Source organism: Protopterus annectens, chromosome 14.part0, assembly GCF_019279795.1.
Source record: "Protopterus annectens isolate FY-2018-M chromosome 14.part0, PAN1.0, whole genome shotgun sequence".
NCBI classification, from domain to species: domain Eukaryota; kingdom Metazoa; phylum Chordata; order Ceratodontiformes; family Protopteridae; genus Protopterus; species Protopterus annectens.
In genome coordinates, this window is record NC_056748.1 from 808,106,951 (window position 1) to 808,179,039 (window position 72,089).

Genomic DNA, 72,089 nt, shown 5'->3' on the forward strand with positions numbered 1-72,089 from the left:
GCTCTAAGGACTGTAAGATAACAAGGGCAGCACTCTTGTATAACCAGGGGGTGGGCAAGAAAACTCCAGGAATTCTAAGCCTATCAGCCTGACAATAATGACAAGGAAAGCTATAAAGAGACTCCTGAGGAGAGGCTTGGATGCTTTCTTAAAAGCAGCAGTCCTCAAGATAGCAGCTATCATGAACGTCTATTCAATCCTATTCCACTTTTAGTGAGTAAGAGGAGAACTTGACAAGGGATGGTAAGAAGATATGGTTCATCTGGACTTCACTATCTTGTTCTACTTAGGAGACAGCTACTAGGAAAACTGCAAGGGCTGAGGACATGACTGAATCTGAGAAACTGGTTTGTGACATGACTGATAGGTAAGACACAGATGACCTTGCTTTGAAGAACAGCGTTACGAATGCGGATAGCAACTAGTGCAGCACAGGTCAGTTTGGGGTTCGATACTCTTATCTCTGTGTGTTTTGGTTATATATTTTTTCTACTCTTTGTCCCCATTGTCTGTCAGTCATCATCCCCTTCCATGGTCAATCAGTCTATTAATTCTCCAACAGGGGTGGTTTGAGGTTTTCACCATCCCTAATACATGTACCCATTGAAGTATTGGGGAGGGACATGCAAATGGATGACAGTGAAGGACATCTCACTTTCATAATGGGTGTTCCCTCTAGGCATCCCTCTCCCATCCCCCATGTATGAGTGGTTAGTTTTCTGGTTTCCACCAGGAAGTTGCCACTGCTCAATGTGCAAGCAACCCCTCCTTTCCTCCTGGGAAAGGTGGGTTTGACATGTCCCTTCACTGTTCCTCCTACAAGCCTGGATCCTCCTGTGTTGGGACCATAAGCTGAGCTCCAGTCACCTTGGATGTAGTTAGGAATTTGTCCCCTACACCAATGAGGCAGACTGTATGATTTGGCCATATCTACAGAAATATCTAGCAGAACTGATCTCTTCTGATGAGATAAAGACAGGCAGAGCAGTGGAGGATGGGAGAAAAATTTAAAGAAGGACTTGGAAAGACTTACCATGTAGACAGTATCATAATTAATTTGGTTTAACACTGGCTGAGTAACTAAAGCCCCCAAATAAGTTGTTTTTTAAAAACCAGTTTGTACAGTTTAACTGTGTTAATTAAACATAAATAACTACATTATATGGCTTAACCTTCAAGGGGATAATTGCACACAATTATATTACACTTAAATGAGACCAAATGTGAGTTTATTCCGAGATATCTTTAAAAATATAGTAGATAAAGTGTAAGCTCTAAATTGGTTATACAGCTTAAATTCTGAGCAAGATTCAATGAGACAGAACCATAAAGGCGTCCTTCACCTGAGGATCAACTCATATTCTAGAAGAACATTATATTAATTGCCAGAACAAAATCAGAACATGTAACTAACCTTATTATTTTAGGTGAGGCAGTGCAGTGTATTCCAGAATAGAAGTGACCACTACATGTTCTCTGATGCAGCAGTTGTTGCCCAGTGGTGCCTATTACATAAACATAACTGGGACTTCTGTATGCTGAAGATACATAGTGGAAGTGAAGTGTTAGTTTAAACTGCTTCTGGGACAGAAAAAGTTTGAACTGCAGTGCCCCACTATATTCCAAGTGGATATTACCCACTCTGTGTTCAAGACATCACTGAAAAGAATAGAGCTTTTGTTAAATATTTTATAAATAACTAATATGAGATTTAAAAAGTATTGTCTTAATAAATGTTGTTACATTTTATATTTAAAAAAATCAAAAGTTGTACATTTTTAACTTAATGTCATAAAGTCATACAACATTGTTAAGAAATGTGAGAAATACATCTAAAAAACATAACTCTGTCGGTAGCTAAACGTATGGCATAAGACAGGCTGCTCTAAATACCTGGATGAGTAGCATAATGCTAGTTTAAGAAAGGTTTAAAATTAGACTGAGTGTGCTTTCACTCTTATGTTACCCATTTTAGGAGCATTAGCTGAAATATATGTCAATTTCAAGTCCCTAGTTCAAACTCCAGTATGTTTAAATTTTAAATAAGCGTTATTTAAACAAATATGATTAAATGTTTTAAATCTGATGTGCATAGCATAATCTCTAATGTATAATAAAATTTGTTGCAGAGGTACTTTATTATGGTTAGTGTAACTGGACAGAAGACAAATGTTCCTCAGTCTAACTCATGCAGCCTTGTTATCTTCTGTGAAAATGACCACTGAGACATTAACGATGTAAGTGGTAATGGCTAAATGCATGGCATACAACAGAGGTAATAACATCTGATAATTAAGCTACTTTAAATGTTTGCCTTGAGTTATTTCCATCTGTCAAGCAAAAAAAAGAGAGAGAGAGAGAGAGAGAGAGATAGATAATGGGCAAAGTGTATGGTAAACATCTACTACCCAGTGGAGTATGATCTCATTAAAGAAATAGTTTTCTTAAAATGTGTTGAATTAATACAGGAAATACTGAAGAATTAGGCAAACTGTGAGAAAAAGGAAGAAAAAAGTTGGCCTGTGCCTAAGGCTCTCTATGGTCACTCAATGAGTGACTCACTGGACTGTTGCATGATGCAATGAGAAGCCCTTCTTATTAGCTCAGGCTGTCTCAGGTGACCGAGGCAAGTCTGAGCCAAGAAGAAGGCAGTCAATGTGGAAGAGGAAGCATTAGTATGGGAAAAGTTTTTTTTTTGTTTGTTTGATTTATTTTAAAGTTTTTTTTTCTTAATCTAGTATATATGCTACTGCCGGGATATGGGAAGAAGGTAAGTATTTAAAGTGTGCATGTGAATATGTATGTGAGTGTGCTACATGGGCAAACTATTGAAGGGGTCTTTGGGGGAAATGTTCCATTGTGATTTCAGTCAAGTGCTTGTGCATACATGGACAAATTACTGAAGGGGGTTGTTTGCGAAATGTTTCATTTTGATGTCAGTGAAGTGCATCTGCATACATGGTTAGGTTAAACTATTGAAGGGATGGATGGGAAAATGGTGTCATTTACTGCTTGTGTGTATATGGGTAAACTACAGAAGGGATCAGCGGGGAAATGGTGTCTCTTACTGCTTGTGTGTATATGGGTAAACTACAGAAGGGATCAGCGGGGAAATGGTGTCTCTTACTGCTTGTGTGAATATGGGTAAACTACAGAAGGGATCAGTGGGGAAATGGTGTCTCTTACTGCTTGTGTGAATATGGGTAAACTACAGAAGGGATCAGCGGGAAATGGTGTCTCTTACTGCTTGTGTGAATATGGGTAAACTACAGAAGGGATCAGCGGGAAATGGTGTCTCTTACTGCTTGTGTGAATATGGGTAAACTACAGAAGGGATCAGCGGAAATGGTGTCTCTTACTGCTTGTGTGAATATGGGTAAACTACAGAAGGGATCAGCGGGAAATGGTGTCTCTTACTGCTTGTGTGAATATGGGTAAACTACACAAGGGATCAGTGGGAAAATGGTGTCTCTTACTGCTTGTGTGAATATGGGTAAACTACAGAAGGGATCAGCGGGAAATGGTGTCTCTTACTGCTTGTGTGTATATGTTAAACTACTGAAGGGATCGATGTGGAAATAATTGATGGTTATATCTGTGTGTGTGGTGGTCAAAATATATTACTTTGTCCAATTGTTGCTATTTTTATTTTATTACATTCTGATATCTGAGGTCAATAAAGTTGACTTTAATTGGATGCAGGAGTTGCGTCTAGATAAAAGTGATTAAACTGTTGTCATTTGTTTAATATAAACATGTATTATTCAGCCTTTGCAGAAGAAGTGTGCATAATGTTTTTTTTCACTTTCTGTAACAGCCAAGCATCAGCATTGCACTCAGAGAGTACCTGTCTGTAGTGGTGTGGGCAAGATGTGAGTGATAGTAATTGATTATTAGCAGAGCGTTGCACTGAATAGTCTTGGCATATAACAGTGGTTCTCCTGCTGAGTATTTGGCCTTATGCTCTTTTTCTTTTTGTGGATTTTATCCAAGTGCTTTGGTTTCTTCACCCAGACACTCAGCAGTATAATATATGCCTGCAGATATTTGTTCTTTTACCTTTTATTCCAATCTAACACCAGAGTGGTACACAGAAGATAACTGTTTTTCGGAAGGGTAGGAAGGCAGGCACTACTCCCGGAAAGACTGAATGTATTTCCTTACTCGTGACTTTTTTGCTCAGGCCATCATTAAGTCAAAAGTTAGTTAAAATTTTAAGCTGTATCTCAGTGCATCTGCAGCTTTATGACTTCTGGAGACCTAGCAGACCCCCATCTTAATTCAGTTACTTCCTCCAGACTTAAATCACAGTGGAGTCTTGACCAGTTGCAGAGTGTTAAAAGCATTGGGGGGGGGGGGGGTAAAAAGTAAAATATGAAAAAGCAAGAAGGAAGTAATTTGTCTGGATTGTGTGTGACCAGGATGAGGGGAAAACAGAGGAGGGCACTGAGGTAGTGCAAGGGAGACTAGTGGGTAACTGGAGGACCCATGGAGTGTTGATTATGGCTAGACATCTAAGGGGTATATAGTCAGTAAAGTGGTTATAATGAGTGGGCTTATACTAAAGCAGTCTGTGGATGAAAGTGAATGACCACATCTTTTTGATCACAGGTAACGGTTATTCACCTGCAATGATACAGCCCTGCCCCCACTGTATTTGGCTCCACCCATTCAGTTGCTTCCTGCAGCTTCCCCTCCCCACTTTAAAGTCTTCAGCCACCACTGCTGTCTCTCCTTCCAGGGATTAATGTCAGAATATAGGAAAAGGGATAGAGGCGTGCTAAGTGAAAGACTTGCTCTGGTAGAATTTGTATTGAATCTATAATAGAAGCTGTTGGTAAAAAAGGGATAATTAAATTAGTAGGGCATATAAAATGCTGCATGATTTTATTTATTTATTATATTTTATTTTACATTTGTTGATTGGGAATGCCTGACTGAGCCAGAGCCCTTTTTCAGCAGAAGATGATAACCATAAGAATAATATCACAGGAGGTTAGAAAAGATTGTGAAGAGAGACTGGAAATGCAATATGCTAAGGAACAATGACAGGACATCTGTATGCCTCCCACGTATGCAAAAAAATCCAGAATGTTTAGGATTTTTTGCTTGGAAGTGTTTGCAGAGGTATTTTTATACCCCAAACACACTTCAGATAATTTTTCTCATGTAGATAACAAATGCCAGAGGTGTGATAGAAAAGAAAGAAATAAAATGGAATGTGCATTTTGTGAGTATAGTGAGTTGGCAGATTTAAAAAATTCCCCACAGAGTTCTCTGTTTTGTTTTTTTGTTTTTTTTTTTGTTTTCTTTTTTAAACAAAAATCATCTTTATTGAATTATCCCTTATAAAATAGGCAATGATACATTTATATAAAGGAAAACAAACCATACTGACATCCCGAAAGAGTACTCTGTCAGAAATATTAGGAATGGGAGAGCAGATAGTTTTAACTTAGGAAATTATTCTTTTGAGCTGGGATACAGGATCTGAATTGTCTAGACATAGTAAGACCTTACTAAGTTTAAATCTATTGGCTGCCAAAAAGCAGTTACCAAAAAAATGGAAATCAAAACCTAAACCAGCTGCAACTGAAGTACTGAATATTGTGAAGGGGATAAAAGAACCAGAGGTGTAATCTTCAGAAAATAGAAGGAGCAAATTACATAGAAATAAATGAAATTTGTGGGGACAATACGTGTAGAATAATGTTCAGGTGGAATTGTGAGGTTTAAGGGAAGGCAGAAATTAAGCAATTTATGTAATGTTGGAGTGAATAATTGCCGAAAAGAAGGAAAATGTGTGTAATGTATAATGCATAAGTATTTTTTATTGCTGTATGTTTGCTCATGTCTTAAAAGTGACAATTTAATTCAGGTGTTTTAAGTAAAAAGTAAAAAGCTAATTTCCTAGTTGACAATTATTACTCCACCCATAATTATAACTATTCCACAGACCAAACAGTCTCAGCATGCCTATAATTAATATAGTCCTCTTAGCAATCTCAAAAGCTAAAAACACCTTGTCCATGGGTCCTGATAACAATTTAGTTACCCGATCATCAGTACCAAATGTGACCTATCTGAACCCCTGCTTGAGTTGTTTATTATAAGCCTATGCACTGGTTACATTCCCAAGCCTGAAAAACAGGCATTGCAATGCCATTACACAAAGGTGGCCTGACCGATCATCTTAGTATCTATAGACCTACTAGTCTCACTAGCCTCATGTTTGAAGCTGTGGAATATCTAATATGTACATTGAAAATCTCTTAAACCTCAGCCCTCATCAACTTGGCTTTGTCAGAGAAAGGCTTTGGCTTCTTAACTTATTAATTACTTCAAAAAAGAAAAAAATCACCTCAGCATTGGATGACTGTTATACAGAGGTGTCAAAAACAAAAAAATAGATTCAGCTGATCAGCATCACCACTTTATTTGACCAGTCTGGTATTTCTGCCATTCACCGTCACAGGATTAAATTTAAAGTGGACCTACATTCCTTTTATACAGATACAAACTCAATGAATTAATTAAACACTTAATTATTTAATTAAATATAATTCTGTAGTGGTGCTGCGGTAGCATTGTCGCCTCACAGTAAGACGTTGTCCTGTTCGATTCTCAGCTAGAGCGTCTTCTGTGTGGAGACATGCGTGAATGGGCGTACCTTCATTGAAGGTTGTGCGTCAGGGCCAGCAGCTTGGCATGTAAAATTTTACTGCCAATCATTAGCGGACCGGAGTTCTGCTGTGGCGACCCCTAACCGGGAAAAGCCGAAAGACATGACAGCAACTATATTAAAAATATATACCTTAAAGAAATTAACTATAATGTTGTTGTGTCTTTCGGCTTTTCCCGGTTAGGGGTCGCCACAGCGGAACTCCGGTCCGCTAATGATTGGTAGTTGATTTTTACGTGTCGAGTTACCAGCCCTGACGCACAGCCTTCAATGAAGGTACGCCCATTCACGCATGTCTCCCTGCAGAAGACGCTCTAGCTGAGAATCAAACCGGACAGTGTCTTACTGTGAGGCAACAACGCTACCGCAGCACCACCACCGCACTATAATATCTAAAACATTCACTTCCTGATTAAGCCCTCCAGGGGGATGTCTTATAATTTAGTACAAACTTCATCTCCAGTTCAATTAGTTTACTGAGATAATCAGCTCCCCTAGCAAATAAGGTTGTGCTAACACACAGAAAAAGAAACCTGCAGTTGAGCCCCCATATTCTTTAATATAATGTTCTGCAGCCGGACTTTTTTAGATTTTTGATTCTTAATGTCACCTAGATGTTTCAATATTCAAACCTTAACCTTACATTTTCTCTGACCCACATACCAAGCAGTTATAGTTGATATTTTAATAGGTTATTATAATCAATTTCTTTAAAGTATGTATTTCAATATGGAATTATATTTAATCAAATAATTAAGTGTTTACTTGATTAATTGGGTTTGTACCTGTATAAAAGAAATATTTGTGCAAGGTGAATGGCAGAGCTACCTGATTGGAGAAATAAAGTGGTGATACTGAGCAGCTGAATCTATTTTTTTTCATTATACAGAGGATATCTATCCCTGGCATAAGCCTTTGACACTATTCTCCATATAAGTGGAATGTTTGGCTGTACAGACGTCTTAATGGTTATGGACACCAGCTGGGTTATAGATCCGGTGTTTCTAAAGTATAGCCAAACATTCCACTTATGCTCTGCTGATGAGGTCATATGAAGGCTGAAACATGTATGTCCAGAGCTAGAGGGGTTTGGCTTTATTGGCATGAATGTATCCACAAAGGCTTAAAAAGAAAAAGTAAAAAGTCATGGACATTCATAAGCCATATTGCTGAAACACTATATCCTTAAGTGGTCATTTGCATATATCCCATGGGCCTCTATTGCAGGAAGTTTAATGTATCACACAGTGAAAACTATAGCTTGGCTGGGTTTTTCTTGTAGCTTTTAATAATTGGTTTGTCTACGTGTCCTTTTTGGTTTGGATGTTAGGTAGAATATTTTGCAGACACCTTAATGGTTATGGATGTCAGCTGGGTTATAAACTCTGTGTTTCTAAAGTACAGCTAAACATTCCAATTATGCTGTGCTGATGAGATTATAAGAAGGCTGAAACATGCATGTCTAGATCTAGTGGAATTTGGCGTTAATGGCCTGAATGTATCCACAAAGTCTTAAAAATTAAAAGTAAAAAGTCATGGACATTAATAAGTCATATTGCTGAATCACTTGATGTTCTTAAGGGGTCATTTGCATGTACCCCATGGGCCTCTATTACAGGAGGTTTAAGGTATCACACAGTGAAAACTCTACCTTGTCTGGGTTTTTGATGTATTTAGATATTTATTTAACATTTGTTAACCAGGAAAGTCCGACTTGGAATGAAGACAATTTTCAGTGGAGGCCCGGGGAGAAATGCTCCAGATGCATGTCTTTGTAATGTGGGTGGAAACCAGAGCACCCAGAGGAAACCCACACAAATGCAAGGGTGGACATTCAGACTCTGCACAGAAGGCACCCCAGTCAAGAATTGAACTGGAGAACCTCTTGCTGTGAGGCGACAACGCTACCGCTGCACCACTGCGCCATCCTAGACACACACACACGCACACACACACACACACACACACACACACACACACACACACACACACACACACACACACACACACACACACACACACACACACACACACACACACACCTGCATACATGAATGCACATTTACATCCTCTGTTTATGCATGGCTGTCCTTCAGAGCATGAAGTAGTTATGGTGGTGTATGTAATTCACTTGAATATTTAAAACTATATGTTTGCCATATGCTTCAACAGCACAACTAAAATACAGTTTTAGCTACAAAGACAGTTTAATATGAAAAAGATAGCTAAATATAATATTTTTGATTTTAATGTTTAAGTTCTTTTAACACTGGAATTTAGGTTCATAGATAAATACTAGGCTCACTGCCTTGTGGGCCATTTTAAGCCTAGAGTATTAACATTCCAGGGGTGAGGTTTGAACCCTGTACCTTGTATCTATGAGGCAAACACTTTAACCATTATACTAACCCACAGCCTCTAGAGGTTTATTTTAGGCTAACTGCCCTAAAGGGCCATTTGAAGCTTATCTAGTAACCCAAGACGAGTATCAAACTTTGTACCTTGGGTCTATGAAAAAAAGACCTTAACCATTATGCCAGCCCCACAATCCTAGAAGAAGCTTGCTCCATATAAAATGATCACATGTACTGCAAGAAAAAATTTAATGCAACTAGAAATGCTAAAATTACATTGTTATCGCTTTCACTATAGGCTAGTTTCCAGCAAATATAGTTACAAAGTGGCATATTTGTCAGCTTGGAAGCCCTCTAGATTTTTACCATTCTGTATTTACCACATCATATTAGTAAACTAATTAATTTTTTACTCTAATTTCTTCCTGGAGGCTTGCATTTTCAAACAGGAACATAAATAACAAAACATCTACACTTTGCGATGTTTACAATAAAGATCCATTGATCTAGTAACTCTAAACATTTTACCAAATATATGGTGCCAAAAAGGAAGTCAAAGAGCAGTATGGATGCCACTGATTTTGTTTTATTAGATAAATTATATATATCTTTGACCATGTCCCAGAGTTGAAACTTTTCCATCTTAGGCAACTAGTAGAACTACTGCTGCAATTATTTGTTTCCTCTTTAAGGAGTGTTACTATCAGTGGCTCAACAGTTAGCATATTCACCTTTAGTGCTAGAAGATCAGAAGACTGTGGTTTTTATTCCCACTATAGGTGACTGGATTCATTTTCAAACTGCTGACACTGGAGTGCCACATTAGGGAGATGATGCACCCCTGAGTATGTTGTACTTTGAAAGAAAAATTAAACTGAGGCCCCATCTGCTGGAGTTACTGGTAGCTCATGTGGATGGAACAGATCCCACAGCTTCTACTGGAAAGATTTTGGAAGTTCCATAATGCCCTGGCCAAAGTTTCCCTAGCAGTATAGATACCACTTCAGGTGTCCACTGAAAAGAGGCTACAAGCCCAGTAGGAATAACCTACTGAATAAAAGATAAATACATTCAAATAAATAAGCTGTCAGTTACAAGTGCCAGGATACAATATGGCTGCTCACCTAATAATGATAATTGGGGTGGGAGATGACATGATGGCTAAAGTGTTTACCTCACAGACACAAGGTACATGGTTTAATTCTCACATTTGAATGGAAATTGGCTAGGCTTAAAATGGCCTGAAAGGGCCACTAGCCTAATATTTATCTAGCAACCTAAAACCTAGGAACCTAGAATTGCAAGTGGCTTTGCTCTTCATCCCTGTTATGTATTATTAATTACACAATGCAAGATAAGTGAAAGTCAATAAAATGTTTTTCTGACTTGAACTGCCAGTCATTAGCTTTTCAGAGATATGAGTTTGGCATCTTGTCACTCAAAACACATATGTACAAAAAAAATTGAAGTTTTCGAGTAGTTTAGTAACATCAGGAAACACTCTTAGTGATAAAGATAAAATAGGGTGCAGTGATCCATAGGGGTCCATTACTGATCCCTGACTATCTCAGTGTTGGAAATCTTATTTTTGGAATCTGCCATACATAGTAAACTTGCTAACAGCATTAAGCTGAGATCTCTTATCAACAGATGTTAACTAACCATGGACTCCATCCATAATCAGGAAATAGTTGACTACAGTTTGTGTTATTTTCTTATGTTATGAATTTTTAGGATGCTGTTAATGAATTTTGAAATTTGCTTAATAAGCTGACTTTCTGTTCAAATTTAGAGATTGTACAATTGGCCAACAAGTTAATAGGCAACATTTAGAGATCAATTTGGTTTAAAAATATAAACATTATGTTGCTAAGCATGCATCCCTCATGAGGGCCAAATCAGAATGTAAGACAAAAGTATGGTATTACTTTACGAAAATACCAGCTGATAATGATGAGAGTGTACACAGCAGATTTACTAAAGTGATCATGAGCTTAAGGCATATGATTTAAATGAACCACATTTGCTTCTTAGGGATGTATTCCTTCAGTTAAAGATGTTTGAAGAGAGTATGAGATGCATACAGAAGGTTTTTAACTGCAATATAAAACATAAAAAGGCTGCTCCCTCAGCAGAAGAATAAAACTTTAACATCTAAAATCACACAGAGAATAAGCAGTTTCGCGTATCAAATGCTTCATCAGATTCAATATTAAAATCACTATAACGTCCTTATATACAATATAAGCCAGGATGTTTGTCAGCCTGCAGTCGCAATATCCATTTTGTTTCAGCCATCTCAGTCACATTGGTTAAATCCCCACATCTCTTACTCAATTTTATTACTTGTAGTACTTTAAATGAAAATGCATGTCCCCTATTTTATTTTACATGTTTAGCTAAGGCATTGTTAAGATTCAATACTTTTATATCATATAAATGTCTCATGATTCTATCCTTTAGCATTTTATTTGTCTTTCCTTATGAATTATGACTTGAAACTTCAGCAGAAAAGTGTAAAAAGTTAGTGCGTAATTATCATGATTTTATTACCGGACACATCTTTACGTGGTGGAGAACTGATAGGAGAGTTTTTGGTTCTGCACCTAAAGATGGGTTGGCTGAGGCTTCTATTGGTGCTAAATCAAAAGTGGATAGTGCAGTAGTTGAGCACACTACTGCATTGCAGGTTGAGAAAGAGAGAACTGTTAACAATATCACTAATTTATTTGATTTGGAAAAACCAGGACCATCTAATAGCAATGCAGAGGCTGTGGTCTATGATTTTACGGGAGCAAAAACAAAGGATGGTTTGCAAACCTCCGCAGCTTTTTCTCAATTGCCATCACCCATTCAGGTGTGATCTCACAGATCGACCAAGAGAGGGAGGCTAAAGAGGAAATACTCTAGAAAGTGACAGCCTCCCAACACAAAGATACATTATTAAGGGGTCTAGCAGTAAACATCCCTGACTACCTGCTGTCTCCTGCTGAATATTCCATTTTAAATAAGGGTTTATCTTTTATCCCCTTGACCTCAGCTGAAGTGAAACCCTGCTGGATTTAAGACTGTTTGCTTGCAACATTTCTTTAAAATTGATTTTTGGCAATAATCAAGCTTCTACACATACTGAACATTATTTTAAATCACGGACTACTTTTATACATGCCTTCACGTCTAATATTGACTTATTTTTACAATTATGTGAGAAGGAGATATGTGAATATTTGAGTACTCCTCATCGTCAGCATTTTTTAAATTTGAACTATGATGAAAGACAAGCTCTAACAGCATTGAAATCTAATCCCACCATCTGTATTAGACCTGCTGATAAGGGCAGAGGGGTGGTGGTGATGAATATGTGTTATTATAATCAGTACATGATGGCCAAGTTGAGTAATGACTTAATATATCTTAAAATTGGCTGAGCACAGGTAGAAGGAACTGTTTCTAAAGTTCATGACATTTTATATGATCTGTTTGTGGTAGGCTTAATTGACAAGGGTCTTTATGAATTTTTTAGATGTCAAGTTTCCGGTCCTACCTGTGATTAAGGGTTTATTGAAGATCCATAAGGATCCCCTGAAGCCCCCTTTAAGGCCCATTGTTTTGGGGGTGGGATGGGTTACTGAAACCCTGACAGTCTATATTGAAAATCAATTAAGACCAGTTTTCAGTACTTTGAATACCGTTCTAAATGATACATCACAATTTTTACAAGAGTTACATGATCATGTTGATACTAATGAATATGTGAAATATTGTTTTATGGTAACAATGGACGTGAAGGATTTGTTTACATGCATTCCAAATTACTATGGTATAGAAATGGTAAGACGCAAGTTAACGGGTCATCCTGACTACACTAATAATAAATGTTAGTTCTATGCACTTGATTGGAGTTGATCCTGGAAAATAATAGATTTATTTTTGGAGATGATATTTATCTACAGTGCTGGGGGGTAGCCATGAGCACCCTCTGCACAAATACATATGTGAATTTAGTGATGCATGGTTGAGAAGAAGAATTTGTCCTGAGAGAAGGGATGTATAGGAATCGGATAAAGTTTAATCAACGTTTTTATTCTGTGGGCAGGCGATGAAGAAGAATTTAGAGCATTTGTTTCCTTTTTAGAAACTATCACTACTTTTTTTAAAGTTCATAGCACAGATATCTGATAGAAAGATAGATTTTTCTGGATGTGTGCCTTACCAAGGATATGAGTGGAAATATTAATACTTCTATGTTTTGTAAGGACTATTGGAGAAACAGTTTGTTAGTTAATGGGAGTATGCACCCCAGATATACATACCCAAATATAGTTAGAAGCCAGTTTATATGAGATTCCAGGCTCTGTACTGATAATGGTGATTTTCATATAACCTTAAACAAGTTATATAGACAATTTAGGGAAACGTGGCTATGACCACATGATACTGGAAAAAGAAAAGACAGATGTGCTGAACAAGAGAGACAATTTAGCAAAACCTTTTGTTCTCCCATGGGATACAAGGGAGGAAACCTAGGAATGTTAAAGGTAGAGGTAAACATACTTCTGGTGCTAGGTTGAGAGTTCCACTGAAATATACGAATGATTTGGGTCCCATATGTGATATTATACAAAAAAGTTGTAATGTCTTAGTAGTTGACAACAAAATAGCTGATATTGTGGGACCCACACCTTGATTTCTTTTTAAAAATTGTCAGAATCTGAAAAGAAAACTATGTGATAAGACATCTAAGCCTACAGATATTAGGAGTAATTTGAAAGTGGGAACGTATGCTTATTTTGGTTGCAGGACTTGCCATGTTATTTCTAAAGAGCAAGATTTTATACATTCCAGGTATGACTTTAAATTCATACCTAAATGTTATGCAGATTGTAGATCTGAAAACGTTTATTTAGCTACTCTTGATCCATGTCCATGTTTCTATATAGGAAAGACAAATAAAATGCAAAAGGATAGAATCATGAGACATTTATATGATATAAAAGTATTGAATCTTAACAATGCCTTAGCTAAACATGTAAAAAAAATAGGGGACATAAATTTTCATTTAAAGTACTACAAGTAATAAAACTGAGTAAGAGAAGTGGGGATTTAACCAATGTGAATCAGATGGCTGAAACAAAATGGATATTGCGACTGCAGGCTGACAAACATCCTGCTTAAATGGGTGTTTGCCTTTAAAGCCTATATTGAAGGGTAGAAAATTGAGGTCTTAATTGTCATTGCTATTTGGATGGTCATTGTATATAAGGATGTCATAGTGATTTTAATATTGAATCTGATGAAGCGTTTGATACATGAAAGCGCTTATTCTCTGTGTGATTTTAGATATTAAAGTTTTATTCTTCTACCGTGGTAGCTGCCTTTTTAAGTTTTATATTGCTTTTAGCAGTGTCTATACAACTTTCATTTGTCCCTTATTCGTTTCATGCATTGTAAGGTTTTTAACAGCAACATTCTTTAAGACTGTATAGAGCTCACCGTGAGATTCAGAAGCATGCCTAATGTGACCTTGGATTGCCAACCACAGGAACAGCTCATAGTACAATGTGGCCCAAAGCTCATAACTGATGAAGAAGGTGATAAAGACTCACAGCTTTTGTCACAGCTAATTAGTAAACCCACTTGCACTAGGAACAGGATCTGTGGTGAAAGAGGAGAACATGCCCTTGTGACTAGGATTTAGATGAGAAAAACTGATGAGCACAGAGGAAGTGTGTGTCTCAGTGTCAGCACATATGCTTAAACACAAGAAGATGAGAAAAGAAGCATGCTACTTTAAAGGAGCCACTGCAATGACCACATCTGTTTTAGTTATTTATTTATTTTTTATTAAAGAAATGGGTTTAAATGACGTATAAGAAAGTAAGAAAAAGGGGCAACAAGAAGAGAATAATACACAAGGGAAACGGGGAAGGGAAGCATGGGTATGGAGGGAGAAAGGGGGAGGGAAGGTACAGAATTTTTGGAACAGATTCCCATTCTTTCTATCTTATTTTAAGAAGGGAAGGAGGTGAGGGATGTAAAGGAAGCTGACGGCAGGAGCAAACACAAGCATATGACAAAGACAAAGACTGACAGGGAAGATGATGACACACTGAGGGTGAAGGAAGACAGTGGATTCAGAAACATAGAAACAAAGGGAGGACAGTGGTGATGAAGAGGATTGTGCAATAAACAATGGTGAACATTGATACACAAGTGAGGGGAACACCAAGATGGAGTAGGATGACTATATTATTCCATATTACACTGCCTGTGCAACAGTCAGGCAGAGGTCAGAGAGCAGCCTGATCACCCTTCCCCCTGGGCACTGCCAGAGGTGGTGATGGCAGAAGCAGGCAGTGATATGACTCTAACAGCTGCAGGAGGAGCCTTTACAAGCAGCCAATGTGGGCTTCTAGCCACTGGTCTAACATCTCCCCCACCACATTCGCCATCTCCCTGCTTCTGATAAAATCACTACCCCTGGCACTGCCATTGGAAGGAACAATTGTGGTTCATAGGTTCATACTAGGCTATCTGCCCTAGGGCATTTATAAGCCTAGCCAGAGTGTGTTTGGCTTTCGCCACCCATTTTAAATTAATTTTGCTATGCCCTTTTTCGAGGTTAGTATACTGTGCCTCTGTCTAACAGTGACACAGAAGTGATACCCGGGGTAAACCTACGATCTCCCATCCACTCATCAAGATTCCTCTTGAAGAGAGCCAATGAGGGACTTTGCCTAACCTGGACTGGGATTTTATTCCAGAGTGAAGGGAGCTTCTGGGTTATGAATCTGTCCCTCCAGCATGTCCTATTTATTTCAGTGCTGAGGTTCAAGTCTCTCGAGCGCGTAGCTCGATGGGATTTGGATTTTCTGAGGTGCAGCATGTCCATTAATTCCAGGTTGGACATGGCTTTATATGTCAGGCACAGATCACCTCTGAGCAGGTGGTATACCACTGAGTAGAGCTGGAGTTTCTTTAACCAGGCAGCATATGGCATCTGTTTGAGCCCTTTGATCCTCTTGGTGAGGTACTTTTGGGGTCTTTCCATTTGCTGCAGGTGTCTGGTAAGGTACATCCCAAAAGGGGCATTGTACTCAATCATGGGCCTGATGAGGGATGAGTAAAGAGGCACGATGACCTCCCCTGATCTAGATGTGAATCCCTTCATGATTAGGTGGGCTATATAAAATGTTTTTCTAACCACTTTGGCCACGTGGTTGTCAAATGAGAGATTGCTATCAACTTGGGTCCCCAGGTCCCTAATTACTTTTTCTGTACTTAATGGATTACCACCTATGTGGTAATTTGTGGGCACTTTGTTTTTGCCAAAGGGGATGACTATACACTTTTTGGCATTTAGCTTGAGGCCATGGCTCTGGCACCAGTTGTCTGTTTCTATGAGGCCCTTTTGGTGGATGCTTGTGTCGGCTGGAGAGTCGATTATGGTGCCCAGTTTGCAGTTATCTGCGAACTTGGTCAGCCACAGTCCTTCCGTGTTGGCCTGTACCTCAGAGAAATATATACCAAACAAGAGAGGTCCCAGGATTGAGCCTTGTGGGATGCCACTTGCAACTGGTTTGGAGTCTGACATGGCTCCAGCAATTCTAACCATGTGGGTTCTGTCCTTGAGCCAGTTTGCAACCCATCTAGTGACATAGGGGTTTATATTTAAGCTGGTGAGCTTATCTATAATGCCTGAGTGGGGTATTGTATCAAAGGCTTTTGCGAGGTCCAGGTAGGCTGTGTGGACCACCTTCCCCTTGTCAATGGCCTTGGTGACTGTTTCAAAGAAATCAACCAGGTTTAAGAGGCAGGATCTGCCCTTAACAAAGCCGAACTGGGTAGGATCCAGTGTCTGTAGGTCCCCAATATCTTTATTTATGAGGTCCATGATGATCCTTTCCATAGCTTTGCAGACCAAGCTAGTCAGGCTTATGGGGCGATAGTTTCCAGGATCCATTGAGGCACCACCTTTGTGGAGAGGGACCACTATTGCTGTACGCCACTCTTTGGGTACATATCCTGTAGTAAGGCTGAGATTGAACAGTAGTTTTATGTTTGGGTTTAGCTCTTCTTGGAGTTCATGTAAGATGCAGCCCGGGACACCGTCTGGTCCCATTGATGCTCTGTTTTTTGCTTTGGAGAGGGCAGCTCTTACCTGAGCATCTGAGATGTCAGGGGGGCAGCATTCTGCTGGGATAGATATTTGCCCTTTTGGTGGGGGGGGAGAAGTTTGCGCTGAACCTGTCAGCTAGGATGTTGGCAATGTCTGTGGGTTCGGTGTATTTTTTGTCATTTTGGACTAATTCTGCGCATATCTGGGAATTCCCACCCAGGTTCCTAACATAACTAAAGAAAGCCTTGTGATTATCCTTAGTGTCCTGTGCAATTTTTCTCTCGAAGCTGGCCTTAAACGATTTTATGAGTGCCCGTAGTTTTTTGCTAATACTGATCAGAGATGCCTTCCCTTTTTGGGATTTTGCTCTATCATGTAGTAGCTTCCTCCTTCTATTGTATAGTTTGTTTATGGCTGGGGCCCACCAGACAGGACGTCTGCCTTTGGAGGATTGGGTCTTGGTTTTATTTGGGATTGCATGATTCATGCATTCCTGAAGGTGTTCATAGAATGCGTTTATAAAGGATTCTGTGGTCTGGGCTGTATTTTCCACAGGCCCGGGGGCTTTGAAGGATTCCACCTCGGTTTTGAGAAGTGTGAAATTTGCTTTAGAGAAGTTTTTCACTGTGGTTTTCAGGGCAGGGGGTGGAGTCGGGATGTGAATATCCAGTGAGATTAGTTTATGGTCTGATCTTACCAGTGAGGGATACACTTCTGGTCTGGAGCATAATGTCCCCATGTTGGTGATGATCAGGTCCAGTATGTTTTCCCCTCTTGTGGGAGTGGTAACAAGTTGTTCCATAGCATTTGAGTTTATAAATTCTAGGAACCTTTGGGCTAGGGTGTTGGAGCTAGAGTAATGCTCCCAGTCTATGTTTGGGTAGTTGAAGTCGCCCAATATAATGGTGTTTGGAGAGACCTTCATATTTTCCAGTGTTCTCAGGAAGGCCGAGTGGGGTTCCTGGGTTTGGGAGGGTGGTCTATAGCAGGCTATAAACTGGAAGGCAGTTTTACCCACTGTTAGTTGCACATGGATAGTCTCTGATGTTACGTGCTGTGCCACCAACCTGGAAGTGTTGGTATCTTTTCGAATATTGATACTCCCCCTCCTTTTGTGGTTCGGTCCAAGTTTTGGGGCTGAAAAGCATGGTATGAGGTATAACCTGGTAGTGCTGGGGTGCTCTTGAGAGCCTTGAACCAGGTTTCTGTTACTGCACAGATATCAATGTTCTCCATGCTAAGGAGAGTTTCGAGTGCGTGCATCTTGAGATTTAGACTTCTGGCATTGAGTAGCATTACTCTTAGTTTCCTATTCCGTGTGATACCTATGGAGGTGGGTTTGTCTTTTGAGCCTTGCCTAAAAAAGGCACTATGGGGGAAGCAAGAGCCTTTGCCAATATCCGAAAGCCCAGGGGTGACAGGTGCAAGCCATCCCTAGCGAAGCATCGTGGCTTGTCGAGCATGTCATCCCAGGCTGACAGGCATTGGATCCCCTTTGAATGACACCAATACTTAAGCCAATTGTTGAAATTGATCATCTTGTCTTCATATTGTGGCATCATTCTTGGTGAGGGTAAGATGCTACTCAAGATCAGGGTCATACCGGCCTGGGCTACATGCTCAGAGAGCTCCTCCATGTCTCTTTTCATGTAGTCCAGGGAGGTACGTCTCAGGTCATTCACACCAGCATGGACAATGACTGAGTCATATTTGTACTTGCCTTGGAGTGACCTGAGTGCTTGTGTTATGTGGTGGATCTTAGCGCCTGACAGGCAGCTCACCATGATCTTCTCCTTGTTCAGCCTGGTGAGCCTGACAATAGAGTCACCTATTACAAGTGTATCAGGTGTGTTGTTTAGCCTTAAGGGCTGTGACTGTTCGGAACACTGGCTTTGTGAGCTATGTGTTGCATGTGTTTTGTTTTGGGGTAGCGGTTGCTTGGGTGTCTGCTTTGGAGGTCTCTGCTGCTTAGGCAGATTTTTATTTAGAGCCTCCGAGTATGTTTTTGTGTGTTTATGTGTTTGGTTTGCTGTCATGGTAGGTCTATGTGAGACTGGAATTGTAGTGAGTGTGATTTCCTTCTCCTCCTGACTAGTTTCGCCAGTACTGAGTTGAGAGAGCTTAGCCTCCAATATGGCTATATGGTTGCATCTCTCACATGTGTTGGAATTTGTTGGGAGGAGGAGAGGGCTGTCTGTGTACATGAGGCAGTTGTAACATTGCCTCAAGATTCCCAGATTCACCAGCTGGACCGGAGAGGAGATTGACAACTGACCTTTGGACATGCTAGAATAGTATTGGGAATTCCTTTATAATTGAAAAAAGGGTCAATGGGGAACAAGGTACTCAAGGGGAGTTTGTGAGGGTGTAGTGCTTTTAATTTTTTAGTGCTGACTTATATAATTGCTTTAGTGAGCAAGTGCCAGGTAACATAAATGCAATGTGTTACAGGTAACTTAAATGCAAAAATGACAAACAGTAACTTTCTTTCAAGTGAAACAAGGAAATAAGTACAGTAAGCAATGCAGATATCACTAGGGATTCACAGAAGCGCTGAAAAGCCGTGTTTTAGGTGGAATTAGCATTTCAGGGAAATAACAAGCAAACAAACAACAAGCATACAAACAAAGCTAGATTCAGCAGGCCTGGATCTAGTCTATGCTACAGCAAACAAGGTGTACCAATTTCAGTAAGAAACAGTTCAAATATGCAGGCACTATAAGCCTTTAACCAGAAATTCCCAGCTCAGAAGGGCAGAGTCCAGCCTCTCCTCCCACAAGAGTGCAGACCACGAACCCTTTTAATGTAAAATAACTGGCCTGAAGCCCAAGTGCTTAAACCAGAATTAATACACTTTTAGAATAACAGACACCGAGCCCTCAATCAGCAGTTTCCAACTTAGAAGGATGTAAGCTACCTGTCCTGCCATCACAGTGCAGGCCACAAACCTTCCTAATATAAAACAACTGGTCTGAAGCCCAAGTGCTTAATCCAAAAGACTTAGAATGATAGCTACACTTTAATCAAGTTACTACCAAGCAGTAATAAATACAATTTAATACTTTAAAGACTGCCTGGATTAGTGCTCAAGTTATACAAACAAAGCTAGATTCAGCAGGCCTGGATCTAGTCTATGCTACAGCAAACAAGGTGTACCAATTTCAGTAAGAAGCAGTTCAAATATGCAGGCACTATAAGCCTTTAACCAGAAATTCCCAGCTCAGAAGGGCATAGTCCAGCCTCTCCTCCCACAAGAGTGCAGACCATGAACCCTTTTAATGTAAAATAACTGGCCTGAAGCCCACGTGCTTAAACCAGAATTAATATACTTTTAGAATAACAGACACTGAGCCCTCAATCAGCAGTTCCCAACTTAGAAGGATGTAAGCTACCTGTTCTGCCACTACAGTGCAGACCACAAACCTTTTTAATGTAAACAACTGGTATGAAGCCCAAGTGCTTAAACTAAAAGGCTTAGAATGAGTTACACCAAGCAGTAATAAATACAATTGAGTACTTTTAAGATGACGCAAAAGCAAAATTAAATAGGAAGAAACACAAATACAGTAAAATCAGATTTTCTTTTTTTGAGTGAGCAAATGAGATGGGCCCAGGAGTTACAGGACAGAAACAAGTGCAAATGCAGGCCTTCAAATCAGAAAGTTGAGAGAGATGGAAGACCGCCCACACGGCCAATAACTACAAATTCTGGGCCAGAACCACTCCTTACGTGGTAGACAGGTTACCTAGTGCTTACCACTCCCACTGATAAGCTAGAAGGCTTCCCTCCAACACAGAAAGGCTTGGGGGGCTCAGAAGCTTACAAATAGTCCTGGATACAGCAAATCTGTATCTGGAACACTAATTACAGGAATGGTAGGAAACAGGCTTACATTTTTTTTTTTCAGAAAAGTAGCAAAAACAGTAGTAAAACAATTCACATGCAGTGCAAACTGGCACACTTGAGTATGTAGCAATATTAGTCCACACACAGTTTGAAAAATGTAATTAAATTAAAAAGGACTAAAAGCAAGTGCAGAAAGGGTTTATTAGGTAGAATGCTGTAAAGAGATGGGACTGGGGGAGTGCCCTAGATCAAATCTACAGTGGGGCGGGCACTGCAAAAGCCACCAAATTTAAACTACAACCAAGAACAGGGATGGGGGGTGGGGAAAAGTTTCAACAGAGATGTGAGGAATCAGAGTGCAAATTATAAAACCAAAAAAATATATACTGATCTCAGCATATTTGCAGAACAGTAAGACAACAGATATCTAAGCAACAATTTAGCTCTATAATACAGAATAATACAGAAAAATATACTCAGCTCTATATATTTGCAGATAGTCTTGTAAGGCTGTCTCTCAACACACAGGTTCCACTTTAAATGCAGGCTGCTGCTATTAAGTCAAATTAAGGGAACCTTGAGTTAACAACACACAAGCTATAGAAACCAAAATGATGGTGGGGTGGGGAAGACAGTTTCAACAGAGATGTGAGGAATCAGAGTGCAAATTATAAAACCAAAAAAATATATACTGATCGCTGCATATTTGCAGAACAGTAAGACAACAGATATCTAAGCAACAATTTAGCTCTATAATACAGAATAATACAGAAAAATATACTCAGCTCTATATATTTGCAGATAGTCTTGTAAGGCTGTCTCTCAACACACATGTTCCATTTTAAATGCAGGCTGCTGCTATTAAGTCAAATTAAGGGAATCTTGAGTTAACAACACACAAGCTATAGAAACCAAAATGAGGGGGGAGCTATGGTGAAGCACCTCCATGGGCAAGAGAGAAGGCTGCCTGGATGTGCTCATTGAAGCCATTGGGGAAGCAGCCACAAATGTGGGTTAGGAAGATACAGGAAATGTCTGAGTCTGCTTCCACAAAGAGGCCAGTCACTTGTAGAGTCCCTTAAGGCTCAGTGCTAAGGCCGTTACTTTTTGACATCAACTTCTTTAAAATCAAGGCCAATGTCAATAACCTCTGGCTATCTAAGTCTGCAAATGATAGCAAACTAAGTGCAGTCATAGAATCCCCCAGTGACACAAATACCCTCCAAGAAACCCTGAAACAAACTAATAACTGGTTTCAGAGCCACAGTCTAAAATTCAGTGTCAAGAAATTCGTAATAGTATCCTTCGGAAGATGGCTATCCCTGGAAACTACCACATTGATAATACACCCTTAAGAGTAGACCCAGTGATCAGGGATTTCTGAACACATACATTTAGACAGTAACCTGGCCTTTGATCATCATGTGTCTACGGTAGTAAGAAAATTAGTCTGTATTGTACAACTTATAAGCAAAGGTATGGAGTCTAGTTCCAATGATGTCATTGTACTTCTGTACATTGCCCTAATTAGACCAGTCACTGAGTACAACACCCCTATGGGTATGTCACTGACCAGGCATATGCAGCAAATGGAGGATCCACAGATGTTCTTTACAAAAACAATACATGACCTAAACATGCCCTATGATGACAGTCTCAAAGTCCTATCCCTGTACTCAGTCTCCCACAGATTGCTGAGAGATGATCTATGTCTGCCCTACAAAACATCCTCTGACCCCACTCTGATGGCCCTATTGCATATCTGCAAAATAAATAACATTAGAATTACCTAATCTAGAGACCTAAACCTCATCAGCTACATAAATAGGACATGTTGGAGAGACAGGTGTGTGTCTCAGAGACTACAATGTCTCAGGAACAGGCTTCCCATCCATGTGAAGTAGAGTTCTTCCCTAACCCTATTCAAGTGCAACTTAGACCAGTTGATGGAGAATCGGAAATGTACCTCTAGTCTGGCACTTATGTCTCTGGTAGACAGGGGCAGCCTATAAATGCTTTACTACCCATGCCAAAGCCCACACATATCCCTTAAAATAACAGTAGGGTAACAAAACTTGTCATATACATTTGGGAAGCATGGTTACTCTTAAGAGGCCCCCTGGGCTTAGTAATCACTTATTAGTCTATGAAAAGCATCAATATAATTAATCTATGAACTGCATAATGAATGACATCATACAAATATATAAGTACTGTTATATAAAGCTACAATCTGACTAACTGCATGAGTGTGTGATAAAAACTGCTGCTATCTTACTGTGTGCTATCTAAACTAAGACAGCTGTGGGTAGGATTAATAATCTACCTATATAGGTGTGTCTGCCTTTATTATTTGAGTCCATGTACAGCTCATCATAAAGAGCAATGTGCAGGAGTCCAGGTAGGCTCTGATTAGTTTAATTGCAGTCCTGTACCTACTGTCATATGTATGCAGTGTGTGAGGAATGCTTTCCGGGAGGGAGGACACAGAATATTTTTTGTAGTTGCTTGCTAAAACATATAGCTGAAATGTTTAGCTGGCTAACACTGGGTTAAGTACCTGTATTGTGTCTGTAAGCAGTCAATCTTTATATGGGTTATGTTCCTTTTGTTACCAATTCTCTCTTTTCCTATACAAACTTAGAGTAGTCACCTATGCAGTTAAAAACTAGCCATGTGCTAGGTCAGTCACAAATAATAATCACAGATATGATATGGCAGGCTGGATGTGCCATTTATACTGGCTACCTTTTCTCATTTGGAGGGATGAACAGTTGCTATGGTACACAAGTGTGTGTGTGTGTGTGTGTGTGTGTGTGTGTGTGTGTGTGTGTGTGTGTGTGTGTGTGTGTGTGTGTGTGTGTGTGTGTGTGAGTTTGTGTGAGTGTGTGTGTGTGTGTGTGTGTGTGTGTGTGTGTGTGTGTGTGTGTGTGTGTGTGTGTGTGTGTGTGTGTGTGTGTTGCAGATCACATTCTTATACATATCAATCTATATCTATAGCTGTATCCATAACTATCTATCTCAGTTTAATTTCTCCAAGTATTTTGGGTTTCTAATACCATGATGGGAATGGACCTCATTCCTAAGTCAAAGTATGATTAGAGTTTGTGAAATTAGTATTGTTTCCATCTCTGAGGTTAGCCAAAAGTGCTGTTCGCAGCACCCACAGTGTGCCCAGAACTGACTCCTGTGATTCATATGGAATTACATGTATCAGCAGCATATCTAAATAAGACTGTCAATTCTTTACGAAACCCATTGCTACTACTCTTATTGAACTGTTTGGGTATCCTTCTTCCACGTTGTCCCCTTTTCTGCCTGCAAATCCTGGTATTTTATTTGTGTCTCTCTGTAAGTAAGACACTGAAACACTGGGTGTAGAAATTTCAGTGATCAATGCTACTTTTGTTTTCTTTTCACGGACTACTTTATCTGGTTTTCTTGCATCTATTTTTTGAGCTGTTGGTGATGGATAATCCCATGTGATATTAAATTCATTATTCTCTATAATGCTTTGTGGCTCATGTTTTCAATGCTTCTCAACTACTTCAGTTTTGTAATGTTTGCACAATCCCCGCTGCAAAAGTCTTGCCACATTATTATGACTTCCAGTATACAGGCCCTCTGCCATTAGTATGTCACACCCAGCAATAAGGTGTGCAACTGTTTACAGTTCTGTTTTACAGAAGCATTTGTCTGTTAATCCCAATTGGACTTTGTAAACCAACATGTACGTAGTCCACTATCCTAGGCTGCTAATATTAACCTTTCATCTTTTGGTTTAAATTATCCTCTCTTTAACCATTCCTAGGTCAGATCCTGATTGACACAAGATTGTTCCAGGAGTTTTCTGTACTTGCAACTATATGTATACTTTTTCCACATTTTTTTGCCTTCTCATCTGATCCTTCTCCTTTTATTCTTTCTTTTGTTTTTGGCACATTAAGTTGCTCCCGCTTTTTTGTCTACTTCTGGTTTGGTTTCCATCTATATCTATAGGTACATATATATATATGTAGATATATATATATATATATATATATATATAGAGAGAGAGAGAGAGAGAGATAGATATAGATGTAGATATATATATAGATAGATAGATATATGTGTATGGGGGGATGCCTTCTGTATAGCATGAAACCTGACCTATCAGGACTACTTGAGTCACTTTTCAACTATAACCTCAAAACAGGCGTTGTACTATGAGAATATGGGACTTCAACATTTATCCCACTCCACAAGGGTGGACCATCAACTGATCCCAAAAACTACAGACCTATTAGTCTGACTAGTCTTGTATGCAAAGCCATGGAATGAATTGCCATGGAAATGATCAGGAAAGACATAGACAACCTGCAGACACTGGACCCAATGCAGTCTGGCTTTGTCAAGGGAAGGTCAAGCCTACTAAATCTGGTGGACTTCTTTGAGAAGGTCACCAAGGCGATGGATGAGGGAAAAATTGTGCTTACCATCTACCTGAATCTGGCTAAGGTGTTTGATACAATATCCCACTAGAGTATAGTTGTCAAATTCACCAAAGTGGACATAAACCTCTACATCACTCACTGGATTGTCAACTAGCTCACAGACAGTGCCAAGGAAGTCAGGATTGGTAATACCACTTCCACTAAGAGATGAGCCACCAGACGGATACCTCAAGGTTCCATGCTGGGACTGCTCTTATTTGGCATCCACTTCTTGGAGGTAAAGGCAAATGTCAAGGGCCTTTGGCTGACCAAGTTCGTGGATGACTGGAAATTGGAAGCAATCACAGATTCCCCCCATGACAGAAACATTTTACAAGAGGGTCTAACACAGGTCAATGAATACTGATAAAATTATAGATTAAAACTCAATGCCAAGAAATGCATTATAGTGCCTTTTGGGAAAACTTCCACAAATTCTAATTACTCCATCAATAAGGCACCCCTAAGAGATGATCCGATAATCTGGGATCTGGGAACATATGTAGATGGTAATCTGGCCTTTGACCAATATGTGGCCAAGGAAGTTGGAAAATCATTCTAAGTTGCCCAACTTATAAGTAAGGGCATGAATCCACATCTAAGGAAGCCATAGTCCCACTTTATTCATCCCCTTTCAGTCCCATCATTGAGTAAAATGCCCCCTTCATCATGTACCTGACCAGACATATTTAACAGCTGGAACGCCCACAAACGTTCTTTACCAGGAGATTCTAGGGAATAAACACATTGCCCTATACAGAGTGCCTTAAAGCTCTGCCTCTATCCTTGGTCTCCTACTTGTACTGAGAGGCAGTCTATGCCTGGCATACAAGGCATCCTCAGATCCCACTCTGATGGACCTTTTCCACATCCACAAAATGAACATCATCAGAACCACTAGATTCAAGGATTTAAATTTTCATTGTGACATAAGTAAGACATGGTAGCAAGACAGATATGTGTCCCAGAGGATCCCCATGCTCTGGAACATGCTCTCCATCCATGTAAAGCAGACTCCATCCATAACCCTATTTAAACCTAATCTTTACCAATAGATGGGAAGTATGAAATTCGCTCTGAATCTGGCCCTGTGTCTCTGATAGACAGAAGCAGACAATAATGCCCAAACTAACATACCCCCCACGTAACCCCTAGAAACATCCTAACTAGTATACTCCCTACATAGGGACAGAATAGGGTTGGGTTCCATGGCAAGACTTGTAAAGACTCTGGTGATCATTAGCCTAGTATATACCTATGAACATGTGTGTGTGTGTGTGTGTGTGTGTGTGTGTGTGTGTGTGTGTGTGTGTGTGTGTGTGTGTGTGTGTGTGTGAGTGTGTGAGATCACTGAGATTCTGACAGTGATGGCAGCTGAAATTTATCATGGTCAGGGTGCACACTGTGTGTGCTGGATACAATTAATATGGAATCCAAATTCTCACCCCATTTACTGGGCATGTCCTCTGAGAATTTTGAACTCACTGCAGTAATACAGACAGATACTAAAGCATGAGAGTCGCAGACAGGTCTAGCCAGGAAGGGATGTTTCCCTGTGTGGTGCAGTCTGCATTGGTTGTCTCTCAACTCCACCTCAGTCTTTGTTGTGATGCTGCATGTTTTGCAGGTTGTGTACGATGAACTAAGGGATTGCATGCCTGCATGTGTGACCTAATTGAAATGATCAGTAGGCAGCTTACACACACAGGTCCCCTGGTGCACACAGAACACATGCCAGACACATCATGTAGCCAATCCACTTCAGCTTCCAGTGTTCAAGGTAATTCTGGGATGGAGAGGCCTAGGTTGGGCATGCGCAGCACCACTACTTCCATCCTATCATCCAGTGTGGAGTTGAGTAGTGTCAGATGTGGACGTTCGTGAGGATATGGTGCTTTTTCCACAGAAATATCCTATATGGGCTATTGCTTACACTCATGCAGCATGCCTTCCCCTAGGCAGGGGCTGGATATTGCCTATGACCCTCTGAAGAGAGAGCATTTCTGTGGATGGAGGCATGCACAGGATACACACACATTTCCTGTGGGTGCCCAGGGCCTATCAGAATTAGTTCACCACATCTGCCACAGGCGACACACACACACACACACACACACACACACACACACACACACACACACACCTGACATGCACAGCACAAGGTTGATATTAGTTATATCATCATGATTATAATTTCCTGTGGATAACATTGAACAGTTTGTCAACCCACCAGTGCAAATGATGATAACTTTGACCTGCCCTCTGTCCTTTGTTACTTGGGAGGTCTTTGTATGATGTAGAGTGTAACGAGTCTATGTATGGAAGGTTGTAGGTTTGCTTGAATCAATTTTAATGTTCTGTATATGCTTCACTCTGGCTTTTAGTTATGAACTTTTGCTTAACCAGTGCCATGATATAGTGCACTGATTTCATCTGGCATAGTCCTGTCTTGTCATTCCATGCCTCTTATTCCTCAGAAAATGTTTGTTGATGCAAAAACTGTTGTTGTGATAAATTAATTTGAGTTACATAACAAATGCTGGCCTGTCTGAGAGAGAAGGATAGCTAACAGCAGTTCTTTGCCCGTCATTCTGACTTTGCAGAATTACTGTGATTTGTTTAAAGGTACTTAGAAAAATGTAATGCGTGCTACTATTTCCATGGAATGAAGATAAAATACTGTAAGTGGCTGTCATTTTTAGCTCTAACTGCTTAGTGGAGCTGCCTATAGAAAGGGACTGACCTTTTTTTCTCATTGTAAAGAGACATTATCTGGCTTTGCATGACTAGTGTACATTTGCAGGATTAGTGTGATTTGTGAAAAGCAACTTAGAATACTTTAATGTGTGGTAACTGTTTGTGTGGTTCATTGAGAAATACATTACATAGCTATCCTCTTTTATCATAACCAGACGTGAATTTTATAAAGAAGTGGCTATAATTGCCTAATATGTGTTGTCTTGATGGAAATAACTGACCCTCTTGTGATTTGCTCTGTTTAAACCATCCTTCAAAAATAAGGCAAAAAACACATCACACAAAGTCCAGACCTTCAGAGAGTGTGGAGGCCTGGTGGCCCCCACACCCCAAAGCTGTATAAGTGGATATTGACACAGGGTTGGTAGTGACATCAACCCTGAACCACATTTAGTTTAAAACTTATCAGCCCTGAACCACATTTAGTTTAAATCTTATCAGCCTCAACAAAAAGTTGAGATCCCTCATCAAATCCTCTAAAGCTAGCTATGAAAATAGAGTTGCAGCAGATAGTAAAGACAACCACAAGGCCTTCTATAGTTATGTAAAGAACCTCCATGGCAATACCCAGATTTGCTCTGAGCTGCTGCACAATGGTACCACCTATACCAAGCCAACAGATATTGCCAATATACTGGCTGACAGATTCAGTGCCAACTTTACCCCCCCCCCCAGGACCAACCACAATACCAGTAGATTGCCAGGCACCCAGTATTAGTGCTGCACAGGTTAAAACAACACTGTCCAAGGCCAAGAATACAACTTCTATGGGACCTGACAATATCCCTGGCTGTGTTCTACATGAACTACAGAGTGAACTGGCACCTCACCTGTGTGCCCTGTTCAATCACAGCCTCATCTCAGGCTTTGTCCCTACCGAATGGTGCACTGCTATAGTCATCCCTCTCCACAAAGGAGGAGCAACTACAGACCCTGGAAACTATTGCCCCATTAGCCTGACAAGTCTGATATGCAAAGCTATGGAATGCATCATCATGGACCTAATAAACAAGGATATAGGGAATCTCCAAACTCTGGATCCCACACAGTTTGGTTTTGTGAAAGGTAGATCATGCCTGATCAACTTGGTTGACTTCTTTGAGTCAGTCACCAGAGCTGTGGATGAAGGCAAGGTGGTTCATACAGCTTACCTTGATCTGGCCAAGGCCTTTGATACCATTCCCCACTCAAGAATCATAGAAAAACTCACTAAGCTAGGCATCAAACCCTATATCAATAGGTGGGTTGGAAACTGGCTCACAGATAGAACCCACAGTGTGAAAGTAGCTGACTCCAAGTCAGACTGCTGACCAATCACGAGTGGAGTCCCACAGGGATCGGTCCTGGGTACTCTCCTATTTGGTATCTACTTCTCAGAAGTCCAGGCCAACACAAAGGGACTCTGGCTGACAAAGTTCACAGAAGATTGCAAGTTGGGAGCCATTATTAACTCCCCAAATTATGTTGACATCCTACATAAAGGCCTCACTGAGACCAACGACTGGTGTCAGAACCATGGCCTTAAGTTCAATGCCAAAAAATGTTTTGTCATCCCATTTGGGAAAAAAACATTTTCCATGAACTACCACATCGATGGTAGTCCACTGAACACAGAAGGCGTTATAAGAGATCTGGGAACACAGGTTGACAGCAACCTCTCTTTTGACCACCACACTGCCACTGTGGTCAGAAAATCCTTCTATGTGGCACATCTCATTACTAAGGGTTTTGCATCCAGGAAGAAAGTGGTAATTGTCTCCCTCTACTCTTCCCTCATTAGACCAGTCATCTAGTACAATGCCCCATTTGGCATGTACACCATTAGACACCTGCAACAACTGGAGAGGCCGCAAAAGTACCTCTCGAAGAGGATCCTAGGTCTTAAACACATGTCCTACACAGACAGACTCAAAAAACTCCAGCTATTCTCTGTCTCATATCGTCTACTAAGAGGCGATCTCTGCTTGACTTACAAAGCCATGACTGACCCAGATCTGTTAGAAATGCTACATCTAAAGAAATCCCAATCCCTCCGCACCACACGTTCCAGAGACCTCAACCTCATTACCACAATCAACAGAACGTGTTGGAGGTTCAGGTTCATAACCCAGAGACTGCCCATGCTATGGAATAGACTTCCCATACAGGTCAAACAGAGCACCTCACTGACCCTCTTCAAGAGAAATCTTGATGAGTGGATGGGAAATAGAAAATTCACCCCAGGGATCACTCCAGTGGCTCTACTCGACAGAAGTATTGGAAACTAAGGTCGGGTGGCATAATGCCAGGGTAATCCTATGGGCTAGGCTTGTAAAGGCTCCAGGGCCATTAGCCTAGTACACACCTGTGAACCTATGAACTATGAGCACAGAAGGTCATTGTAGTTTGTGTGGGAGACTGGGGACAATATCCTTATTTCTTTACTTTTCCTCCCAAACCTCAGAAGTGTGCACAGATAACTATAGCTTATGTTGGTCTGGGGATATTGTAGTCATTATTTCTTTAAATGATCTCGCAAACCTAAGAGTCATGCACAGAGAGTCATTATAGCTTGTCTAGGACCAGTGTACTGTCTAGGAATAACAGGTTGGAAACATTACTGTAGTCATTTTTTCACTTTCCTCACAATCAAACATCAATGTGTATACAGGTGGCTATTGTTGTGGGACTGTAAGGAAGCATGCTGTTTATATATATGTCTGATAGTAACAGCATGAAATATGTTGTGTTCAATTTTTTTTCCAGTGTTGTTTGGAACTGACATCAGAGAGGTACATAAACAGTGTCTGTCTTTTGGGGGTAGGGGTGAGGAGGCATTCTGTGTATTTATATGACAGTAAAAACTATAAAAATATATGATTGTAGCAATTTGTGCTTTCACTTTCAATCAAACCTAACACCATAGGGGGATACCCAAGACGTGATCATCTTTTTTTTTTTTGAGGGGGGGAGGGAAGCAGGTACAATTCACAGGTGTGATTTATGTTTCCTTGAATAAATGTGTCTTCTTAGTTTATTTTGCAGTGTATATTTACATTCTTCTAACCCTGCAGACAGTTACTAAAGTGTTTACATTTTGGTTTTTATTTTGCCATGTAATTACTTAATAAATCAGTTGACATAATTCACCCTACCTTTGCCATTATTCTTGTAGGTTACTTGGATCAGTGTCTGAATAATTGCCTGAATAACATTCTGGATCTTTAATTGCTTAAATGTCTAAGATCAGTGAGATAAACTTATTCTGGGATTCTGAATGGAAAAATGTGGGATATAATGATATATTTTATAAGGTAATCATTAGACAGTACAAGCTGGATTATTATTATTACTCTGAAGAGCTGTGTGTATGACTATGGCCTTTCATGTTTTTGACTGCAAACACTGAATATACCTGAAAGTTTGTTTAGTTACACAGTTTAAAGACACTAGTACATCATTAAAACAGATAATTCACAGTTCATAAACTGTCTCACTCTTACTTCAATAAAGTGCAAGTTTACCACAAAATACTTATTTATTTTAAACTAACTTTGAATAAAAGACACAGCAGTAAAGCTCCATCCAGTTCCCAGTGGGTCACAATGTAGGTTCAGATAACTCAAACTGAAACATCTGGCGCTGCAAAGCTTCAGTGTGTCACTTTGCTGAAAATAATCTGGTTCTCCTTCACTACTGTGAAGACATGGAAGTGTGAGTTAGTTGTGATGTTGCATATTACCTTGTTATCAAACTCTTGACAACAGCTGGAGTTTAATGAACTTGTCTTTATGAGATCCTGAGATGAGCTACAAAAATCATTTTTGTTCAAACATGAGGAATTAACTCTTGAGCTTGTGTTTAATTTCAGTTTTACTAATAAAATAAATAACTAGGGGTGGGCCGCCAATAAAATCATAATGGTTCCTCTGGATCTGTCCTTCATTGCATGTGTGCAGCTCCTATATTTGTTATAGAAAGTACCAAAATACTGGAACAGATGTGATGTGATACCTTTTTTGGACCAACATAGATTATGCAATTACTCGAGCTTTGAAGCTACCAGGAGCCCTTCGTTGGGAGTTATAAAGTTATTGATGTTAGATATAGTTCTTAAATATCCATTTGTGCTTGGAAAGGGAAGTACATAGTTTATTTCTTATTTGGCTAAAAAATGTGTAGCTTGAATGTTTAGTATGACAATTCTTCAATTCTACCTCAGAGATACACTGTGTGTGTGTGTGTGTGTGTGTGTGTGTGTGTGTGTGTGTGTGTGTGTGTGTGTGTGTGTGTGTGTGTATCTATGACTGAATCTTTAGAAGATGAAGTCATGGTCTCTCATAAAGTTCTGCATGTTACATTAGAGTCAGTGTTTATTTAACAGAGAAGATAGCAGCTTAAGAAACTACTTTGATTTTTGAAACTTAATGAAAACAAATTTGCAAATTCATATTTTCCGTTAACCAGTGGCTTGAGCTGCTATCTTCTCTGTTAAATGAACACTGACTGTAATGTAAAATGCAAAACCTTTAGTTTTATGACAGGCCATGACCTGGCGTTTTAAAGCTTCAGGTTCACATACGTGTGTGCAGTCACACATAGACACACAGGTACACATCACACACTTGATAGATCATTTATTGTTATAGACCATTTATTGAACATTGTACTGTTACTGTAATTGCAGCTATCAGCAAAGTAATTTGCTGATATTCAGTTCCATAACAATGATTGTATGAGATCTAACTTAACATCCTCTGCTTCACCAATCCTACGGTCATTTTGTTTACTGTCTTTTGTTACCTGAGAGCGTTCTTCATAGGTACTGCTGCTACTGGTTCAACCATTGTTATTCTATATTATGTTAACACAGGACCTTTGATTTAATGTCTTTGACTACGATCATGGCCAACATCCTCATTGTTATCTTCTAAATAAAAATTCTGTAATCACCAATATCTACCCATTATCATTTATGAATGTTACCTGAAGTCTGATATTTGTTTTTTTGTTGAAGTACTGTGATGCTTTCATAACTACTGCAGTTTTCATTTTTACCTTTATTTGTAATGCAAACTGTATCACTTGTACAGTTAATACTGTTGTTTTGTTATTCTGCTGTGCTTTCATAGTTGTTACATCCTGTGTCTTCATCTCTACTTATAACTATTAAGAGCTTTGTTGCTTGTAAATCTCATACTCTTAATATAATGTACTATACTGTTGCATTTCACAATTAGTAATGATGAATTTTATTCTAACTTCTGACTGAGGATTGTAGCTCAGGTCTACAGTAGGTACCCAAACTCAACAGACTACCTGATTAACAAATTAAAATAATTCAGCTTGTCCAAGTGATATCTGGCAGATAGCAGAAAGACACCAAATATGCAAGCTGACTGGGCTGCCAGTATGACACACAGTGATAATGTCCTGTGATGCCAGTGACCCAGGTTTGATTAGTTGATTTGAGGTCGGTGGGAATTGGTCTGTGGGAGTTAAGCAAGTGGTTCCCTGCGGCTCTTTCACCTCAGGGATATGAATTAGAGGTAACCACTACAGAGGAATCAACTTCTGTCAAAGACCAAGTCAACACATTTCCAGAATTAAGGCATCCAAGAGCAGAATAGTAGAGTAGTGCATAATTCATTCACAGTTAGCTGGCAACAAATTCTCAACTCCCCCAAATACCTAGAAATATGTTTTTACTTCTGATCAGTTATCATTCCCATAGTGTGATATGAAATTCTAGATGAAATACAATGGATAGGTCACTCACAGGCCATGAATGATAAATGTGTAGACTAATGGGGCTAAAAAATGCAAACTCACTTGCTGCTGTTACAGATCTACTTCATATTCCTGAAATCTCACAAACACGAAGACAAAAATCCCAAGACAAAAATCACGAACCAGGAAATACCGAACTGCGTAAGTTTACCTAGGGCAAGTAAACACTTGCCCATTGTGGGGACTTGTACCCTTCCTCCAATGTAATGCAATCCCGGGTTTGGTATATATAGCTAGGATGGGTGTGGGGGGTGTAGCCCCCACCTAGGTGTGTTTTAAATAGTGCTGTGTGTCTTAGTGTTGTGTTGGGCAAGTGTTTACTTGTCCTAGGTAAACTTACAGGGTTCAATATTTCCTGGTTCGCGACTGTCATCTTGGGATTTCCATCTTCCTGCTTGTGGGATTTTGTGAATACAAAGAAGACCTGCTGTCACATATGTTGCATGTCAATAGTAGTATTATATTTTTAAGGCAGCAACAAACTGGAGGTGAGTCTTGTGACTTGGAGAGGTAAAGCAGTCCTCAGTAGACGTTTCAGGTTCAAGCAGTTGCAGCTTTACTCAGCTATCCTGAACTGTATATTTTGCTAACTTTCATGCAGCTCTGAAATTGTGTTTGCTCTGACAAATTAGCCTTACTGCATCATTCTGCTACCATATGCCTTCTTTTATTAGACATGCCATGAGGACAGGCCAACAATAAGCTCAAGTAAATCTTAATAAGCCGTATGCTACCTTACTCTGTCGTTAATTAAATTTTTCATATTTTCTATGTATTTTTCCATTATCAGTTCATTTTTTTCATGTATGCTGCACACAGTTCTCACTCTCACTATTTTCTCGCATTTTCATACTCTTCTGCACCACCAGTGTATTATTCCCTTCATTTCTTCAGTTTTTGCTCAATGTGATAACCCTACAGCCACCAGCATTTCTGAAACTGTAGGGGAACCAATCTGAAGTCTAGAGGTACTGGATTCAATATTTTGAGCTGCATCTCTCTTAGGATCAAACCTAATGGAATCCAATGTGTCTTGCTTCCCTGTCTTGCATACGAGGAAGCAATCAAGATATTTAACACATGTACCTTTAAACAGAAAATGACACACAAATACAGTTTTATAAAATAGATTCCAGTCCTGCTGTGAGCCGCAGAAAAAAATTGCCATAATGAGATATTTGACTTTTTTACTAAACATTGAGAGGTTTACTATACTGCAGATGTCTATGTCACAGCTTAAACTTAGAGACAAAGAATTTGAATTTGATAACTTGCCTGATTCTTTTGTAAGAGAAATAATTGTCTGTAAAATCAGAACTGATTAGCTAAGGAGCAAAGTAGTGAGAAAAGCTGATTTAACATTAGATATAACCATAAATGTATACAGAACAAGTGAACTGTTGAGGGAATAACTCACAAGTATGACAGAAGAGTTAGAAGTGGTGTAAAACAAGAACTGTGCATGGAGATTATATAAAAACAGAGCTTAAAGTCACACACACGCACACTCACAAAATATAATACAAATTAAAAATGAAACTGGAGGCAACTGCATTCCAGTGAAGACTGCACCTAGTAACAAATGAGCATGCTTGCCCACAAAATATGAAGAGGTTTACTGTTTGGCATTAAATCAAGTCTGTAGAGGTAACTGTTTCTTAAGTGCATAAGAAATGGAAAAGAGTGCATCAATAAAATAAAGTTTTAGAAACAAAAGATCAGTAAAAAACAGAAATGTTTGTGGGTACTATTAAAGTATAGTCTTTGAATTAATGTTGGGAGGGTGGCCTAATGGTTAAGGTGTTTGCCTTACAAGCAGAAGGTGCAGGGTTTGAGTCTCACAAGGGATAATTGGCTAGGCTTAAAATGTCTCGCAAGGGCAGTTAGCTTAGTACTAACCTATGAACCTATATCTGAAGTCTCATTGAATTCAGCGATGGGCAGACAGAATAAGTGCAGATGAGCTAAGCTGTGAAAGAGGGCAAAAATGGCATTTTGAATGAAACGCTGTGAAATAAAGACAAGGCAGTCATATTTAAGCTGGACAGTGGGGTAGATTGCAACATAATATCAGACTCTTCTTAAAAAATAATGAGTTTGAATAGTACATTATAGCTGTCTGCATGCACATTGTTATCATACTCTGAGAATAAACTCAAGTCTCTGTGTGCAGTATGGTTGAATTATGAGTATAGAAATAAGGGGTAGAAGTTGTTGTTCCAGACAGTGACTGGGATTCATGGACATCTACCACATAATGTATTTCTAATTAACACATATAACAGCAATGCTCAGGGTGTGGGAGATACTCAGGTAGTATTAATACCTGTCTGATTACCTTTGAGCTGCCTCATGCTTCTGACTCACTGAACATTAGCACTGTACAGGTGTACAGAGCTCATCTTTGAATGCCAGCCATTGACTTTGTAAATTCAACTTAAGCAACCAACTACCTAGGGCAGAGATGCTTGTGTTACCTTCAACATTATAAAGTTAATGTTTGCAGTACAGATGTGAATGAGCTATTTGCCATTAGATAGTGTAGTAGAAATTCAGTTACAGCCAGAAAGTGCAATTTATTGGTACTGAAGACTTGTAGACTCAAACAGGCATGCTGTGAAACAGAACTGTGAGAATGTGAGGAAGTATGCAGACCAGTTACCAGGATATTTAACTTGGAATGTCTGCGTAATTCCAAAGCTAATACAGTGCAAAGGCAGTCCAATGCTGACTTTAAGGCAGGATTCAAAGAAATATGTATGAATTCTGGATTTTACTGGCAAACAGCACATTACAGCTCACAAACACAGCAAAAAATATGTTTATGATTAATACTTTTTTGGAAGTATGGAAGCATAACTCAGAAAATACAGGGAGTGTTCTGCAAAGCACAGACAATATTCTGAAAAGATATATTGATCTGTATGATGTCCTAGGGTGTCTGCAGATTGAGTACCATACAAAGATTTCAAATGAGACAGATCCTGTAACTCATGCTCCATGTAGAGTATCTGTTGTGCATAAGGTTAGGATTAAGGGCTAAAGTGTATAGAGTCTATGGGAATCACAGTTAGACAAAACCAACAAAGAAAGTTAAGCATATGGTGATGGTTGTATAGCAGGATAGACTCTGAACATGTATTGATTCACAAGGCATTAACACATTGCTCAAGAAGGAGCATTATCTGCTTCATACTATTGAAGATGTAATAGAGACTATGTCTCATTCATAGGTTCATAGGTGTGTACTAGGCTAATGGCCCTGGAGCCTTTACAAGCCTAGCCCATAGAAGTGCCTTGGCATCGTGCCGCCCAACATTAGTTCCCAGTGCCTCTATCAAGTAGAGTCACTCGAGTGATCCCAAATTATTTTCCTTGCTTGATGCAAAATATGAGTTTTGATAGATCAAGCTGGGTGAAGCATGTTACAAACATTGTACTTTCAATATGTTTTTAAGTCTTTATGAATTCAATAGGCTACCTTTTTGGATCTCATCAGCTCCAGCAGTTCTCCATAGGAGAGTAGCTGCCATAGCTGCATGGAAAGACAGAGTAGCCAATTTAACAGATGACATTCAATTCTGGAGTCCTGAAAATCAGGAACATAACAGGTGACTAATCAGTTTGTTGGACAGGTTAAGAATTTAATAATCAAGACATTGGATAGTGTGAAATCTTAAGGTTCAAATCTCATCAGAAACTTAATGAAAAAATCATCACTGGTGTGATTCTTGGGAATGATACAGCAATTGTCAAAGTTTATACTTCACTTGTCAAAGATCATTGTGCTTTCTTAAGTAGCTACAGAATGTTTCTTCATGGTGTTGCCTAGCAGATCAAAGGAAGAACTCTGAGTTGCTGAAGCACCTTGTAACCACAGCACCAACTCTGAAATACAGTATGACACTACATTAGTCACAAGACTACACATTAATGTGGGTCATCAAAGCTTAGGACCAGTTCTGTTATAGGAGGTAGACTTATTGCTTATCCATCAAGGACACTACAGATGATCAGAAATGGTATGCAACAATTGAAAAAGAGTTTTTTGTAGTAATCTTTTGATGCCAAATGTTCCACAATTACATTTATGACAAAAGTGTTACAGTGAAGTCTGACTACAAATCTCCTCAAAGTGTCTTTAAACAAGTCTTTGTATAAAGCGTCAGCAGGTCTGCATATTGCATATTGCAGATACTTTCAGCAGAGCAGACTTAAATATGTACAAAGAGGACATCTTCGAGAGAGAGAGAGAGAGCTGGAAGTGCTGTGAGTTCTATTATAGCTTCGAGTGACAGCCGATAAGCTGCAAGAACCGAATATGAATGAGAGAGATGACATAGAACTATGACTGCTGTGAGAAGTCATCATGCCAAGATGACCTGAAGCAATAAAGTCTTTCACACTCTCATTTCACAGTATTTTCTGTTTAGAGATTAGCTGTCATATGTACAAGAATGAATATTCAAGGGTGATAAAGTTATCCATATCCAGCTACATGAACAAATGCTAGCAAGTTACTTGAATCAGATCTAGTCATAAGAAAATGCAAAAAGAAAGAATATCCTGTCATATAGTGATGAAACACGTCTGTGCATTTACAAGAATATTACAGAATTGGTTAACTTGACAATGTATCATGTTCGAAAAACAGATGAAAAAGGACGAACTCATGCATATAAAATTCCTTCACTGGCATTGCTGAAACTAGGAACTGACTTATTTTAGTACTAGAATCTATACTTATTTACTACTCAAACTATCCAAAAGTATTACAATTGATGGACAGTGCTACTCAGCTAGATATTACTTTCTAAAACCTATATTTTCAAGGCAAGGGATACCAGAACAAGTTGTATCAGATTGTTGCTGTTTGCTAATACAGAATTCCAATACTTTGCAAAACAATGGGAGTTTATGAATATAGTGTCAAGTCCATGACATCTGCAATAAAACAGACAAGTAGAAAGGATGACTCAGACAGTAAATAACACTCAAAAGGTGTATGAATATTCTGATCAGACAGATTATCTGTTGCTTCATGAATATAAAAATATACCCATACAATCTGTAGGACTTTCACCAGTACAGCTTCTCATAGCCAGAAGGCTACAATCCACAATTCCTACAAAATTTTCATTATTAGTACCTAAAAGTAGGCAATTAACATTTGAAGTGTTGCAGAGCAAACAGCTAAAGCACATGTTTTGCTGCCATAAAAATGTCAGAAATGTATCCAGGTTGATGGAAAATCAAAACATCAGAATTAATCAGTTTTGGTATTTGGCAAAAAATCCAAGTGCAAACTACAGTAATCTAGTTTTCTGAGGTCATACTTTGTCCAGGGAGAAGGCATGCACATATATAGAAGAAAGAGGAGGCATCTTTAAAAACTACTAGACTTAACACTGTAACACAATGGCAATAGAAACAAATCATAGCTCAGAAAGAACGTGTTGAAATCAACTGAAGCAACTTCATTTGCAATGACTTTATGACAGACTAAGTTCACAAGAACTATCACAAGTTTTAATCAATAGTGCTGCTATTATGAGTAGTGATAGCTCAGCCAATGACTGATCTTAGATATATGGTGACTGTAAATATTCACACTATGGCTTCCTTATTTATTTCTTTGTTTTTACATACTTAATTACTTACTTATTTGTGTTTGTTAACTGGAAATGCCTATCTAGGAAGTCCCATTTTCAGTGGTGTTCTAGGGGGTCTATATTACATCATCGAATGCACAAGAGTCTGAACGATGTAATATCGAACCAGGAAGTTCGAAATGCAAAAAGTACGAACACACAGAACAGCAATTTCTTTCCCAGGGAAAGAAATCGCTGTTCTGGTACAAAAACAAAAAAAAAACACGTACACTTTAAACTGATACTAATGTAGGGGGCTTCGTTCCCACATACCCCTACCTAAATATACCAACTCTGAGATCGCACCACAGTGGAGGAAATAGCAAAGCCATGAAAACAGCCCACTGATTTTTTTCCCTGGGAAAAAAATCGGTGTTCTACGGCTTCGCTATTTTCACAGTTCGGACATATGGGTTCGATATTATAATATTTGGACTCCTGTGAGTTCGATGTTGTAATATAGACCCATCCTAGGATGCAATTTCAAGGCAATAAAGAACAATGTTAACACAGCAGACACACACTGTATACAAGACAAAATTCACTAATATTAAATGTCACAATCCTAAACATAGTAATATAATGTTCATTGTCTTCATTTTTTTATTTCCTTATATGCATTGTTAACATATGAATTTTGCAACCTGATTGTATGTTTGATATTTGACTGTTTCTCTCTCTGTAATATTATAATTTTGGAAATGTCTGTATTTTATTTAATGTTGGAGCTTTTCTCCCTGGGCCTCCGCTGAAAAAGGACATTGTATCCAGTCGGATTTTTTTCCCGGTTAACAAATGTAAAATAAAATAATAAATAATAAATAAATAAGAAATTCAGGTATACACTTATTATAGCTTACCTGAAAAGTTTTTAAAGCCAATATTGATACAACGTAATAGCTATCATAGCAGGGGCGGCTTGTGATGCATGCTACACCCCCGCAAATGATTTTAAACATGTTTATTTATTCCGTTTTATTTTTAATTTCTGACATATAGATGACTTTCCTATTAGGTGATGTGGAACTTGTGGAACTCACTGCAAGCATGCAGAGTTCTTTCTTATTTCTTTTTTAAAAATTTGGATTATTTAGTAATGTCATTCTAGCCTTAAAATATATCAAACATGCTCATTTCCATAACGTATCCAAGTTGTTCTTAAAATATTTAAACAAGTGCTTGCTTTAATATAATTTGGTAGTTTATTCCTTGCATCAGATGCTCTCTCAGAAAACCAGTTAGCACATCTCAAATTTCCTATATTATCTCCTACACAGGTTGTCTAATGTTTCTCTGCTACTCTTTAATAACCCCAAAGGTACCCCTGAGGTAGTTGTCACTAAATTGTCTGTGTACCTGAATGAAGTCTCATCTTATGTATCTATATGTTTTACTGTGCAAGTTCAGATATTTTAATATTTGATAATAACTTAAATATTCATATCCATGGATGCCCTTGGTATATTTCTGCTTTACTCTATCCGATTTACTCACACTAGTTATTTGTTTATTTATTTTATTTTATTTTACATTCGTTTACCAGGAAAGTCTGACTGGACACAGGTCCTTTTTCAGCAGAGGCCCAGGGAGAAAAGCTCCACTATTACTAAATAAATCAAAGTAAAATGTACAATAAAAATTTGTCACATACAGCAATACATTCAAAAGAATAGTAAGTAATATAAAGGTACATTCAAAAGAATAGTACATTCATGAATACATTAAAAATACATAAAAAAGAGTAGTAAGCAATATAAGGGTAATGCAAAAGAGTATAATGCCATACAGAAAGAGAGAAAGATTGTATTTACATGAGGAGGTGGGAGTAGATTGTAACCAACTTGTCATGCATTACTTGTCATATACTGGAAACAAGCCGTTGGAGATAGAGAAAGTATGGAAAACACAATTGGAGATAGAGAGATTATGTAAATCATAGCACATGAGAGATAGTAGAGCTTGGCTATAATAGTAGCAAGTTCCAGTTTTAGAGGCTTGGCGAAGATAGGTTTCTTACAAATGTTCCATAATAATATTCCATACTCTAGTTTGCATCGGATATAACTTACAAACAATGATTTCATCATTTTTGAATTCCTAGTTTTATATAAATCATATTATATAATCTATAGTTTTCTAAGTATCATTAGCCAATTGGTTAATAAGATTAGAAACACCCGAACCTGGATCTAACCATGTTCCTGAGTCCTTTAATGAATCTACAATTTCAGTCACTGTTTTCTGTATTAAATATTCACTCACATTTCATATGCTTAGTTTTTAATGTAGTTACCAGCATATTATTCTCTTGTGCCCAAATGGTGAACTTAGTTAAGTTTTTTTTTTTTTGCAGACATACCCTGTCTATAATGGATGTAATCAGTTTACCCTTTTTCAAGTTATCTGCATACAGACTGTAGAAAACCTCAGATGAAAAAGCTAGATCTGAAATATACAATCTAAACAAGTATGGGCTAAGGACAGAGTGCTGTAGACACCCTGACTGTAACCTAGAATTTCACCTGTCCAATTGCTGTATGATACATGCCATGTCTTATTTGCAAGCAATGCAGCTATCCATCTTATCAAGATTATATTAAAACCTAGTTGTTCTAATTTAATGATTATTTTTTTGCGTATAACCCTATCAAAGGCTGAAGATAAGTCTATTTAAATTACTTCACGGTACCCATTATCATTTATGGCTGTTATTATGTTATTATAGAACATCATGTTACAGCTAATTATAGATCTCTTTTGAAAATATGTATACTGACATATGGTTTCAAGTTCCAATCTTTCCAATTTTGAAAGTAATTTATAAAAAAAACCCTTCTCCATTATTTTTCCACAAAAAGAAAGTAAATGTATTGCTCTATATGACTGGGTTTTTCCTATTCCACTTTCCCTTAAAGAAGGGTTTAACAAGTGCATGTCTCCAATATTGAAGAATCTCATCTTACTTAAATGACCTAGCGAATAACAAATATAATGGTACTGTAAGTTCATGCTGTAATGCTCACCAGGTCATTATTACTAATTCCATGTCCTACCTCCATACCTCTCAACTGTCTAGATTTTTGCAGAATGTCCAGACTTTTGCCTCATATTTTTGGTCTGTTCCTCACACAATATTTGGTTTTCTAGCAAATAATTGAGGAATGAAGTTAGACAGACATTTGAGTTTCAGACTTCATACCCTTCTGAAAACTTGCACTATTGCAATACCTGTTATTCTATCGACTTTATAAGTTTATATGAGCAGTATTTAAAAATTGTACCTATTTTTGAGCCTTTGTCCCCCATTATTTATGGCTTTGTCCAGATTACTTGCACTAAGAGGTTGAGAGGTATGCCTATATAAAACATACATACTGTTTCACCCAGTATGTCTAGATCTTTTTCAATGTAATCCAATTTAATTTCAGTATCTGAAGTTACTTGGATGTTATTAGCAGAATTTATTCTCTTCCCTTGTCTCTACAAGTGTGTTTTCCTTAAGATTTTGTAAATATATCTATAATTGTTGTATTTGAGAATACATTTTAGAATCTACACACAGTTTATCAATGTATACATTTTTACTTCTTCTAAATCTTATGTCTCTACAAAATGGTATCCTATTATGTTCAGCATCTTTATATAATTTTTCTTCAAAGTTTTCTGGATCTTCTCTCACACTATGTTTAATCTGCCTATCCACTTTGTTTATTTCAGTTTTCAAGGTAATAGTTCACTCTCATCTCCATGTTTTTATTTTTTTATATATCTCATCTTAATTAGGTATATTCATCTTATGGAAATATATCCTTCTGATTGTGTGTGCCTAGATTCTCATGTTAGACATTTTTTTTAGGTTTTTTTTTTCGCATTTAAACAATTTCCCCTTCAAACTTGCCAAATTTCTTCTGCAGTCTTTCCATTGAATGGATACCGGCAATTAGTTTTACATAGTGACTGTTTTGCTTCTGTATAGTCTATTATTATTCTTCTGTATGTTGGTTTACATTTCAGCTTGCCAGAATTGTCTAGCAGTAACTTAATTTTTATAACCCCATGATCACTGCACATCAAAGGTGAAAAAACACAACACAAAGTAACAATCATTTCATTAGGAACATAAACAATTTCCACTATGTTCCATTCCCTGGTAAATTTGCTTCCAATCTGCAACAATTGTTCCTCAACATTCATTGTAAACATTTCCTTGCTAATGTTGTAGAATCATTATTATCCCAATCTGTTTCTAGTAAATTTAAGGTGCCAGCTACTATTATTTTCCCTGCTGTGTTTCATGCAAGAAATGTATGAGTTCCTCTAGGTCATCAGCATTTGATTTTTGGGGTCTATAAACTCCAATTGCAATCTGCTCCAGGGTTGTCTTTATTGTCACAGTTACACAAGCTACAGTATTGGTGTTATCATCAAACATGTAATAATCCTTGGTCTAATAAATCTTTAATCCCTATCATAACATCTCCATCTGATTTTTTGTTACAGTGTCTGCTACAGTAAAAAAAAATTATATTTTGGCAGAACTGATGTCCAGTCATTGTTCTTTAACCATATTTCACAAACAACATCAATCTTATACAAATGAAGCAATTTTTCAAAAAAGAAACTTTATTATTAATGATTTTCGCATTGAAACCCAGCACAGATAAATCAAAATTTGCTTTTCGTGTACTGTTAAATTTCTGACCTGGCAAACATCCTGTCTTATGTTAGTTAAATATTGCAAAATATCTACTGCAAAACTTCTCTTCCCTTGTCTCTACAAGTGGACACCATTCTATGTTAATACATGTGCCCAAAATTAGGCTTGGGTTTTCTACACATTTACACTTTTTAAAATGTGACATTTTTTCATGTAGGTGTTTATCCCAAAATCTTTTCATTTATGCTGACCTGACTCTCCTTTCTATATTTGATTTGTGAGGCATATGTCCTATTACCTGTGCAAGTTATGCTATCTAAGAGGGTTGTAAGTTCCCTACTAACAGTCAATGAGTCCTTTAAAAAAAAAGGTAATTTGAACCAACATGAATAGGAATAGTTCCATACTTCCTAACATTAAGGCATTCTAAGCCCTACTCACATCCTGTATTTTTCTCCTGCCAAAAATGACACTATTCAATGTTCATTATCCTGTCTATAAATGTAAGTGTCACTTCCTCTAATAATCAAATCTCCAATTGCTATTATATAATTTCTGACCAGATCTGAAGAATTTCTCACTTCTAATTCAATAATGTCTGCTCTATCAATAGTTAGAAAAGAATGATCCTTACCACCATTAGTTTTATTAACCTCATTGCTTTCACCAGTTATTTAATTTGCAAACATACAATTCTCATCTTGCTGTCTCTGTACTTCTGCAGTGTGACCCATGTGTCAGCTTTAGTCTTTCTCTTCTTTTTTCTTACAGTAATGTTCTTTAATCCCTCTGAGTTCAGTTTAGATTTCTTCCTTTAAGCCTAACCTTTGCCTCTTTTTTTACATTCTCTGATGGAAAAAATGATGCCATTTTTTATAGCCTGAATATTTTGTGATTGAAGAATTTTATCATTCCCTGTAATCCGTGTGTTACATAACAAAGTGGTGTCCTTTTCACTGTATATATTCTCTTTGCACTATAGACATTAATCAGTTTCTTTTTCTTCTAAGTTATTTATTGTGAACTTTTCCCTTTCTTTCCTTTTTTTTTTATTTTCATCTACATGCTCTGAATCCTCAGTCTGCTAAATAATTGTATTCTGAATTCCAATGCTGTCATTGGTAAGATGGTGCTTAATAGGGGTTGAATCATCTTTAGTGGCAGAAGACATTTCCTCTCCTAAATGTGTTCTATTTACACTTTGCTAATATTTTTTATCTGATTTCAGCAGTGATACAGCAGCAAATGAATAAGTGAACACCATTTCATTTTATCACTCCTTTATTTTAATTATGATTGGTATATCCATGACGCTACTTAAGAAATATGATCGAGTACTTCGTTATTTAGTTTTGATGGCACCAAAACTATGAGACCCATATGTCTTAGCAGAGTGTTTTTTTTTTTTTACTTTTTAGGAACGTTGGCTGATCTAACAGATAAATCATATCATTTTTAAATATTATGCTGTTACAATAATTACGGGGACTCGGACACTATACAGAAGAACACTTACAAATTATTTTTAATTGAGAGAATGTGAAGGAAGTTTGAAATGGAGAAGTTTAGCAAACTGGAGTATTGCAGAGAAACTATTTTTTAAATATTTTCTGCATGCTTTTAGTCTAATTTCTTTATCACTCTTTCGCAAATCCATGAATACACTGATTGTATGAAGCTAATTCTCACAACCAATCACAGACACATTGCAACCCTACATATCAGCATTCAGGCCATGATGAGCAGGCCAATTAGAAAGTGTTCTTATAAATCAGTTTGCTTATGTTTTTTACGATAATAAGTATAAATAACAGAGATGTTATAATTTAATTTAATAATGTAAGCACTCACCTACTGTACTTGTTTATTAAAATGATTAAAAGCTTACTCAAAGAATAATGACAGTATTCATATGATTTTTAACCTAAAGCTTTTACTACAGTGGATGTTAACATATTGGGAAATTTATCTTTTATATAAACATTGGATGCTATCTGGTTTTACTTAGTGCTCTTCAGAGCTATTGATTCTCAAACAGGATCTTTCTACTTGATTTTTATTTTTGCCATGGTATCAGTAACTTAGCAAGGAGAGCTTCACAGGACAAATTCCCTTTGTCGATGTATTTGTTTTGCGTTTACTTGACTTTAATATTTTTTATTTCATAAGCCCTGTCATTAATATATGAAACATTTTTTCCAAGCTGTGCCAATTGCAGAAGTGCAATAAGCTACAGTAAGTCTACGTTTACTATTGATACTATTAAGCAAATCATCCCAACTTTTGACATAAGGAACACAAATGTCCATTGTTATCAGATGTTACCTTTGTATATACACAGCTTTTAGCACACAGGGCAAGAAACGTGTGCTACAGCAAACTGTTAATGGTATACTCATTTAAAAAAATCTATGCTCAGCTACAATTTAAACATTTAAAAGAAAAGAAATTTAAATCAGTGACAACAGGATTCAAATAAATTAAACCAGTTAGTAATGTAAGTCAAACTGAGTGGGGAAATCACACAAACAATATGCAAATAAAGATTAAACTAAGTACACTGAACTAACTTTGAACAAGGGAAGTCATTAATACAGTAGTGACTGACCTATTGTACCATTTGAGGAAATAACATTAAAACACTGGATGCCCTTATGTTGAGCAATAGCTTCTACTCACTATCACACTATCACTCACAATTGCACCTTATTATAACAGTAAAAAGCTGAGGTAAAAAATAAAATATAAATGAAAACAAATCTTCTTCTACCAAGCAATTACTTGGTAAATCACAAAACAACAATGGATGGTTTCAGATAAGCTCTGGAGTGTCCTGGTTACAGTCTGTATAAATGTTTAGCCGAGTAGGCACCCCGGGATTGATAGAGGTTGCCTATCTTGAATTTTTTCCTTTCTTCCAACAAACAATGAAAGTCAGAGGTAATAAATAAAATAAAATATAAATTAAAATAAATATTTTCCTACCAAGCAGTTACACAGTAAATCAAAAAACAACATTGGATGGTTTCTGATAAGCTCTGGAGTAACTTGTCTGCAGTCTGTATACATTTATAGCTGACTAAGACCCTTGAGATCACTAGGGTTTGCCTGTCTACAAGCTATTCTTTTCTTCCAACAAACTGTGAAAATCAGAGATAAAAATAAAATACAAACCAAAGTAAATCTACTACCAAGCAGATGGATGGTTTCATATAAGCTATTTTTAAAACAACCCAGCATTTAGGTATACTTCCCCATAATGAATAATGCAATTATGCCTTAATTAGCCAACCTTCTTCCATTTCTGGGGGCCAGAAACTGTGCTTCATTAGTGGCTACTGAATCAAGTGACTTGTGTCTAAGGCAGCCTGAAAATCTAAAAAGAAAAAAATGCTCAACTTTCTGTAGATTACTAGAGCTAGGTGTGAGCATTGGGGGGGGGGGTTCATATTATTTTTTTAATTATACATAGTTGCACTCTATTGTGTGTTCTGTTTCATTGACAACTATTTTCTGTTGAACTGCTACTGCCAGACAACTTGTAGGATGGTATGATTTTTTATAGAACTGAGTTAATATTTTGTGTGTGTGTGTGTGTGTGTGTGTGTGTGTGTGTGTGTGTGTGTGTGTGTGTGTGTGTGTATGTATGTGTATACACTTAGGGAGTTGCAGTGAGATGCACTATAGGTGTCTCACAGTAGTGAGCTTAAATACACTACTGTGACCTTCTTCTTCTTTCACCTTTTCCCAGTTAGGGGTTGCCACAGCAGATCACCTGTCCGCTCATGATTGGCAGTAGAGTTTTACGGTGTTGAGTTGCCAGCCCAGTGCCCAACCTTCCATGGAAGGCACACACACACACACACACACACACACACACACACACACACACACACACACACACACACACACACACACACACACACACACACATACCTAGGACCAATTTGGAGTGTCCAATCAACCTACAGCATGTCTTTGGGATGTGGGAGGAAACTGGAGCACCCGGAGGAAACCCACGTGACCACAGGGAGGACATGGAGACTCCACACAGAAGGCACCCCAGCCGAGGATCAAACCGGAGAACTTCTTGCTGTGAGGCAACAACGCTAACCGCTGCACCACCGTGGCCGCCCAACTACACTACTGTGACCATTATCTGTTTTTTTTTTCACTTTTTGTGACCATTATTAGTCATTCATTTGGTCAGAGTCTGCCATCTAAAGTATGCATAGTCCACAAAGTGATGTAAGTGGTAGGCATGCCTGTGTCTATCTGTAAGTGTGTTTATTTGTAGGGAGTTAAAATGAGTTGTACTATATATGTTTGACAGCAATGAGCTAAAACACATTACTGTGATCATTTACGTATGTATTTACTCATCTCATCTGATCCAAGGTCAGATACCTGAGGTTATACACAGTCAATAAACTGTCTGCAATTGGTGAGCGTGTGTGTGTGTGTGTGTGTGTGTGTGTGTGTGTGTGTGTGTGTGTGTGTTTGTTTGTGTGTTTGTTTATGTATGTAGGAGCTTGCAATGAGTTGCACTATACATGTTTGTAGTACTGAGCTGAAATACATTACCATGCAGAGGCTTAATGCTATGAACAGTTAGCAAATTGTTTCCTGTGGTACAGGGTTTGATTCCCTCAGCCTTCAATTACCTACTGTGTGACCTTCAGCAAATGACTTACTATTTATTGTATTTTAACAGCTGTTTGCCAGGATAATTTGTCTGGGTCAGCAAAGTAAGCAGGTTTTCAGTGAAAGTCAGGGGAGAAAAGCTCAATACATCAATATGAAAAGAGACAAAATACACAAATGAGAAAAAACTTACAATGATTTCCTAGTAGGATAACATAATAATACAAAGTAACATTATGAGCAAACAGTAGCCAGGCACAAGTTAATCTTACAGCTTTACAATAGGTTGCACTGATAATTAGTCACATTACATATAGAAAACAGATATTTATTTATTTTTATTTATTTTACATTTGTTAACCGGGGGTGTCTGACTGAGCCGAAAAGACCCTTTTTAAGCAGAGGTCCTGGGAGAAAAGCCCCACAAAGAAAAATTACAGACACATTTAGTTATTTAGACATGATAAGTATACACACAAATTACAAGAGACATGTTTTTACAGTGGTATACGGCACATAAACAGTTACAGTGGAGAGAACAAACAAAAAAATATTCATTTTAAAAATAAATGTAATTAATAGATTTGCGGTGTACAGCAGAAATTTGGAACATAGGTAGAATACATACATAGTACACAGGTACAGTACATACATTGTAGATTAGCCAGTGTTTGTGAGTAAGGTTGAAAACTATTATCAAGTGCTCTAGATTTAGTACGTATATGTTATCTGCTTTCAATAGCCTGGGGAGCAATCATGGCACTGCCAACTTTGCTTGAGATGTTGCCTGATGAGGTCTTTAAAGGAGGCTTTGGATGATGTGTTTTGAATGCTTGTAGGGACAGAGTTCCATTTTTTAGCCACTGAACTACTATATAGTGCATCTCCAAAGCTATTGTAACTGTTGGTGACTTCTAGTAGTAGTTTGCTTGATGATCTAAGAGGTCTTTTGGCTGAGTGATGTTGTACTAGGTTTTTGAGGGCAGGACACTTATTGGGGAGGTAATAGATAGAATGACAGAAGCAGAGCTGATTGTAGGTTAGGAGGTTGGGCATTTCAAGCTAGTGGAGCTGTCTCACAGCAGTACAGTGATGAGTTCTATATGAGCAATTTGCAGCAAAGCAGGCAATTCTGTTATAGCAGGCTTTCATTTTGCTTAGTTCAGTTTTGTTGAGATTAGTCAGAATGGGAGATGCATAGAGTAGGGTGGATAGAAGTTGGGAGTGAGCAATGGCTGATCTTGTGTTGTTGGTAAGAAATAGTTTGATACGGTAGAGTGACCCCAGTTTGGCATGTACTTTTTTAATAGTTAAGTTGAGATGACTATCAAATTTTAGGTGGGAGTCTATGGTTATTCCCAATAGCTTAGCCTGTGCCACTGGAGCAATTGGAGTAGCATTCGTGGAGTAGATAGTGAAGTGACTGTTAGTGTTTTTGTTAGAACTGGTTATAATCATAAGCTGAGTTTTCTTTGGACTGAGGATAAGTTGGGCTTTGGTAAGGTAGTTTTCAATGTCAGAGAATGCTAGTTAAGTTGTTTGGAGGAGGGTGGGAATGTTTTGTGCAGCACAGATTAAGGTAGTGTCATCTGCATACTGAATTATAGATGCATGCTGTGTGGAGGTATGGAGGTCATTTGTGAAGACTGTGAATAGTAGTGGTCCTAAGATAGAACCCTGTGGGACTCCTATAGTTATGGGCAGCTGAGGAGAGAGAGAATTTTCCCATTTCACAGCTTGGTACCTGTCAGTTAAGTAGCTTTGGATCCAGGTAAGAGTGGAATTTGATAGATGATATTGGTTTAGTTTGTTTAGCAGAATTTGGTGTGAGACTGTGTCAAATGCTTTGGACATATCCAAAAAAGAGTTGACACTTGTAGGCCTTCATTTTTGAGATGGTTTACTGTGTCTGTGAAGCAGAGGAGGGCTGTAGTGGTACTATGGGCAGGTCTGAAACCATGCTGAGTAGGTGACAGGATGTTGCTGTCTAGGAGATAGTTTAGCATCTGGGTATGGATGCATTTTTCTAGGATTTTGGCCAGGAGGAAGAGTAAAGCAATGGGTCTGTAGTTATTAAGTTCAGTGGAAGTCCCGCCTTTATGTATGGGTGTAACATAGGATATTTTCCAGAGTTTGGCCACATAGTTTTCAACAATTGATCTGTTTATGAGAGTGGAGACTGGGATAGCAATAGCATCTGCTGTGAGTTTCAAGAAATAGCTGGGGAGTAGGTCGGCTGCTGTTGATGAGTTTTTTAGTTTGGAGAGCATGCTTTTGATTGAAGTGGTGGAAACTGTTTTGAGGGTAAAGCTTGTATTAGTGTTATTTGTGTTGGGGGGGATAGTGAGGAAGGAACTGTCCTGGGATACTAAGGATAGAATTGAGTTCACAAAGTGGGAGTTGAATTGTGTTTCCATGGGAACTTTAGTGTCAGGGGTGGTTGGTTTGGGGGTAGCCTTTTGGGTGGATTTTAGTAGCTGGTTTACATTTTTCCAAAATTTTTGCGGGTTGTGTTGGTATTTAGTTTGTAATGTTGTGTAGTAGGATTTTTTGTCCAGCCTAATGCATTTTTTGCACAGTTGCACAGTTCCTGGTACTTAGTTAGGCTTTGTGTTTCTTGCATGCATGGTAGATCAGTTTTAAAATTGGTCATGTTCATATAGTTGCACAGCAGTAGCACAGCACATTAGGAAGAGTAGTTGCAATGCAGTACAAATCATTAAAGAGGGTAAGTAACAGAGACTAGTTCTCTGGTGATTGCTAGATTGGAGCTGAGAGTATGAAGGAGGAAATGTCTATGTCTAGGGGAGTTAGAATAATTGGACTTGGGGAAAGAGAAAGGAGACAAAGTGGAGTGGAAATATCAGGGAAAGAACAGACAACAAGATAGTAGTACTGGAGAGAAGGGAAAAGGGTGAGCAAAATCACGTAGGCAGCAAGAAAAATTTCAAGTGTAGCGTATAAGTAAGAGTTGAAATGGGGGAAAAGATAAAACAGAGTGGAATCTCTTAACCAGATAGCATTTAGGGTCAGATGGAAATTTGGGTTGGGCTCCTCAATGGTCTCCTTGACTGCATGCCTAGTAACTACCCATGAACAATGAGTATTTTTCATTTGATCACAAGCATTTATTCAAAGTGTACACAGTGAATAAAGTTAATTTAATTGGTGGCACAGGTGTCTGTCTGTGTGCCTGTATGTGTGTCTCTGTGAATGTCTGTTGGTGCATGTGCTTGCTAGTGGAGGTTGCTGTGGGTTACACTGTATGTCAAAGTCAAGTCAAAGAAAACTTTATTGTCATTCAGAACTACACAGCAGTGTAGCTGAACGAAATTGCAATGCTTCGTTCTCAATGCAGGAAACAGTTGCACATATAGACAGAGAAAAATTAATAAAATATCACAGAAATTTAATAAGTAGAAATTTGTAAGTAAAGTAGGACAGCAGTGACCCACACCCATTCCAGAAAGGGAGACAAGGAAGACAAGGAATAAAATGAAGGTAATATTGTCAAAGTAAAATTGAAACAATAGCAGCATATCTATGATTAGACTGAATTATTGCACAGTTTGTATATTGCGCTTTACAGTCCTTCAATGTGTAAGTGAGCTACCTTAGTATTGCACTTAGTTATTGCACATCCATAAAATAAGCTTCTTCATAGGCTAGTTATGTAACAGACGTCATGGTTTGTTTTTCCCAAGAGTTCAACAGTCTAATGGAGAGCAGAAAGAAACAGTTTTTTAGTCTGGTGGTCTTACAATGCAGGCTTCTGTATCTCCTGTCTGCATCCAGGCAAGTGTACAGACCATTGGCAGGATGCGTTGGATCGCTAGAAATCTTTTTGACCCTGTCAATGCACTGGCATTTGTGTAGATCTTCCAGAGGTGTAAGGGAGGTGCCAGTGATTCTTTCTGCCGACCTTACAACTCTCTTGAGAGCCTTCCTATCCTGATTGTTGCATGTGGCTCAAAGGAGTGATCAGATATACATTACAATGCCTTTATTTATTTATTTATTTAATAATTAATTCATTATTCTTTCATTTGATCAAAATCTTATGCAAAGTGTACATAGGCAATAACATGGCTGAAATTACAGGGCACATTTGTGTGTTTTGTGTGAGTGTGTATGTGTATGTGTATATGTATGTGTGTAGATGCATACATGATCTATATGTGTCTGAGAGTAATGAGATGAAATACATCACTGTAACAATTATTTATTTATCCATTTTTCATTGACTTGACCATAATTAGATATCTAAGGTGTACACCATTAATAAAGTGTTTGTGATTAGTGGCCACATCTTTGTGTTGTGTTATGCTATTTGCAGGAGTGATGTGTGTCTATATGTGTGTGTGTGAGTGCACAAGGGAATTGCAGTGGGTTGCACTGTATGTGTCCGACAGCAACAAGCTGAAATAAATTACAGTGACCATCATTTATTTTTTTATTCATCCATTAATTCATCACAATCAGAAATCTAAGGTGCTCACAGTCAATAAATTAGCAGTATTTGGCGAGTACAGAGGTAGCCTGAGGATGAATGTCTGGCACTTGGTGCAAAGGATTGAACAGCTGTTAATGAACTTTTTCCTGTGGTCCAGTGGTCCAAGGTTTGATTACTGCAGCTTCCATTGCCTACCTGTGAGATTTTGAGCAAGCCACTTAACTAAACAGCACTCCTGGTCTGAATCTGAAAAGAATCCATGGAGATCATTGCTCTACCCCAGAAAACAAAAGCAAAATAAACTGACTTACCCCTGCTGTTATTTAGTCACTGTTAAACAGTCATTGATCTGGCAGTGCTATTGTATGTTTGAGTAAAACAAGTCGAGATAACTATATCTGATTTACCTTGATGAGAAAAAGATATGACTTCAACAGCAGTGTAATGACAGTTGGTGAAGCGGTGTCTTATCACTTGATGTCCTCAGGGTACTGAGAATAATAATCAACACACATGAAATGCATACTGTCCTTGAAATGAAATAAATCTCAGACAGCCTTACTCCATGGTCTGTCTGGAATGTTTTGATGTAATGTTTCAGCTTTAGAGCTACTTTTGTATTATATATGTCATTGACCCTTTCTTTACACTTAACAATTCACAAATGTGATTCATATAGTCTCTGTAACATCATGCTATGAAGCTGTTTTAGCCCAGTCACTCCATTAAGTTTGAATATCAGTCCCTGTGATTTATAAGTTTCATTTTTTTTATTAAACAAGAAACATATTTATTAAATTATCATGTATGACATAGGCAATCTTATATTTATATAAATGAAAATAAGCCATAGAAACACAATCTCATTTGAAAACATTATATTTTACAAACCATGCTGACACAACTGTAGCTGCAAACATTATACATCACTTAAAATGTATCTAGTCATTGTCAGCCAACTATTACATAGCTCATTCAAATGCTGCCTTCTTTTAAACCTTGTTCCTCCTCTGCATGTATTGATGCCACATTTCCCATTTTTCCTATGTAATTTGTTCCTACCCTTTTCTAAACATCCCAGTTCCATTTTTTATCTCTGTTACTAACTTTGCTACTTCTAGTAAAGCTGATGTAGACTTTGATTTTCATTTTCTAGTCATTGCTTTTTTGACAGCTTTCATAGACTCAACAAGACCTTACTGTGTCTAGGCAATTCCAATTCTGTATCATAGCTTAAAAAAGCATTTCCCTAGTTACTCCAATTTTCTCACCCAGCATCTCTGACAGAGCAATCTGCAGGGTATCTTTAAAGTCTGCCAACTCATTACACTCCCAGAAAATATGTTCCTGGTTAACTCTTTCTTTCCCATCACACCTCCAATATTTGCTATCTACCTGAGGAAAAATTCTGTGGAGTCTACTTGGGGTATAAAAATACCTAGGTAAACACTTCCAAGCAAAACTCCTAACTCTTCTAGATTTTGTTGCATATTTGGGGGACATGCATATATCCCCCACTGTTTCGTTGTGACTTGATTATCCAATCTCTCGTCCCAATCCTTCCTAACCTCCTCTGATTGATTCTTATAGTTATCATGCAATATTATATATGCTCTACTAATTTGTCCTTTTTTAATGACAATTTCTGTTCTAGATTATACTAAAAACTCTAATAGTGCTGGTCTTTCATTTAGGACCCTCCCTATTTCTTTCTTTTTGCCTATATTCTGATATCAATCCTTGATAAGGAAGGCAATTTCTAACCTGCAGTCCAAATATGTTTTTGGCGTCTTCCCATTCTATTACCTTTCCCCTCTACAGTTATTTGTTCCCAATACCTTGGTTCCTTTGCCAGTTTTCTCCAATATATTCTAGACCCCTCTTGCCTATTGTCTGTATCCCTAATTGTAGTCATCCCTATTGGCAAAATCTCCTTTCTCCATTCCCGTGTTGGCTTAGTTCTTAGAATACTTTCTGCTACTTTATGAATATAATATTCTGTATAATTATTTTTGCTCTTCTTAAAAGTCTGCATCCAAAATCCCAGTCTCTCCCTGTTGCTTGAGCTTCCCCCCTGTTTCACCATCATCTCTTTCCACTTTGAATTATAGTTTTTTGCTTGTGCTATGTATAGGAGCCTTAACTTAACTATGTTGCTCTGAAATACCCATTCAACTCAGGTAATCCCAATCTGCCCTGTTCTATTGGAAGAATAAGCTTATCCCACTTGACTCTTGCTGCGGTCCCCTCCCAGATAAAATCTTTCAGTTCTTCATTAATTGCTATTAACAACTTCTCTGGTTAACAACAATATGCCTGACCAGTGTATAAGACTAAAGGGACAGAAAACTGTTTGTAACTTACTGTTGATAGCAACATAACAGAACTTCCATTTTCTCAATTTTTGTATTATGTTTTTTTTTTAATCTCTTCTCACGTATCCTTAGCTGCCACACACTGGTATCATTTTTAATTTATACTTCTAAATACTTCATTTTATCATGTTCCCATAAGTATGGATATTACAGAAGCAATTCATATGTGTGTACATAATTTACCGCTATTGCTTTGTTTTAGCTTTATTAATTTTTATCCCAAAAAGGTTTGAAACTTTTTCAATATGTTCCACAACACTGTAATGTCCCTTTCTGGTTTTGTTAGGTATTAAATAATGTCATCTGCAAATACAGCCAGCTTTTCTTGACTACCATACCAATTACATCCTTGAATTTCTGAGTCCCCTATTTTCTTTGCCAGTGTTTCTAAATATAATGCAAATAATAAAGGGGAGTGAGGACACCCCTGCCTGGTTCCTCTGCTCAAGCAAAGATTATCAGAGAGGACCCCACCCACTTTAATTTTCACCTCCGATCCCTCATATCACCTCCAAATCAACCTTATAATTTTATCAGGGAATGCAAATGCTTCCATTGCTCTGCTCATAAAGTTCCAGCTTACTCTGTCAAATGCTTTCTCTGCATCAAGACCCTTCAGCAACACTGGCATTTTCTTACATTCTGCTTCTCTCTGGATCATCACTGTTCTGTTAATGCTGTCAAATGTCTGCCTCCCCGCCACAAAACCACATTCATCCATATCTATAAATTTTGGCATTGCTTTTACCATTCGTTTAGCCATTATAAACATAAACACTTTGTAATCATGATTTAGCATTGAAAAGGGCCTGTATGAAGCTGGATCTGATGGATATTTACCCTCCTTAGGTAGTACAGTTACTACGGCTTTCTTCCAGGATGTTGGTAATTTTCCTCCTCTTAAAATACTGTTAAACAAAATCTTCCAGACCTTTATCAGTTTTCCCTTCTAGCTTCCAAACTTCCAGAGCAATAAGATCTCTTCTTGGGACTTTTCTGTAGATTGGTTATACATCACCATTTTGATCTCATCTCCACCTGTCCTAACTGTTAGTAATTGAGCCTATTCACCATCTAGCCTTGGCATATTTAATTCTTCCAGAAACATTTCCATTTGTACCATTTCTTGATTTCCATATTTCTCCACTTTATACAGACTATCATACATTCCAAAATATTTCTAATACTTTTACAGGATCCCTAGTTATCTTCCTTGTAATAGGCTCCCTAAGCTTGGTGACAGCTCTTTCTACTTTCTGTTGTCTGAGTCGTTGTGCTAAATGTTTTTGTGCTCTAAAGTTATTATGAAAAAACAGTTGCTTAACAACAATCTTTCTAAACTCATGCATATTATAGAGATAATTCCTTATTTTCTGTTTAGCATTCTGTAGTTGCTCCTCCTCTTGTTCTGTAAGATTCCCCCCTATTTTGCAATAATTTAAGATATGTCAGTCTCTCTAAATAATTCTTGTTACTTCTTAACCATATCTCCCTTTCTTTTATTTCCACCCTATTTTTAAATTCCTTTTTAATTTTATCCCACTCCCTCACTATATTTTCAAAAGAAGTTTCTATCTTCTCTAATAGCTCCTGAATAATTTCCACCACCCATCCCTTAAATTCCTCTCTTTTCAACAGCTAGGCAGGAAAGCACAAGTGTCTTATTTTTATTTTATTACCCTGTGTTTCTGTTTTAATTATTATTGGCACATGATCTGAAACAGTTATTGGCTGCATACCAAGACCTTCAAATAAATGCAAATGTTCCTGTGAAGTGTAAATTCTGTCTAGCTTAGCCCAGTTTTTGCATCTTGGGGAATGATATGTAAACTCATTCAGAATTTCTCATACCGAACTCACATCTTCCATGCCAAATATTTTCATAAATTTCTTTCAAAACCTACCCTCTTTTGTTTCCCTATCTGGGCCCCTGAGACATCTTCACTGTTGCAAATCAAATTCCAGTCCCTACCAATAAGTAATTTTCCTTTCTGAAAGCTGATTATTTTTCTTTAGCTCTGTTGTAGCAGTTTTCAGTAAAAAAATACATGGCAGTGTAATCCTTCTCCCTTGCCAGTAGCCCCTTAGTACTACAAATCTGCCATAGTTGTCTTTTTTCACTTTTATTACTATTGGCACTCCTCTTGAAATTAATATAAATACTCCTCTTTTCCTTTGCCCCAGGTATTCTGCTGAATAACCATCCTGAAAACCTTTCTTTATCAAATTCACATGTTCAACTCTTTCCAAGTGTGTCTCCTGTAGCATAGCTATTTGCATTCTACATTTTTAAATATAGTTCACTGCTCTTTCTTTTTTGGATTTATCTGTGAGATGAGACCATTAACATTTAAAGACACTATAGGAAAAATCATATTCTTGAGGGATTATTATTCCCATCTTTTATATATAACAGTTTTTTGTTAAGTGTCTAGTTCCAGCTTTTGTGTTACATGCATGCACTGTTTGGCAGGTTAATCTTTTATATAACTGTTTCTTGTCATCTCCATTTGAGCCTATGTCATATCTTGCAGAACTTTTTGTTTTATTGAAAACCCTCAAATAAAAATATACAGACACTCCCACCCCCACCCCCCAAAACCAAGTCAAGATTTAAGATGAGTCAGTTTAAAGCTTCCACTGTGATTCATTCTTCTTTCTCTGATGAAGCTCATATACAAACAACAGTGAGAAGCTGACTTCATTTACTTTAATGTGATCTACAGTGGGTTCATGGTGTGATGGCAAGAAGAGTCAGATATCTGGCCACAGGAGGTGAAACATGTTGGACTATCTTTATAAAGTAACTTTGTACCTTCAGTACATTTATGTGTTCTGCAAAAAGGCATAACCTGGAGGGGTGACACAATCAGTTTCAGCCAAATTTTCAGAGATGGCATTGAGGTCTGGCTGATATAATGAGAAATGACTGTGAATTAACAAATTTTGGGATGCTTCTCACATTGATATATACAACTTTTAGACCTGTGCCATTTTCAACATGTCCAGCCTAGTGAACGATTGAAACTTAGTTTAAATAATGATTCTGGGATAAGGTTTGGGTGGTTATGATCAGAAAGTAAGTATAAGAGAGATCAGTGCTAAGGAATATGGTAGGAGGGATGAATGTCTGTTTTTTAAGACACATACTTTATTTATTTACATTATGACAGATTATTGTATGGAATGCACATATTTCTGTAGTTGAAAATATTTATTATGCAATAATATAGAGGAGGAACATGGAATATAGCTGACTGAGTAAAGACGTACTAGTATTTATTTGACATTCCTGGCTAGTGGGATTCTATACAGTTTCAAGGCAAATGAAAGTGCTGAGGAACCAAGGGATTTAAAGCTGTAGAAGATATTTCTTCCAGTTTATCATTCAAACATTCTGATTGGGTATAGTTCCTTGATGATTGGTAAAGCAGGTTTGATAGTAGATAGTTTGGTCCACATAGTGGGTAGAAAAGTAGTATGTAGTGTGGGTATTAAAACAATGCACAGAGAAAGATATAGAACAGTGCACAAAAGGCTAGTAGTACAGTAGTACAGTGCACAGTGGGTTGTTGTGTAGTACGCAGCTGTCACCAAAGGCTCAGTACAGACTGTCTTAGGAAGTGTTATAGTTTAGGTGATGAGTGATGAAGTTAAGAATGTAGTATGCTTTTATATACAGTACCCCTCTTTTTTAATTTCTCCAAGTCTTTTGGGTTTCTAATACCATGACAGGAATGGAACACATTCCTAAGTCAAAGTATCATTAAAGTTCATGAAATTAGTATAGTTTTGATCTTTTATGTTAGGCAGAAGTGTTCTTTGCAGTACCTGCAATGTACCCAGTAATGTCTCATTCTGCAGTTCATACAGTTACATGGACCAGTAACATATCTAAGTATGATTGTAAATTATTTTTTCTTCCACATTGCCCTCATTTCTTCCTGCAAATCCTGGTATTTTATGACTTTGTATCTCTCTGTACGTAAGGCACTGTAGTCGCTCGGTGTACAATTTCAATAATCAACGCTACCTTTGTCTTCTTTTCATGGGGTACTATGTCTCGTTTTCTCACATCTATTTTTTGAGCTGTTGGTAGTGGGTGATCCCATGTGATATAATATAAAATTAATCATTTTCTATAATGCTTTGTGGCTCGTTTTCAGTGTTTCTCAACTACTTCAACATTATGTCTGTACAATCCCCATTGCAACAGTCTTGCCACATTATTATGCCCTTCAATACACAGTCCTTCTGCCATTAGTATATTACAACCAGCAACAAGCTGTGTGACTGTTCCCAATTCTGTTCTACAAAACTTACATTTGTCTGTTTCTCCCACGTGTTCAATGGACTTCGTAAACTAACGTGTACATAGTCCACTATCTTGGGCAGCTAGTATTAGCCTTTTGTTTTTTGGTTTAAATTCACCTCTTCTTACCCAGTCCTGCATTCAATCCTGATCAACATGAAGTTGTTCTAAGAGTTTTCTATACTTGCAACTATATTTATGCATTTTTCACATTTCTTGCCTTCTTATCTGATCCTTCACTTTATATTCTTTATTTTGTTTTTTTGGCACATTCAGTCGCTACCTGATTTTTATGTACTTCTGTTTTGATTTCGATTCTTGCTTGACTCTGACATGCTTCTTCTAAACTAAGCAGGGAAGTTATCTTAGACTTATTCTCCTCATGTTTCAAAACTTTCACTACATTTGGGTATTGTGAGGTCAGTAGATATGTATGCAAACCCATGATTGCAGATCTATACATGTAATCAATTTTGAGAAGGCCCATACCTCCTTCAGAACAAGGAAAATATAGTCTTAATATACACTGATTTTTATAAATCATTTGATGAGCATGAAGCATCTTTCTTGTTTTCTTGTCCAACCTATCCAACACCTTTTGAGGCCAGTCAATCACTCCAAAACTGTAAATTAGGACACCACTGCCACTTATGCATTAGACTAAGTGGTTGAGAGGCTGGGACATACAGATGACATAGTAGTTAGTAATACTCTTGTTACTTTTGTATGTAAATAATTACATGAGTGTATGCTGATCTTAGTGTAGCTAAGGACTGGAGGTGACTTTTAAGCTTACACTTACACAATACATAGCTGCAACCTAACATTGTACCAGTAATTTGCAAAGGTGAGGAACTGCATTAGTAGCACTACAGTACACACTTGTTACCTATGTACAGTACGTATGTAAGCACAGCACACAACTGCCACTGATGCACTGTTCTCCATTAACCATCTTACCATCAATATTTCTAAAACAGCCTCAATATTTTTAGAACACAACAAATGCTCTCCAAGTATGCCCTTCTTAACAACCCTTTGTTTTACCCAGCTATTCTGGCACATGCAAATTTAGAAATAATAAGGTGGTGGAGTATCTATATACATAAAGAAACATCTTCAAGTGGAAAAAGAGACCATTGACTGTAACCGTGAACTATTAAAAGTTAAACTATAAGCAGAACCTTGAAGTTGCATTGTTTTTGTAGGCTCTGGCACAGATAGATTGAACTTACAGATATGTTTGGACTTCTTTACTAAAGCTTTCAGAGATTACATATATCATTCTAAGGTCATTTAAATTTACCTGATATTTGCTGGAAAAATAGAGTTCAACAATGTGTCAGTCCAAAAGCTTCAAGAGCTTAGTGCTGAAAAATGCTATATGCAGATAGTAGACGGCCAGCACAAGGAAACACAATATTAGATGTAGGGGCCAAGTCAGAAGGGTTACCACATGGTGTAAACCTGGTGTACACCTTGCAGTGATTATTTCTGATTGAGAGATGGCCCTATCACAGTGCTGCCCCATGATGGGCTGTCTGTGGCCTGCCACAAATGCTAATGAGGGATTTTGAGAAAGTGCTAATTAGCCATGTGATCTCCCCTGGAAATGCCTGTGATTAGGAATTTATGCAGCTGAGTGATTCTGTATCTCAGCTGCATTAAGTTAACTTGGCTATCCATGTTAATAAACAAAGCCAAATGCCCAAACTCATTCATTGCTTCTAATGGGAGACAGATCATGTGTGAGGTAAGTGATGGAGAGTTTAGCAGACAGGTAGCAAAGGGGTGTGTGTGTGAGTGTGTGCTTGTGTGTGTGGTTGCATATGAGTAGATGTAGACGGATGAGTGGCCTCAAATAACAGTGTGTGTGTGTGTGTGTGTGTGTGTGTGTGTGTGTGTGTGTGTGTGTGTGTGTACGTGTGTGTGTGTGTGTGTGTGTGTGTGTGTGTGTGTGTGTGTGTGTGTGTGTGTGTGTGTGTGTGTGTGTATGTGTGTATGTGTGTGTGGGTATAAATGTGTGTACATGTGGGTGGAGCTGTTGCACCTCAAAATTCCCCGAGACTAATGAGTAAATCCTGCAATATTGGCAGTTGGGAATACTAGACAGGGGAGATAACTATTTATAATGTAAATGCATTTAAAAAAGATAGAGGTACAACATTTTGCAGCACAAAAGTCATAGGATCATAGGAGGTTACTAGGGTAATGGCCCCAGGGCCCTTACAAGCCTAGCCAAGTTCAACCCATGTTCCCAAGGGTGTCTGGTTCAAACAGACACTAAAATCAGCACCTGTTGCCCCTGTCCAATAGAGACACAGGTGGAAATCCTGGGTTGAATTTCCAGTTACCCATTCAGTTGTCCAAATTGCATGTAAATAAGGCCAATGAGGGGCTTTGTTTAACATGAATAGGAAGCTTGTTCAAAAGGTGGGGCAACCTCTGTGAGGCAAATCTCTCTCTCTCCAGCAAGTTCTGTTTCTGTTGAAGTCACATACCAGGTTAAGGTCCTTTGAGCGAGTGACCGGTGTGCTATTTGACTTGTGAATGTGCAGCATTTCCATCAAAGCTGGGTCAGAGATTGCTCTATATGAAAGGCACAGGTATCCTCTCAGCAGTGTGTATGACACAGAGCAAAGTGACAATCATTTTAGTCTGTCCGCATAAGATAGATCTTGAAGACCCTGAATTTTCTTTGTAAGGAACCTTTCTGGTCTCTCCAATTGCTGTATGTGTTTGGAAAGGAACATACCAAAGGGAGTGTTGTACTCTATTATTGGCCTGATGAGGAAAGAGTACAGGGGGTTATAACCTCTTTTTTTACTGGAGACAATGCCCTTACTTATGAGATGAGCAATATAAAATGCTCTTCTTACCACTGTGGAGGCATAGTGATCAAAGTTAAGGTTGCTGTCAACCTGTGTTCCCAGATCTCTCACCACTGACTGTGTGCTTAGGGTATTGCTATTGATGTGGTAGTTTGCAGGAACATTACCCTTGCAAAAGGGGATGATAATGCATTTTTTTTGCATTAGGTTTAAGACCATGACTTTTTCACCAATCATTAATCTGTGTAAGAGCTTCTTACAGGATGCTGACATTGTTAGGGGTTTCAATGATTGCTCCCAGTTTGCAGTCATTAGCAAACTTTGTCAGCCACACAGTCTTTTAGTTTTAGCCTGTATTTGGAGAATTAGTTTCCGAACATTTGGGTCCCAGAAACATTCCCTGTGGAGCACCACTGGTTATGGGTCTGCTGGAGGAGGCGGAGTCCCTTATTTTGACCATATGAGTTCTACCAGTGAGCCAGTTTGCAACCCACTTGACAATATATGGGTTGATACCCAGCTGGGTGAGTTTATCAATGATGCCTGAGTGGGGGAATGTGTCAAAGGCCTTGGCTAAGTCTAGGTAGGCCATATGCACAAATTTGCCCTTGTCTAGGGTTTTGGTGACTGTCTCAAAGATGTCCACCAAGTTTAACAGGCATGATCTCCCCTTGACAAAGCAAAACTGGGTGGGGTTGAAATTTGGAGATTTCCTATACCTTTATTAATAAGGTCTATGATGATTTGTTCCATAAGGCTGGTCAGGCTAATGGGTCTATAGTTTCCTGGGTCCATGAATGCACCCCCTTTATGCAATGGGGTGATGGTAGCTGTTTTCCATTCAACTGGGATGAAGCCAGTGCTTAGGCTGTATCACTGAGTAAGGGGAGCAATGCAAAATGGTAGAGATACTCAAAAAGGTAAAAGATTAACATTTTGCATCAGGAAAGCCTTGGACAGAGGGAAACACTAGATACCAGGGAAAAATCTTTAAATCATGCTTTAAAGGCACTTAAAAAGAATCAGAACATCTGTTCTCAGCAGTCAGGCACACATCTTTAGCAGAGTGCTAACTCTCTACTCCAAAATCACACATGAGGGATACTAGTAATATATTATCTTAAGTCTTTCTAAATAAAAAAGAAAGTTATAGTAAAAGGGGAACTCTTGAACTTCACACCCTTGACACAGAAAACAGCTTGTCAAGCAGGAGACCTAATACACTCTATGCTAACTGAAGAATTAGCCTAAGAGAGTATTTTTTACAATAAAAAGTACGAAACTCTAATGTCTGGCATTACTCACAGGATAGGTATAAAAAGCAATAGAAGGAATATTATGTAAAGTCAGAGAAGTCAAGGGGCAGGCTTTAGAACAAAGCTGGAAGGAACACTAGATAACATGATGAAGAAATGTTAAACTATTATTTGCTCAATGAAAAAGTTAATTGAGCAAAAAGTCTAGCATCACAATGCAGTTTACAAACATTAAGAAGAATGCTTCTTTAATGTCTGCCACTATTGACTGATTGTAATTATCCATGATTTATGAGGGCAGGGACAACAATAAAAAGATACATCAGGGACCCTGCTTCTCATTCTTCTGACAATACATTAGGGACCCTGCTTCTCATTCTTCTGACAATAAAGTTTATAGATAGGTTTTACCAGTGAAATATTTTCCAGTGCTCCAAATAAAAATCCTTGTGAGACAGGAACAAGCATAGGAGTTGTCTAGAAGAATCAAAGGTTCTTTGGACTTGAACCATAGTCTGTGTTGGGAGACAGAGATAACTACAAAGAAGACCAGCAACACTGAAATTTTTGTGATTAAATTGGAGACTACAATGCATCAGTTACATCTGAGAAATACAACTTTGCAAAAAAAAAAGTGGCGGAGAAAAAATTGACTTTTGTTAACTTTGTTAAACTTGTGAGTGGACTATAAAGCATATACCCCACATTATGTCATTAATGCCTAGAAGGACATTAGAGGGGGGGAAAAGTACTGTAAGTAAGACAATTTTCTTCTTAGTAGTATTTGTATAAAACATTTAATAATATAAACTGCATGTTATATTCTAAATCAGTTTTGTATATTGTGCATTCAAGGATATTTTAAATGTGGGGGAGTCTTTTCATTGACTGCTGTATGTGATAAAATATTAAAGTAAACAAGTACCTTTTTAGTTGTAAGAAATATAGGTATTACAGTATAACAAGAGATGAAAGGCTAGACAGAAGCAAGTTTAACTTAATATAATGATGTGGTTGTGAGCTGTAAGGCTCAGAATAAGATGTAAAAAGTATATTGATTATATTATGTATGGATTAAGATGATAATTTCCCTTTTGCTTTTACATGGGTGGATGTCTAGAGTAATGTTCTTTGCTTAAGCTATAAACAAGATTTTTCTGTAAATAAATAGGCTTGAAAAGTAAAATTAAATGTTGAAGCCATGAAAACGTGTCAAGCTTTATATCTTTCAACAATATTACTTTTTTGCAGCACGACACTGAAGGCTTCTTCCCCTTTTGTATGAAAAACTTAACCTAACATTTTTTTAATGAAAGTTTTTTCTTTTTGAATAAAAGACCAATAATATCTAACTGTACTCTCCAGTTTTTCAGAAAAAGCTATATATTTATTTTAAAATATGAAACATTACATCCCAGGGGACTCAATAGGGATTTCTCCTGGAGGTATTTTGTATAGTATACCTTTAATAGTAGGCAACACTAGCTAATTGTCTTAGAGGAAATTTTATTGACTAATTGATTAATGATCATTATGTGTATATATAAATGCTCTGGGATCAGGAAGATGATGTATTCTGTAAAGGCTTTTGGTAGCCGAGGCGCCAAAGGAAAGTAACTTTTTCTTGTAATAAGAGCAATTCTTTCTTGTTTTAATAAATAAGCTTGTTTTGTATCTACAATTGTGTTGACTCACTTGGCTTGCCTTGGAGATGCGTGGTTTTGCAATATTAGTTTTTTTTCCATTTGCAAATGCTCTCAATGAGAAAAGAAGTCTGCAGCTGAAGGTGGTTAGTCAGAGAAATTCTGCACATTCTGTTCTGAATTAAATTTACAAAGATTCCTTCATGCATCTGCAAAGTTGTTAGCTGTTTTTTTCTCATTGCTGCCTACTTTTACATGGATACAAGTTGTTTGCAAGTACAAGCAAATAATATTGAGAGTTATTTGCATTCTTTGCTGAGGGAATGCAAAATTTAAAGGTACAATGGTAAGCAGTTCAGTGAAAAATAAAGTTTGAAATTATGTGAAGTGAATAAGAGATATTAGTCTCCACAGCAGACTTAATACTTTAATACATTTAATGGATCAGTTCATAATTTAGTTTTATTTTAAAGGTAGCCAGTGCACTTTTTTCTTAGAGGTAAGCATTAATGTTACTATACAACACTGAACTGTAATACGAACTGGAACACCACCAAAAGGAACAACAACCAGTGAAAATAACACTTTATTTTCTCTCTAGCACCTCGGCTCACCAAAAGCCTTCAAGGAGTAACAATTCACATACATCCATAGTATATATACCATTACCAACTTGTTATTCAATTAAACAATCAATTAAATATAAATCTAATTATCTACTTAAAAAACAGTGTATTAAATCAAACTTTTCCAACAACACTCAGTATTTAACCCTTTAGGGGTCAATGTTTCATATTTTAAAATAAAAATCATCTCTTTCCTTAAAAGTTCATTTCGTATTCTACCCTCACTAGCTTCATTTATAAAAATCTGCTCTAAAATAACTACCCTCAAACTATCACACTGTGAATTATGAAACTCCGCAAAATGTTGAGCTATGGGACTTTCCATCTTATTTATTTTTATGTCCCTTAAATGTTCCATAATTCTAACCTTAAACATTCTTTTAGTTTGACCCACATAAAACTTATTACAACCACATTGAATGACATAAATAACTTGCTCTGTTCTACAACTAAAATAACCATTAGGTTTAAAACTAATTCCATTAATATAAGGAAAGAAATTTTTTACATAAGGACAAATTTTACATTTCCCACATGGTCTTGTTCCTTTAACCACAATATGTTCATATATTTTTCTCTGGGCCTCATAAATTTCATGTGCACTATCATATCCTTGATGTTTCTCCCTCTTTTATAGGCAAACTTCAATTTATTTTTTATTAACTCATCCAACTCACTAAAATTCTGTAAAAACTTCCAAAAATGTAAGACACATCTCTTAATGCTTTCACTATATATATATTAAATGTAGAGACCATAAAAATTTCTTCCAGCTCTTTCTTATTACTCATATCTACTACCTTATTTTGTTTTTTCCAATATTTTGGTCTCTTGTTATATCTTTTATCAAATATTTTATTTATACTCAAATTAATTAATTGACTATTATATTGTCTTCTTATAAACATGTCTGTTGTGTTCTTTATCTCATTTAAAAAATCTCTTTCATCATTACAGATACGAGATAGTCTTAAAAATTCACTATACGGTAAAGCTTCCAGGGTGTGCTTGGAATGACAACTTGTGCCCATCAAAAATTGATTCAAGCAGTCAAACTTCCTATGTATACTAGTAACTATAGGTTTACCTATAATACCCTGTAAATTGATATCCAAAAAAGAAACATTCCTACCACATAGGTTCATAGGTTCATAGGTTCATACTAGGCTATCTGCCCGAGGGCATTTACAAGCCTAGCCCATCGTTTTGTGGCTTACGCCACCCCTTTAGTATGGGGAACTATACCCATTATTTTGCTGTGCCTCTGTCGAGCAGTGACACTGAGGTAATCCCTGGGGTATATCTGCGATCTCCCATCCATTGGTCAAGATTTCTCTTGAACAAGGCCAGCGAGGTGCTCTGCCTCACATGTACCGGGATTCTGTTCCACAGCATAGGGAGTCTTTGGGTGATGAATCTATCCCTCCAGCACGTCCTATTAATAGCCGTGTCGAGGTTTAAGTCCCGCCCTTGTGGCTCTGATGGATCTAGATTTTTGAGGTGAAGCATATTCATCAAATCTGGGTTTGACATGGCCTTGTATGTTAGGCAAAGGTCACCTCTGAGCAAGCGGTGGCGACTGAATAGAGCTGGAGTTTTCAGTCGGGCAGCATAGGATAGATTTTTGAGACCCTTTATCCTTTTGGTGAGGAACTTTTGTGGCCTCTCCAGCTGCTGCAAGTGTCGGGTCAGATACATTCCAAATGGGGCATTGTACTCAATCATTGGTCTGATGAGTGATGAGTAAAGGGAGACTATAACCTCCCTTGATCTAGATGAGAATCCCTTCATGATAAGGTGGGCAATGTAGAAGGTCTTCCTAACTACTTTAGCTACATGGGTGTCGAATGACAGACTACTATCAACCTGGGTCCCCAGGTCCCTGATAACTTCTTCTGTGCTCAGTGGATTGCATCCTATTTGGTAGCTAGGGGTAACCTTGTTTTTCCCGAAGGGTATGACTATGCATTTTTTGGCATTTAACTTTAGGCCGTGGCTCTGGCACCAGTTATCCGTTTCTGTGAGACCCTTCTGAAGGATATCTGTGTCAGATGTGTTTTCTACTATGGCGCCCAGTTTGCAGTCATCTGCAAACTTTGTCAGCCATAACCCTCCTGTGTTTGCTTGTACTTCAGAAAAGTAGATGCCAAACAAGAGTGGGCCCAGGACTGAGCCCTGTGGGACACCACTTGTGACAGGCTTTGAGTCTGACATGGCGCCAGCAACTCTGACCCTGTGGGTTCTGTCACTCAGCCAGTTTGCAACCCATCTTGTGATGTATGGGTTAACATTTAAGCTGATGAGTTTTTCAATGATACCCGAGTGGGGTATTGTATCAAAGGCCTTAGCCAGATCGAGGTAGGCTGTATGGACTGCCTTTCCCTCATCAATGGCTTTGGTGACTGTTTCGAAAAAGTCAACCAAGTTTAAAAGGCATGATCTGCCTTTGACAAAGCCAAACTGGGTTGGATCCAAAGTCTGCAAATTCCCAATGTCTTTATTTATGAGGTCCATTATGATCCTCTCCATGGCTTTGCAGATAAGGCTTGTCAAGCTAATGGGCCAGTAATTACCAGGGTCAGTGGAGGCACCGCCTTTGTGAAGTGGGACCACAGTTGCAGTGCACCACTCCCTGGGTACGTATCCAGAGGTAAGACTTTGATTAAACAGCTGTCCTAGCTGTGGGTTTAATTCCTCATTGAGTTCGTGGAGCACACAGCCGGGGACACCATCAGGTCCCATGGATGCTGTGTTTTTTGCTTTGGAGAGAGCAGTTCTCACTTGGGCGCTGGAGATGTTTGGGGGGCTGCAATCATTTGGTATAGATATCTCTCCTTTTGGGGGCGGGGTGAGAAGTTTGCACTGAACCTGTCAGCCAGTATGTTGGCAATGTCTGTAGGATCAGTAATCTTCACATCATTTTGAACTAGTTCTGAGCATATCTGGGAGTTTCCTCCTAGGTTTCTAACATAGCTAAAGAAGGCCTTATGATTGTCTTTTGAGTCTTTAGCTATTTTTCTCTCAAAATTTGCTTTGGATGATTTTATGAGAGCTCTTAGTTTTTTACTTATAGTGATCAAGGGTGTCTTACCTTTTAAGGATTTTGCTCTATCTTGTAGTAGCTTCCTCCTTTTGTTGTAGAGTTTGTTTATGGCTGGGGTCCACCAGACTGGACGCTTGCCTTTGGTACAAAGAGTCTTTGTTTTGCTTGGGATTGCCTTATCCATGCAGTTCTGCAGGTGCTGGTAGAAGGCATTTGTAAGTGATTCAGCGGCTTGAGTACTGTTTTCCGCCGGCTCGGGGGCCTTAAAGGAGACCACACTAGTCTTTAGAAGTGTGAAGTCGGCTTTTGGGAAGTTCTTTACTGTGGTCTTTTTTATTTCAGGTGGGGGTGGGATGAGGACCTCCAGTGAGATTAGTTTGTGATCTGATCTCACCAGTGAGGGGTATACTTCCGGTGTTGAACATTGTGCTCCCATGTTCGTGATGATGAGATCAAGTATGTTATCTCCTCTTGTGGGAATGGTGACTAGTTGTTCCATGGCATTTGAGTTTATGAATTCCAGGAACTTTTGGGCTAGGGTGTTTGGGCTTGAGTAGTGTTCCCAGTCTATATTTGGGTAATTGAAGTCACCTAGTATGATGGTGTTTGGTGATACATTTATCCCTCTAGTGTTTTCAGGAAGGCCATGTGAGGTTCCTGAGTTTGTGAGGGTGGCCTGTAACATGCTACTATTTGCAGAGCAGTCTTGCCTACGGTTAATTGCACCTGGATGGTCTCCGATGCATCATGCGTTGCCACCAGTCTTGAGGTGTGGGTGTCCTTGATGAATATGGATACCGGCCCTCCTTTCTTGGGGTTTTCCTGATTTTGTCGGCGGAACGCATGATATGAGGTAAAACCTGATAGCGCTGGGGTGCTCTCAGGAGCCTTGAACCAGGTTTCTGTCACAGCACAGACATCGATGTTCTCCATACTGAGAAGGGCCTCGAGTGCGTGCATTTTGAGATTTAGACTTCTGGCATTGAGCAGCATTACCCTTAGTTTATTTCCTTTTTTGTGTTCTAGGGTGGTAGGTTTAGAATTTGAGCCTTGCCTAAAAAAGGCACTATGGGGGTGGTAAGAGCCTTTGCCAATATCCGGAATCCCAGGGGTGACAGGTGCAAGCCGTCCCTTGCGAAGCAGCGTGGCTTGTCCAGCATCATCCCAGGCAGACAGATACTGGATCCCCTTTGAATGACACCAGTGTTTAAGCCAATTGTTAAAGCTGATCATCTTATCTCTGTATTGTGGCATCATTCTTGGTGAAGGTAGGATACTGCTCAAGGTCAGGGTCATACCTGCCTGGGCTACATAATCAGAGAGCTCCTCAATGTCTCTTTTCATGTAGTCCAAGGAGGTACGTCTCAGGTTGTTTACACCAGCGTGGACAATGACTGAGTCATATTTGTACCTGCTGTTGAGAGACCTGAGTGCTTGCGTTATGTGGCGGATTCTAGCGCCCGACAGACAGCTTACTGTGACCTTCTCCTTACTCAGTCTGGTGAGCGGGACATCAGTGTGTCTGACTATGGAGTCACCAATGACTAGTGTGTCTGGCATTGTGTTTGGCCTTAAGGGCTGTGACTGTTTGACACTCTGACTGTGAGGTCTATGTGTTGCAGGTGTTGTGTTCTGAGGTGGTGGTTTTGGGTGTCTGCTTTGGTGGCCTCTGCTGTTTTGGTAGATTTTTGATCAGAGCCTCGAGTATGTCTTTGTGTGTTTATGTGTATGATTTGAGGTTGTAATGGTACTATGTGAGACTGGGTCTATAGTGTGTGTGGTAACCTTCCCTCCTGACTGGTCTTGCCAGTCCTATGTTGAGAGAGCTCAGCCTCCAGTTTGGCCGTATAGTTGCATCTCTCGCATGTATTTGTGTTTTGTGGGAGGAGGAGAGGGTTGTCTGTGTACATGAGGCAATTGTAACATTGCCTCAATATTCCCAGGTTCACCAGCTGAGCAGGAGATGACACTAGCAACTGATCCCTCGACATGCTAGAAGGATAGACAAAAAACTTTAAAAAAGATTCCGGGGGATGTGGGTGACCGAGAAATGGGGGGTTGCCTTTTTGGGGTGCTATCTATAAGAGTGCCGTATCAAGGTAATAAGTACTGTAGGAGCAAGTGCTACGTTTAACAGATAGAGAATAGTCTACTTAGAGTCAAGTAGGGATGATATTTTTAGTTATAGGATACGCTGATTAGATGAGTAGTATAGGTCGAGGAAGGTAGTTTCAAGGGAAAATTTGAAGAGTGGACTTTAGGTAGCCCGAATAGTTTAAACCTGCTTAACCGGAGCTGCCCTAGTGTGCAACAGTGGCAACTCCGTGCTAAATCGCGCTAAATCGCGCTAATGCGCTAAAACGTGCTTTATAGCAGGGGGCTGGAAAAGACAGGAAATGACCCAAAATGGCCAATAAACTACAAGTTACTGCCTTAAACCACTCCTCTGAGGACAAACAGGCAGTTCAGTACTCCCTACTCCCACTAGTGAGTAAAGAAACTACCCCTTGACCAAACAAGGAAAATGGAGAAAACAGGAACCAAGACAAAGCCCAGGGATCAGCAAAATCTGGTCTCTGGAACACTAGTTTAGGAAAG